Source organism: Lotus japonicus, chromosome 1, assembly GCF_012489685.1.
Source record: "Lotus japonicus ecotype B-129 chromosome 1, LjGifu_v1.2".
Lineage (NCBI taxonomy): Eukaryota > Viridiplantae > Streptophyta > Magnoliopsida > Fabales > Fabaceae > Lotus > Lotus japonicus.
Window position 1 is genome coordinate 84,828,888 of NC_080041.1, and position 69,392 is coordinate 84,898,279.

The 69,392-nt window shown below is 38.8% G+C and overlaps 10 protein-coding genes across 11 annotated transcripts; 5 read left to right on the forward strand and 5 right to left on the reverse strand.

The window, feature by feature from the left end:
• Nucleotides 1–3,872: 3,872 nt before the first annotated feature.
• LOC130725097 (omega-amidase, chloroplastic-like) lies at nt 3,873–4,705 on the reverse strand. The gene is made up of 3 exons (XM_057576354.1): nt 4,451–4,705; nt 4,218–4,300; nt 3,873–4,113 (listed from the first exon to the last, which is right to left on the reverse strand). Exons 1-3 carry the CDS (start codon nt 4,541–4,543, stop codon nt 4,035–4,037), a joined length of 255 nt encoding a protein of 84 aa, XP_057432337.1. The 5' UTR covers nt 4,544–4,705; the 3' UTR covers nt 3,873–4,034.
• A 436-nt stretch (nt 4,706–5,141) lies between these two features.
• LOC130725090 (pentatricopeptide repeat-containing protein At5g65560-like) lies at nt 5,142–6,812 on the reverse strand. Its single transcript, XM_057576347.1, has one exon. It carries the CDS (start codon nt 6,725–6,727, stop codon nt 5,165–5,167), a length of 1,563 nt encoding a protein of 520 aa, XP_057432330.1. The 5' UTR covers nt 6,728–6,812; the 3' UTR covers nt 5,142–5,164.
• Nucleotides 6,813–8,608: 1,796 nt separating this feature from the next.
• On the forward strand, nt 8,609–9,958 carry LOC130749430 (uncharacterized). Its single transcript, XM_057602786.1, has 3 exons — nt 8,609–8,982; nt 9,055–9,454; nt 9,575–9,958. The coding sequence occupies exons 1-3, from the start codon at nt 8,609–8,611 to the stop codon at nt 9,956–9,958; spliced, it is 1,158 nt and encodes a 385-aa protein (XP_057458769.1).
• A 3,006-nt stretch (nt 9,959–12,964) lies between these two features.
• LOC130732146 (uncharacterized) lies at nt 12,965–15,378 on the reverse strand. The gene is made up of 4 exons (XM_057584258.1): nt 14,937–15,378; nt 14,068–14,327; nt 13,631–13,813; nt 12,965–13,539 (listed from the first exon to the last, which is right to left on the reverse strand). Exons 1-4 carry the CDS (start codon nt 15,322–15,324, stop codon nt 13,204–13,206), a joined length of 1,167 nt encoding a protein of 388 aa, XP_057440241.1. The 5' UTR covers nt 15,325–15,378; the 3' UTR covers nt 12,965–13,203.
• Nucleotides 15,379–18,580: 3,202 nt separating this feature from the next.
• Nucleotides 18,581–21,254, reverse strand: LOC130725126 (uncharacterized). Its single transcript, XM_057576382.1, has 6 exons — nt 20,371–21,254; nt 20,043–20,157; nt 19,752–19,921; nt 19,565–19,644; nt 19,311–19,460; nt 18,581–19,062 (listed from the first exon to the last, which is right to left on the reverse strand). Exons 1-6 carry the CDS (start codon nt 21,110–21,112, stop codon nt 18,892–18,894), a joined length of 1,428 nt encoding a protein of 475 aa, XP_057432365.1. The 5' UTR covers nt 21,113–21,254; the 3' UTR covers nt 18,581–18,891.
• A 1,894-nt stretch (nt 21,255–23,148) lies between these two features.
• LOC130725135 (omega-amidase, chloroplastic) lies at nt 23,149–28,036 on the forward strand. Of its 2 annotated transcripts, XM_057576390.1 has the most exons (10): nt 23,149–23,401; nt 23,479–23,595; nt 23,662–23,886; nt 24,015–24,108; nt 24,849–24,923; nt 26,164–26,242; nt 26,412–26,427; nt 27,404–27,484; nt 27,634–27,716; nt 27,820–28,036. In XM_057576390.1, exons 1-10 carry the CDS (start codon nt 23,180–23,182, stop codon nt 27,896–27,898), a joined length of 1,071 nt encoding a protein of 356 aa, XP_057432373.1. In that variant the 5' UTR covers nt 23,149–23,179; the 3' UTR covers nt 27,899–28,036. The 2 variants fall into 2 exon arrangements, with proteins under 2 accessions (XP_057432373.1, XP_057432379.1); XM_057576396.1 differs by lacking the exon at nt 27,404–27,484.
• Nucleotides 28,037–28,163: 127 nt separating this feature from the next.
• Nucleotides 28,164–31,680, forward strand: LOC130725119 (serine/threonine-protein phosphatase 7 long form homolog). Its single transcript, XM_057576373.1, has 4 exons — nt 28,164–29,960; nt 30,063–30,141; nt 30,221–30,622; nt 30,730–31,680. The coding sequence occupies exons 1-4, from the start codon at nt 29,113–29,115 to the stop codon at nt 31,540–31,542; spliced, it is 2,142 nt and encodes a 713-aa protein (XP_057432356.1). The 5' UTR covers nt 28,164–29,112; the 3' UTR covers nt 31,543–31,680.
• A 123-nt stretch (nt 31,681–31,803) lies between these two features.
• LOC130749440 (uncharacterized) lies at nt 31,804–32,271 on the reverse strand. The gene has a single exon (XM_057602797.1). The coding sequence runs from the start codon at nt 32,269–32,271 to the stop codon at nt 31,804–31,806; it is 468 nt and encodes a 155-aa protein (XP_057458780.1).
• A 19,078-nt stretch (nt 32,272–51,349) lies between these two features.
• On the forward strand, nt 51,350–52,165 carry LOC130749449 (uncharacterized). The gene has a single exon (XM_057602809.1). The coding sequence runs from the start codon at nt 51,350–51,352 to the stop codon at nt 52,163–52,165; it is 816 nt and encodes a 271-aa protein (XP_057458792.1).
• A 6,154-nt stretch (nt 52,166–58,319) lies between these two features.
• Nucleotides 58,320–59,924, forward strand: LOC130725169 (protein BIG GRAIN 1-like B). The gene has a single exon (XM_057576423.1). It carries the CDS (start codon nt 58,594–58,596, stop codon nt 59,797–59,799), a length of 1,206 nt encoding a protein of 401 aa, XP_057432406.1. The 5' UTR covers nt 58,320–58,593; the 3' UTR covers nt 59,800–59,924.
• The last annotated feature ends 9,468 nt before the right edge of the window (nt 59,925–69,392 follow it).

The window sequence follows — 69,392 nt, forward strand, 5'->3', positions numbered from 1 at the left end:
CACATGGAGAGGATAATTCCATAGGTAACGCTTGGTCCAGGTCACCCGCTTCCGAGGGGGCAGTGCACTGTGGTAAAAGTTTTTGATACTTACATGATCAACCCACTTAGGAAGCACTACCGGAAAAGCCAAAGCATACTTACAAGTAGGCAGTGGTGGGAACCTAAAGCCAGTTTTTCGAATAATAAAAGAAAGACCGTCCTCATCAGAAGGAAGGTTCAATCGGGTTTTCTTGGCTTTAGCTTCCCACATTTGCCTGAGAACTTGAGCTGCTTTGGCAACCGTTTCCTAAAGTCGAGGACCCGGAAAGTACACTACACCGAAGAATTGTTGAAAAGCGTTGATCTCAGATGTATGCATACCTTTGGTTTTCTTTGGGGCCTGCCTCTGCAAAAGAAAAACGTTTGTTATGCGCTGGAAGCAATCCTCAATTGGCGTCGAAATATCATGCCAATAAGCAGACCACCACGCCTTAAACGCCTGGGTGACGTAAAAGGATGGAGTGAAACTGAAAGGACTAAGACCAAGTAGCTCCTCATTGTTATAGTAACCAATGGTAGTGTCGAAAACACTACGTTTGGTGATGGTACCAGGATAGAGGATGAGGGATTTGTCGAACAAGGTATTGGGCAAATCTTGACTCAGCCCAAACTGTCGAGACACAAGCTGAGGATTGTAACCGCAAAGAGTAAAATCATTACTGGCGAAGTTGATGGTTAACACCCTGGGAGACAATATAGTCTGCCAAAGCTCGACTTGGTGTTGAGAAAGGTTCTCCGAACCGGGAAGATTAGGATATGAATTCCTTAGCCACCGAGGGCCGTAAGAGGGTTTGTGATACGGTGCAAAGCTCGAGCGGAAACGTTTCAGCTCGAAAAACATGGTGAAATACTTCTTAAAGTCAAACTCGAACGTGGAGGCATCATAAGGAGGGGTGAGAGCTTCAAGCCTGAAAGCGTCGATCCTTGTGTTAGACACCACAGGAGGAGAGTTCTTGGCTGGAAGAGATGGTTCGAAAACCGCATTCATCCAAAGCTGAAGAAGCCAGAAAGGACCAGCTGCATTCAAAGACGCCACTTTAGGATCTCGAATATCGGCGATTGCTTCATTGATCATTTGGTAGAGATTACCGAGCACGAGCCTAGCCATGGCGATAATTCGACCCTCGTGCAACAGATTGGCTAAAGGAAGAAGTTTAGCCGGAATTCTCAAAGATTTGGTGCAGAACACATAGGCAGAAAGCCAATACAGTAGAAACGCGACATGCTCAGCATCGGAGACTTCACCATTCTCGACATAATGATCTTTAATAAACTTACTGAAAGCAATGTTGTCTGTCGGAATGGCGATAGGATCAGTGGGAGCAGCAGAAGAATGATAATCGTCACCCACCACCCAAAGGCCAGTGATGGCAGCAACATCGAGAAGAGTAGGAGAAAGCATCCCAAAGGGGACATGAAAGCTATTGGTGGACCGCTCCCAAAAGAAAAGAGAACTCGGAAGCATGGCAGGGTTGTAAGTAATCGGCGACCTCGACAACTGAATGAGGTCGAAAATGCCAGTCACTTTCCAATGCCCAAACTTACTGGCCTCCACCCTGTTGAGCCATCTCAGATAGGCTCCTTCACCAGCAGATGGGTTAGGAGGCGCAGACCTGAAAGCCCTTTTGGGATCTTTCAGAAAAGGGAAGCGGTAAGAAGGTTGGAATGCAAGAATGAGCTCATCCCCACGAATGCTGGGGTGAAAATGCTCGTAGTCCTCAGGGAGACTGTTAGGCCTGCCCTTCTTCGCCTTCTTCAAAGGGCCCAAAATGGCACGTAAATTGCCATTCACAGAAATAGGAATAAATACCTGGGATTTCCAGATAGCCCGTTTCTCCACGTCATACGGCGGATCTGGAATGGGAGTGCGCTTGGCTTCATTCATCTCACAAGCAGCAGCCAAAGGGATGACATTGTCGGAACCAGAACCAGAAGCCATGGAAATGTTCAGAGAATACACCGGGAAAACAGAAACCAAACGATGGAAGGCGGTCACAAGCAAAATCAGGCAAAAGTTTGAGTGTTCGAAAGCTTGAGGGTTTGAAAGCGTGAGTGATTGAAAGAACGGTAAAGCTTGAAGAAGGCCAACAATGGCGTATTTATAGGCAAGCGAATAGTCGGACGTGAAGCTGCATTACAGGGTGATGCATAAAATTTTTGAAATCCAACGGTTATTTTATTATATAACCGCAAACCCTAATGAAAAGGCTAGGAAAAGGCCATGATTACTCTAAAGTAGAGACGGCACACGGCAGACGAGGTCAGACGCTAAAGCCTCTGATTGGAGCAAAAGTCAAACGATTGGATCTCTGATGGGACTTGAAATCAGAAAAGGAAAAGTCGCGAACAGCCGTCAAGTTCCGTCGAAATGCACGAGCGAAAAATGCTTGATCTCTCCAAGGACTGGTAGTCGAGAATCAACATTTTTGGGGGGCATCTGTTGGCCCAATATTTTGGCCCAAGAAAGAAAAACGCATCCAGCCCAAAACTCTCGAGGAAGTCGAATTCTGACTAAAGAAAGGAAGAGGAAGTTGCACCAAGTTAATGGGGCGGCAAAACTCGACAACAACAATTACTGCTAAACACAGGCACATGTAACACGTGCCACACTGACCAAGTCAAATTCCCCCCACGATGGTCGAAAACATGGCCAGGAAACGGTTGGAGCAGTTGAAGCACACGATCTCCACCACCATGCGCAGAACTTCCGGAGCAAGCATCAGATCGTGGGAAAAACCAGACCCACTAACACGCAGAACACGAAACTCTATAAATAGGAGAATCCAATTCAGAAAGAGGGTTCCCAACTCAAACTCTGAAAAATTCACCAGAAAGCTCTAATGTCCTCATCAATGAGACTCAAGGAGCAAAACGTGATGATGAAGGAGTACGTTGCAGAACCAACACTTTAGTTTCCCCGCATTTCAGTTTGTTGATTTCCAGTTCTTCTGTGCAGTTTGTTTGTCGAAATCTGCAGTTCATGTAGTTTTCATGTTATTTTAGTTTGTTTGACTGTTTTGTAATCGACTCGTATTCAATAAATTCCAGTTTCATCTGAGCTGCTTGTTATTGTCGAAAACACATTCATGTACACACAACACTTTGGCAAAGCGTTTTCTCAAAAGGACCCTGAAATCTAAACTTCCTTTAGTCGAACTAAGAGGATATTTGTTTACCAAAAATCCGTGTAAACAGTAGTTGAAACCCTATTCGTGTGACGTATTTGGCATTTCAAGAAAGTTTTTCAAATTGATGATATTTGTTGAAAAATAAAAACATGCTCACATCTAATCCAATGAACAAACAAGCACACATTTAGTAGTGAAGGAAAGCGTAATAACGAGATATGGTGAATGAATGCACACATTCGGGGACGTGAGCTGTGATACGTAGACCACTAATAGTGAACACCCTTAGACACCTAGAACACGTGAAGAGATCAATGATGGAGAGAGGTCCAGGTCACATCATATCCTTCTTGATTGCATAAAATAAGAGGTGTTCTTGGGTGTTTGTTACTATTAAGGTGTTCATATATCATTTTTATTTGGCACAGGCCACTGGGGTTAGAGTTGAGCTTAATGGAAAGTTAAGGTGCCTCGGAAAGAGGGATTTATAAAACCCAAACGAGCTCTATAACTTATAAGCTAATTATAACCGCTAGAGTTTATTCTAAACAGCGGTTGTAGATCCTTTTTTCTTAATTGTCCCTCCGTTTTCACATTGTGAATTGTGGTGCCTGTCAATGGCACTCTAGTAGTGAATGGTTTTTCATTGATGATCCATCCCCAATCTGAGAAATATGATAGCCATTAACCACAGAACAAACTATTCAAGAGAACACACATTCATTTATTTTATTCTTCCCGTCAGGGTTTGGGTTTCATATCAGTTATAATACAACATCCAATAACCACAAGTCATATGGCAAGCTCATGCCATGCTGCACACAAGGTACTGAAGGTGTCTCAAATGTAATAAGTCCTGCTCCCTCTAGGAGGAATTCAGCCTCTGAAGATCCATCAATTGGTAAAGATCGCCTCTTCGTTGCTTTGTCACAGGGACACTTGTCCTGAATGATTGAAGCACCAAAATATTTCAGTGATTATGACTGGTAATCAATGGTTAAATTAAACATGTGCAAGACACAATTGTAGAGTGAAGAAGAAGAAAAACCTTCTCTGCTCCAATATTGAATAATCAATTTCAGCTATGATGGTTGCTTCCTCATGTTCTGTAGTAGCCATAACTTCTACAAACTGCCACATTGATATGTTCCATAGTAAGACGCAAAAAGTCAGCTTCATAAGCTTTGCTGACAATTAAAGATATCTCCCCTTCCAATCACGATTAAAACTCAGAATAATCAACAAATTTAAATGGCTCTACCCAAGGAAAGATCCACTTACTGGTCCAACAAGAGTGGAGTGACCCCAAGCTACATAACCAGATTCAGTATCCCGAGCGGGTGAACATGTTGCCACATATATCTGTCTCCTCATAGCTTAATAATTTGTAATTCACAATATAATATGTATATATCAAATCTTCATGCCATGGATCAACAACAAAATATGGCTATAATACACAGAGAAACCCCTTACTATAAACCTGCTTCAGTCACACAACCAACAGCATCAATCCCAATAATTCAACTGTAAACTTCAACAGACAAAACCTTTTTCTCAACCCCCATTTCATTCTATACTTTTGAGAGGGGTAGTGGAGTCTTCCCAACTTTTATTGCTTATCTGAGGTTAATCAATCCAAATAGCAAGATCAAAATACCAAATGTAAAAAGTAGCAAATGCTTCTCCTTCACCACTTCATTCATAATTGATTATGCTTCAACGTGAAAACCAAACAAGTTAACAAACATCTCCTATTTACATAACTACAGGTACAAGAACACAATTGGCTAAGTGTATATTTGGTTTGTTAGTGCAGATTATCTCAATCTATAAATGAAGAAGCTAGAATTTGTCACGTTCAGCTTAACGTGGATCAGAGAAGCATTATTTTAACATGTCGAGTTCAAAATGGATCCACGAAATCTAATTACGCTAAGTTTTCCCAGTCAACTGACATAGCACCGCTCTATAACCATTCATATCGGATACAACTTACAAGGTGTTATCTACACATCTCTTCAAATACTCCTCTTTCACTTTCCCCTTTGCACACAACTCCTTAACAAAAGTGCAGTAAATGTCTTTGTTGAACAGAAAGCTCTTGTCAATCATGTCATATACCGTCTTCAATGCCATCTCTTCATCCCCATCTTCACAATATCCCCCAAGCAAGCAGTTGTACATGGTGGCATCCAAGTTATGTCCACTCTGGAGCATGCTCGAAACAAGCTCTTCAACCAGTTGCATCCTACCTTTCACTTTACAGAGACCACATATCACAATACTGTATGATAAGAAGTTCGGTGAGCACCCCATTCGAGGCATGTTCTTTAAAAGAAGAACTGCTTCCTCAAGCTTCCTCTCAGCCACAAGAACTCTAAACACTGCATTGAAACTTGACACACTTGGCTTCATCCTTTTAGCCACCATTTCCCTTAGAATTGAAACTGCTTCACTTGGTTTTCCTATTTTGCAATACTCATTGACAATAACACTGTATGCTTTCACATCCAGATCCATCCCTCGAGAAACCATTTCCTTCATATGCTTGATAGCTTCCTCAGACCTCCCAACCATGCAAAAGCCCTTCAACATGCTAGTGTTTGTGGCAACATTGTCTTTGATACCCTTTAGCCGCATCCTACTCATCATCCTCTTGGCCTCATCCACATTCCCACTCAAACAAAGACCTTCAATCAACGCATTGTAGGTCACAACATTGGGCTGACAACCTTGTTCCTGCATCTCCTTCATGCAGTTCAGCGCCTCTTGCACCTCACCTCTCTTGGAATACCCATCAATCAAAGTGGTAAAAGTCACGACATCCGGTCTGCAACTCTTACTCTCCGCGAATCGATTGAAAACCCTCATGGCACCATCCATTTCACCTTTCTTGCAAAGCCCGTGGATCATTGTATTGTAAGTTATCACGTTAGGCTCACAGCGCATTTCATCGAACACCTTCCGCGCACTCTCGACCATGCCCATTTTACAGAATCCCCTAATCATGGTGGTGTAAGTGAAAACATCAGGCTCCACCAGAGCTTCCTTCACAACCTGGTCGTAAATTGCCTTGGCCAGGTTGACCCGGTTGGCTCTAACCAACACACCCAGTACGGCATTACAAGACAACGCGCAAGGCCCAGAGGCTTTGGCTTTGTGGAACCAGTGAATGGCGCCTCTGATATCGCCACGGTCGCCGAAAGCGTTGATGAATTTGGAGGCGAGGAAGTCGGAGAGTTTGTTGGAGCGGCGGAGGAGGGAGTCGGCGGTGGAGAAAAGGGAGTGGGAAAGCAAGACGTCGGTGATGGCAGCGTAACAGGAGCGAGGGTGGGAGTAGTTGTTGGGGTTGGGTTGAGGGTTGGAGGCCCAGTTGAAGAAGAAGAGAGCATGGTGGGGGTTGTGTGTGTTCTTGATCACTTGGGTAACCAAGCTTGGAGTGAGGTAGCATGAGAATTTTTTCAGAGGTTCAGAATCTGGTGTTTGAAGGAGGGAGGTGATGGTGGTTACAATGGAGGATGGTTTCACGGTGGCTTTCCGCACTGCCACGGCCATTGGCAGGGGTAGCAAACGAACCAACTCCAGTCTAGTTTCGCTCCAAATAAGGCTATGTGCTATGTGCTAATAAACATTAATAAATGTGCTTTGGTATCGATTAACTTCGGACCTTAAATAAGTGATTGAAAGATCGATTTATAACTCTTGTAAATATAAAAAATTCATTGGCTAACCTCCTACTCAATGTTGTCAGACTCGCGAGTATACCCGTAGACTCGCGAGTCTGCATAGGGAAAACGGGTGGACTCGCTGCTAGACTCGTTTTCTGCCTAGACTCGGTCAGACTCGCGAGTCATGACCGAGTTAGCGAGTTAAGGTTTTTTTTTTTTAAATTAAAAATCCCTAATTTATAAAAATTCCCAAAATCTAAACCTAATTTCACGTTCCAACCTCGCGTCTCCTTACTTTCTCGCGTTCCAGGGCCTCGCGTCTCCATTCCTCTCTCGCGTTTCCTTCTTTCTCGCCGCCTGCCGCCGTCCAAGGGTGCGCGCCGCTGCCACCGTCCAAGGCTGAGCACCGCCGCTTCCTTCATCCCTGTTCGTTTAATTTTGGGTAAGCAATCTTCTCCCTTTGTTTTTTTTTTTTTTCATCTCCTTCTTCCCTGTTCGTTTTCATCTCCTTCTACCCTATTAATTTGCTTCTGCTTTCTTACCTTCTATTTATGTTTTCTGAGACAGTGAGTGAGTTCTTTTGTTTTTTTTTCATTTCCCTGTTCTTTCATTTCTGAGACAGTGAGTGAGTAATTTGCTTTTGCTTTCTAACCTGCTATTTTTGTTTTCTAGGACAGTGAGTGAGTGCAATGTCAGGGGCTTGAAATTCACAAAACACTGGTAATGCTGCTACTGCTTCTTCTAATGTAAGAGGAAGACCGAACTATCCCGGAAGAAGAAATGATCCTGGGTGGAAACATGGGGTAGATGTTCTTGAAAATGGCAAAAAAGTTCGCTGCAACTATTGTCATACCAAATTTTCGGGAGGAATTAATAGATTCAAGTTACATCTTGCTTGTTATGGAGGAGATGTTTGGCGATGTGTTAGTGTCCCAGATGATGTGATGCAATTATTTAAGCAAATTGTGTCTAATGCTGAAGATGCAAAAAATAAAAAGAGGCATTTGATTGACATTAGTGCAGAAAATGAAGTGGAGGTTGATGTTGCTAGGCATCAAATTCAAAGCAAAGGGAAAGGTCTTCTTAGCTTGACATCAAAGGGAAAGAGTAGTGGAGGAGGGGTGCAACAACATTTGAATGAAATGCTGAAAAATGACTTGAAGGAGCAAGCTTATGATGAAATTGCTGAATTTTTCTACACAAGTGGTCTTTCTTTCAATGTGGTGAAAAATCCTGCTTTTGCAAAGATGTTGGAGACTGTTGGGAGATATGGATGTGGTTTCAAACCACTTTCTTATAATGATATTAGAGAAAAGCTTTTGAAACGAGTTGTGGCTCGAACTGATGAAATAAGAGATGAGTTTAAGGAGGAATGGAAAAAAACTGGTTGCACAATCATGTCTGATGGATGGACGGATAGGAAGAGGTGCTCAATTTGCAACTTCATGGTAAACAGTCCTAAAGGTACATTTTTTATGTATTCATTGGACACTTCTGTCATTTCGAAAACCACTGATAAGGTTTCAAAAATGTTGGAAGATGCTATCAATTATGTTGGAGCAGAAAATGGTGTTCAGGTGGTTACTGATAATGCTGCAAATTACAAAGCAGCGGGAGAAAAGTTGATGCAAACAATAGATCATTTGTATTGGACTCCGTGTGCGGCACATTGCATTGACTTGATATTAGAAGATTTTGAGAAGATTTTGAATGTGTATTCACTATAAAGAAGGGAAGAAATATCACCACCTACATATATTCCAGGGCTATGCTTATTACTTTGTTGAGGAAAGAGACTTCTGGGAGGGACTTGATTAGGCCTGGTGCGACTCGCTTTGCCACATCATATTTGACTCTATCTTGTCTTAGTGAACTCGAAACACCATTGAGGGCCATGTTTGATTCGGAAGATTGGAGGTCAACTAAGTTTGCTACTTCAACAGAGGGGGAAAATGTGCAAAGAATAGTAAAGGATTCTCAGTTTTGGAAGAACATAGTGATATGTCTCAAGGCTGCTGGTCCTATGATAGAAGTCCTTCGCTTGGTGGATTCAGATGAAAGACCCGCCATGGGTTTCATATATGTTGCAATTGATACCGCTAAAGAGAAGATAAGAACAAACTTCAAGGATGTCAAGAAAAGGTAGATAAGTTTTCCTTATTCATAGATTATTTTCACTCTTTCTTGAAACTAAATGTTCTCTTTATATTGTAGATATGAGTCTGTATGGAAAATCATTGATGAGAGGTGGGATAAACAACTTCATAGACTCTTACATGCAGCTGGATATTATCTTAATCCCCACTTCCATTGGGATTCTAATTTCAGAAAAAATGATGTTGAGGTCAAAGAAGGGCTATACAGTCGCATGATAAAGATGGTACCCAATGTCGTGGAGAGGAGAAAGATTCATGCCCAACTTATTGAGTTTCATAACAAAAAAGGCATGTTTGGACTAGAAGATGCACAAAGTATTAGGAAGACTATGACTCCAGCAGAATGGTGGGAGGCTTATGGATATCATTGTCCCGAACTAAGGAATTTTGTCATTCGGGTTCTAAGCTTGACTTGTAGTTTTTCCGGGTGTGAGCGCAATTGGAGTGCATTTGAAATGGTATGTTTGACTTCTATCTCACTTTGTTTATATATATTAATATCTATATATGGCTTAGAATTTAGGAAGTTATGATATTTTTAGATAATAATGAAATTGTAAATTATGTTTTATTTCTAGGTGCATACAAAGAAAAGGAATAAATTGCACCAAAAGAAGATGAATGATTTGGTTTATGTCATGTACAACTTGAAGTTGCAGAATAACCCAAAAAAGAGAAATGTTGTTGCCTCTTGTTCTTTTGAGGAAGTTGCTTCAGATGATGAGTGGATAACTGAGGAACGAGAAGATGTTAATGTCAATGAAGAAGTTGGACTTGAACATCTTAATGATAATGATGTTAATGTGAATTTGGATGAAGTTGGAGGAAGTATTAGTCATACTAATGCAAGTGGAATTAGACAAGATTTTTCATCTGATTCTGATGAAGGTGATGCCGATGGCAATGATGATGGAGGAGAATCTGAAGATGATGAAGGTGATGATCATGGAATGGAAGAATGACTTTTCATCTGACTTTTATGTACTTTGCTTTAATGCTTTTGTTGTGGTACTTTGAGTATGTACTTTATTTTGGTACTTACTACTTAATTTATGGTGTGGTACTTTGTTAAACTTTGCTTAATTGCTTTATTATGAAGTTGGATTTTGAGTTTATTTGATTAAATGCATCTTGGATGCTCTTATAATTAGATTATATGTTTGTATTTATTCTTCATGTGACAGGGTTATATTTAGTAAATTTTCATTTCCGGTACACTCGAATCTCGTCGAGTCTACGAGTCGAGTCTACCTACCCAAAACGAGTCTGCTTAGACTCACGAGTTTGACAACCTTGCTCCTACTTATTAATGTGTTGCTAGTAGGCGAGAGATTATTCTCACCACTAACTGTGAAGATACCTTGGTTAAAACTGAAAAAAACATATTAATGATTGGTGAACTACTGCACAATGGAGAACACATGACTACACAAGTGAAACCACTAAACAATTGAGAACATATGCGACATCAATATTTGTGTCGGTTTTAAAATCCTCACAAAAATGGGTGTCCAGAACCGTTTGTGGTTAATATTATTGAGAAAGTAAAACATGTAACATCTAATGGCATGTTATCTTACTTTTAGTTTTAATGCAAGTATCTTAATGCCATATAATTTTGTTTAAGTGATTAGGCTATCCTTAATGCAAGTGTAAATATCGGTATGTATAGAGCTACAAAGCATAAATAATTTATCACCTAATTATTTTCAGAATTGTTTCCTTTTTATTTCCTATAGAAATTTATTACTAATCAAAATTTATTCCTAATGAAGGAATAATTCATTACGAATAATTCATCACTAATTCTGAATAAAGTATTATTAGTTTTCTTGAGTCAAGGACAATCTATTTCTCATGTTGACATAAACCAACTTTTTTTTTTAAAGAGAATATATATTATTGATAACATCCATGCGAGAAAAACTCAAGGCCAAGTACATCCCATCCCGGCAGCAAGGGAAGGGCAAAAGCAACTAAAACAATAAAGCAAAAATGAAACAGAAACACAACAAGGCAAAAACAGAGGACGAAGACAACAATAGAAAACCACAGGACTTCGAAAATAGCACAACAAAAACAAACATCAGCGCCGATCCAACTGAGAGAGCTGTTTGGATATATGTAACACTATAATTCACAAGCCTCTCCCACTAACCTCGGGCAAACATTGCTGAAGTGAATTGCAGCAGCAAAAATCAAAAGGATCACACCTCCAACTCAGCAAAATGAAGATAATACCAGTATGATTAAACAGAAGAATTAATCAAAGGAAGCCCACAAAGGGATAACTCTGTCACAACCAATTTTAGCTAGGTGATCCGCAACGGAGTCAGCTTTTTTATAAATGTGATATATCCCCAAATAAGAAACCTCCCTACTTAAATGATCAATGAAATTCAATAGCACCCTTGGTTTGTTGGTCTTGCAATTCACCCACCCAACAGCTATAGAGGAATCACTCTCTATGTAAACATTTGTGATGGAAAATTGTTTGCAGAAGAATAGAGCATGAAAGATAGCTTTGACCTCAGCTTGATGAGCCCACTATTAGAATTAGGGAGACCTAACTCAATCTAAAAGTTATCTCAAGAGTTGAGGTTTGCACTACCATTTATAAGCACTTGATTGACCACATCTCTAGCCAATGTGAGACTCTAACACACACCTTCACGCCTAGGGTTGGACATCTGGAGTGCGGAATGTAACATCCTGATCTGACGACTGGCCTCACGATAACAATAGAGTCTTTTCAGCGCGCTTTGTCCTTACTCGCACGCTTCCCGGGAAAACTTCCCAGGAAGTCACCCATCATAATATTGCTCCAAGGCTAGCATACTTAACCATGGAGTTCTTATGAGTTGGGCTCCCGAAAAGAAGTTGCAACTTGTTGTCATGAGTAGTACCAATCAAATCTCTTATTCCCTCATCAACTGTATAGTTCATCCCTATACAGCCTTGGAATACCTCTTGTTCGGGTGTGAGATCGGTTCATTCATGTGCCCCTCCGCCTAGAAGCCTGCCAGGAGCCGCTCCTTGTCCCTGCCTCACTGCACCGGCGATCACTCCCCGCCCTCGTCGGCCCCGGGCGTCACAGGCCCACCAACTTCCGCTTGGTTCGTCCCCGAACCACACCGTACTGGGAGAGGTCGGCTCTGATACCATTTGTAACATCCTGATCTGACGACTGGTCTCACGGTAACAACACGAGTCTTTTCAGCGCGTTTTGTCCTCACTCGCACGCTTCCCGGGAAAACTTCCCAGGAGGTCACCCATCATAATATTGCTCCAAGGCTAGCACACTTAACCATGGAGTTCTTATGAGTTTGGCTCCCGAAAAGAAGTTGCAACTTGTTGTCATGAGTAGTACCAATCAAATCTCTTATGCCCTCCTCAACTGTATAGTCCACCCCTATACAGTCTCGGAATACCTCTTGTTTAGGTGTGAGATCGGTTCATTCATGTGCCCCTCCGCCTAGAAGCCTGCCAGGAGCCGCTCCTTGTCCGTGCCTCACTGCACCGGCGATCACTCCCCGCCCTCCTCGGCCCCGGGCGTCACAGAGGCTATCCCTCACCCGCTTAGTAATGACATGTTATGTCATGAAGTTTTTTTCTTTTTTTTTGAAATGGGTTATGTCATGAAGTTAATAAGTGTGTATTTTTGGATTCTAGTTAAGTACAATGTGGATTTTTATTTCAATGGACAGTGTTATTATTTGATGCTTTTTTTTACTCAGTGCAAATAAATGTTAGCACTCACTTCGACTTAAAATGTGAATGAAACTCTTCTTATAAATTGTCATACAACCTCAATTGATATCATTCAGTTTTAGTTTTCAATTGCATGCTAATGTAGTTTCACGGTTGCTAACCATTCAATTAGTTATATTTAGGTTGACTTATAAAACAATGGGTTTATGAGAAAAATTAAATAAATCAAAAGATGGACTAAATGTATCACCCTAGAGTCTATGGCAATATTAATTAATTTTAAGATACAGATTCATCATACTGACTTGAAGTTTTAGAGAAAATGTACTCTCGATTCTTCTTTCTGCAGTATTGAGTACATGCATGTTTGGAATACAATTATCAATTATGAGAAGTAGCTTCTGGGGTTTCAGAATTGATTCTGAAAAGAAAGCAATTGATCCAAACATGCTATAAGTTTGTGAATTTACTTGTCTGCAAGAGTTTCTATACATGTTTAGTCTTCAGTGGGGAATGATCCCTGTGGAGGTAGCAGGGCTGCAAAGCCAACAACTTTACTTGGAGAGGGATGTGTTTGGTTTGGCCAGGCCATGACATGCAGCTGAATCATCTCATATTGGTCTATTGCTGAAGTGAGGCTGTCCTTAATCTCAGCATGGTCACAACAATGTACAAGACCAGAAGAGCACACACTAGTTGGCATTGTGCTCTTCCCTTCCAACCGAGAAATCACAAGAAGGAATCCATTTGCAGATGCTTCTTCATGGAGTTCTCTTAACCCGGCACGATCCGCTGATGAATCTGTCATCACTGAAGAGATGCACATAAAGCCCTGCACTTTGAAACCAAACTTTGATAGTATTAACTCTAGACAGATTTAAACATGTTGTACAAAGAACTACTATAGTAGAACATATAAAGACCTCATCAGTTCTTTTGATTTCCATTCCAAATCGCACTTCGCTGGATTGAGGGATCAATTCTATTGGAATTTCTGCTACTCCAGGTAGAAACCACAACCTTATACCATGCATTATTTGGGGGGTATAATTATGGATTTGCTGCCTGCACCTTCGTGTTTCCTTTGTTGGGAAATCAGTCTTCTCCTGTGTAGTTGCATCATGTGGAGTTGAAATTGACTGGTTAGTTTATCATACAAGTTAAAGCAAGGTGGTTCCTTGAGATTTTTCCATCACTATGCATGTTTGAAAATCCTTCTAGAATTGACTTCAAACCCTAAATCAGTTTTGGAATGAAGCTTATGTGATTATGTGAGCAGCTTCGGGTACCAGAATTGATTTTAAGTAAAGAGAAATTGATCAAAACATGCACCAATGAATCTGAGGAGAAAGTGTATTACCATGGATGGAATTTGTTCTGTTTGGATATTGACAAAAACTAGAGGGACCCCAGAAGAAATTGCTGCACTAAACCAAGCCATGCACCTAGCAGTTGTAGTATTGATGCAGTGCTCACTAGCTAGTGGCATAAACAGGATGGAGGTCACCACTGAACAGCATTGGTCAGGTAGATATGTGCCTACTTTCATCTTCCAGTCATATTTTATCCCAGTTCTGCTGAATCCCCTTCCTTGCATGTTTACTGCTCTTCTGCTCATTTCTGCAAAACTTGAAACAAAACACGGCTTAGTGCATGATTGTAAATCCTTCGAAAATTGATTTTAAAGGCAGAATCAATTCTGTGAGTAGATTCTGAAGAAATATAAACTGATCTAAACATTGTAGAATATTTACAACATTTGCTGTTTCATGCTAATATCTTTCAGAATCAATTCTCCCTCATATAATTTATATCTATTAGCTTCTTTCGGAAGCACTTCTCTCAATGTGGAAACTTAAACATACACTTAATTGCTGATACTGCTCTAAGCCGCATGAAATTCTTTTGTCAATGAATTAAGTACACGAATGTTTGAAATTTGGTATAAAGTAATCTATGTGGCTTCACCGTTTATCAAACAACATGTTTGAAAACTCTTTGAAAGTCACAGTGAAAGCCAAAATCACGGTGGACAAATTTGCTTCTATGCACCATGATTTTAGCTGCACCTGTACCGTGGTTTTTGAATGAGTTTCCAAATATGCAGTTAGTTAATGACAATGCATGTCTTGAGACAGTTTGATATTTAGAAAGAGCATAATAGCAAATTTCATCACTTGACAACGATTAAAACTTTCTTCTACAATAACAAGATTGTGTAGTGTGTACCCTGCAGTTCAGTGCACTGCTTTAATGTGAGGTCCTCTAAATCTGCAACATGTCTGTGATCTGTTGCAGCTTGAATGGTATACTTCCTTTTGAGTAAAGAGCCTTTCTCTTGCACAATACGTGTCTGAAGTATCAGAGAAGTATCACCCCTTCTAACCTTTATCCATATAAACTCCACCTTAGGATTAATCTTGCCAAGCTGAGAACTAAACTCTGAACTGGTCTTAACTGGCGAAAAGGAATCACCAGCATCAGCATCATCGCGTTCGGAGAATCCTTCAATGATGTCTCCTGGTAACGGCATGCTCTCACCCCACTCATCAAACACCTCTTGCTTCACTTGTTTCACACAGACATTCTTCTGAAGATGATCAGAAGCAGCAGCCATTTCTCCTAGCAGAGATGAAAGTAGATTTAACTCAAGTTAACTCTGCAAAATGAACAGATGAACATTTCTAGGAGGCAATTGTTTTAATTTTTGTTTCTTTTGTTTGGTACTTATCTGAATATGCGTTCAGCATGTTCTCTTCCAATGCATAAGACACATCCCAAAATGCCAAGCCATGGCCGGCTACACATTATTCATGTTACTGGTGCTTGCTCCGGTGCCCCAACATTCAGACGAGTGTACCATACACTAGTGATGTGGGCCAATAATATTAATACATCTGTTAGGGCTGTCCACTACAGCCCGGCCCGAACCGGACCCGAAAAAACCGAGGCCTTTTTTGGCCAAACGGGCGGTTCGGGCCGGAAACCGGGTTGCTCGGGTGAAAAAAACCGGGTGTTATTGGGTTAATTCGGTCGAGTTCGGTTTGGAGCCCAGACCGACCGAACCGACCGAACCTGATATATATAAAAAAAAAAATCCAATAACAGGCCCAACTCGAGTGAATGAAAGGCCCAAACTAAACCTAATCTAATCTGGCCTCTCTCTAACACTCTCCAGTTCTCAAACCCTAGCTTCTTCAACTCACTGCTGCTTCTTCTTCTCCCTGCTTCTCCTCTGCGCCGCCACCACCCTTCTCCTCTGCGCCGCTACCACTTCGACATCTCCATCTCTTCTCTTCTCACTCAAGCCCTAAAGCCACCTTTTTTCATCCCTCTCCTCTCACTCAAAACCTAGAGCCGCCGCCAAAACCACAACACCATTGGCATTCAATATCGCTTCTCTTCTCATCATGCTCCGCCGCCACCGATTCGAAGAGCCCCTCCACCACCACGGTTGTTCTCTCCGTCACGAGCAACAACCACAGAAGAGGCTGATGAAGATGGATTCACGCCGGCTTGGGATTTGAGGCATGCAAGAAGATTGTATTTCTGTTGACACTTTTCTTCTTTGTTTTATGTATTGCTGTGAATGGATCTGTAATTTTGATATTGATCTACTTTTTCTGGGATCTTTTATTTGTATTTATGGATCTGTTTGTTCCAGTTCGTCTTTCTTTCTTTTTTTTTTTGATTGTTTTTTGGATTCAAAATCCGTGCGAATCCGACCGGCAAACCGCCACCCGACGAAACCCAACCCGAACAACCCGTAACTGGTGAACGGACGGTGGCGGGTCTGGTGGTGTTGCGTTTTTGAACCGACCAAAACCGGGGGTTTGGCCCGAAACCGACCGAACCCGCCCGTTGGACAGGCCTAACATCTGTGTTGACATGGATAAGTAAGTGGTGATTGAATATTAATTTTAAACAATCATGTATTGACCCTCGTATTTTTTAGTTTTGTATATACAACCCACATATTTTTTATTTAGTTTTTAATCAAGCACTTCACTCTCTTCTTATCTCCTTCTTCATCCTAGAATAAACAGAGCATGCCCAAATTAGGTTATCACCCCCGTTTCCAACCACCGCACCACCACCCTTCTTCTTCTTGATTGGGTCGCAAATCTTCCAACATCGTCCAGACTCCAGATCTGAACCGTGGTTCACCAAGCTTCGAATCAGCCTCCACAACCAGCACAAACCCAGAACCAAACTCAGAACTGAGAGATCGGTAGATCGAGAGAGACATCGAGGGAGGAGAAAGAGGGCTTCAGACGGTGATAAAGTTTTGAACAAAACAATGATAAAGTTTCGATCTTGTATGTTTCAATTTGGAACAAAACCTCTTAAGAACAAATCTTCAACTTTTCTGGGTTTCATTCAATTTGTGGGTTTTCCAATTTTGGGGCAATTTGTTGGTTTCTTGAGGTAGATTCTCACTTGCAATTCGTTGGGGCAAATTGTCTTGGAGCAATTTGTGGGTTTTACAATGACTCAACAAAGGTCTGTTGTCATTATAATTTTTGCTGTACACATAAAGGAATGGCTTGCGAGGCTGCTATATATATATATATATATATATATATATATGACAATGGTGGTGCAGCATTACAGATTTGGATAATTGTTGCAAAGGAGGGTGGGGCTAATATTGGATTTCCCTTTGTTCCTGGAAACTATGATACTTCAATTCTCCTCTTTCTTTCCCAGATTTTGATCATTTTGTAAATGTTGTTATCTTTTCGGGCTGATACATAAATTATACGTAAATAGAAAAGTATTTTGTCGTATATACATAATTGTTACGTATGTTGCATTTTTTTTTAAAAGTACAGGTGTTAAATAATTAGTGGTACAACTCATTCCTGTAACATGCCCATAAAAAAATTGCTTGTACCATAGTAAACGCCCATGTTACTGACTGCAAATTCTTTTTGATGATGTTTTTTTTAAACTAATATTGTGTCTCATCCGGAATTATCTCGGATAATTCTGTAAAACTTGTTTACACCGTTAGTATACTTATTAAACTCTTTTATAAATTAAAAATTAAGCACGGATGACACAATACGACAAAAATTATGGTTTTAGTAAAAAAAGTACCGAAACCCCTCTACTTAAACTGATTTGAGAGAAAAAACTATAATTCATTTCAGGTAAATTGTTGATTTTTTTTATAAAACTTCAAGTAAAGAAGTGAGTGTAATCTCAACACATTTATGTTAATCACATTGATCCATCTAAAGTAGGATTATTTAGTCTTTAGAGTGTTAGAAAATACCTTATTGCCTAATGTTAAAAAAAAGAAGAGGATTTTTTTTTTTGAAAATGATTCATTCAATTAAGAAGAAACGAAAGTCATAGAAGCCATTACATCAGATTGGACCAAGCCAATAAGTTGTTGAGGAACCTCCTCAATCCAAACAACCTCACCCAAATTAAAAGACAACTTAGCTACAGCATCAGCCACAATATTGCCTGAACGGCGAACAAACATGAAATAAAAAACATCAAAATAAAACACTAAAAAACAACCGTCACGAATAATAGAATCCAGAATAGAGCAACCCCCGCCACGCTTCCAAGCTTGACAAAGAACCAAGCATTGAACAATTTTGAGAACAATTTTGAGAACTCATTTGATTGTCTTTTGCTTTCAAAAAAAAATGGATGAGTAAAACCCCTAATTACAAACCCTGATCACATTACACCATAGTACTTGATACTTTTCAGGAATAAGTTTGAGGTACTAATTCATAATAATTAGAGGTAAATGAATAAATAAAGAGATCAGATATTTAAACTCATAATTAACTGTAACAAAAAAAACTCATAATTAACTGCTTTTTATCTCCATGATCAAAATTTCATAAAGGGCCAACTAAAGAAAATACAAGAACGAAAGTAAATTACCAGTCACTATGAAAAATTTCAATGTTACAAAAGAATTTGCCATATTCACATTATGTACACTTTTGAAGTCTTACTTACATGTAAACAATAAAGAATCTGAGAACTAAAAACTACTATATACAACCCTTCAAAAAAATGAAAAAATAGAAGAAAAAAAACTACTATATACACCAAGCCACCACCACAAGCTATACACAGTTATACACAAAATAAAAGTGAATAATTACAATGAACTAGGTTAGTCTCTCCCTTCTCCATGACAATTAACACACTACTGCTGCTCCATGATGTTCTGCAATACGCTTGGGACAAGTCCATTACAAGCATCAAGGATTTCTTTTTGGAGTTTCCTAATTTCCGCTCTAGTCCTTTCCCTTGTCGCCGGATTATTTGCTTTCGCTTGCACTCCCAGCACTGTGATCTGCTTCATAAGACTTTTCACCTGTGTGTGCATAACACCATGTCAATACATTCATTCATATGAAACCAACATTCACTATAAATCACACATGATGTTCATAAATAGTTTAAAGTCCATGTTTTGCTCAAGTGCATGTTTGGTTTCATGATTTGCGCATAATTCAATGGACCTTTACCCAAAAGCTCGAGACTCGTAGCTTCTGACCAAAAGTGAGTCTATAGCATTGAAACATGCCTATGAATCAAAAAGAGAAATTGCAGCACACAAACCTTTCTGTAAGGCCATCGTTCTAATCCATCTCTCCTGCAAATTTTCTTCAGCACAGTGGGGCATAAGTTCACATGTTTTGATGCCTGTTCAATTGGAAGATGAAAGTAATCGCTCAGATCATTCAATGTCATCCTTGCTGCTCTCTCCCTCTGCCCCCAATACAATAGAATCACAAGTTAGAAATTTTGTCACAAAAAAAGAAGAGTTAATTGAATTTTAAAGATAGAAGAAACTAGGTGTATATATAATCTACCTGTACTGCGAGGTCTCGTTTCGAAGTCGAAGTGGATGCATTGCCGCCCTCTTGCTCCATGTTATCATCTTCAGATTCATCTATAACCATAATAATTAGAAGATTAAATAAAAATATCATCCTAATAAGACTCCATGATCAATGATGTTGTTATGTAAGATAACATAACACAGAAATGAAGACTAACCTGAATCAATTAGATCATCTTTTAGTTCTTCAACCCAATCCATTCCACTGCAGATGGTCTCATAATAGGCAGATAGGGGATCTTGCAACATCAAGGAGCCTTCTGTATTACGCTCCTCGCAGTAATCCACCAGAAATTGCTTGATTTCTTGGATGGTTCTCCCGACAAACCTGATTATAATCCCCCACACCCCAAAAAAGTAAGATTTACAAATACAGAGAAAAGATAAAGAAGGTTTAATGTTAATACAAAAGCAATTACCAAAAAGAAATCAAAGCAGAAAGAACTTACTCAATCTTTTGATATTCAGAGGTGGAAGTAGCATCCCAATTAATATTCTGATGGTGAACTGCGTGAATAATCATCCCTAGCCTTCCATGAATCTCAAGCTTTTCAAAGAAAAGACCTATATTATACAAATAAACATCAAATGTTAAAAGATACTATTACCAAAAACAACTAAGTTGGGAAATGCTAAAAGTTACTATACAAAACCAAATAACTTGAAGTTAACCCCCACTAACAATATAGCATTGCTGAATGCTGATCATGGTTTTAAATCAATGTTAGCAACCGTGATTTCGGCCGCGACAGCCATGTTTTTTTTTTCAAAACTTACCATTGGTGTGAAGGATTACTCTGAGAACTTCACAGCAATTGCAAAAGAATGGTGCTTTTGTGGGAGGCCAGTAGTCTCGATAAACACCTAGTTTGAGACTCTGTGTCACTCCCTGATCATTCCCATTTGGAGACTGCTGACTCTGTTCCCCAATATGCAGTGTTGATGAAACTTCTTGTTGGAAGTTCCCTGCAACAACCCCTCCTTGTTGTTGTTGTTGTTCTTGTCCTCCAATGGAAAAATTGCTCTGCGAAAATTGATCTTGCATCAATGGATTCATTGGATAGGAAAAGGGATAACTAGTACTAGTGCTACCCTGTCCCTGTTGAAGTTGAAATCCACTGTTGGTGAAATCTTGTTGTTGAGGCAGAGAAGGCAGGGCAGAGTAACTAGCACTGACTCCTCCATTGTTTATATAATCTTGTTGTTGAGGCAGAGGAGAGTAACTAGCACTGAATCCTCCATTGGTGAAATCTTGTTGTTGGGGCAGAGGAGGCAGAGCAGAATAACTAGTACTGATTCCATTGTTGAAATTTTGTTGTTGGGGCAGAGGACAGTAACTGGAAATGCCACCATTGTTGTTGTTGATATTGTTATCGTTGATGTTGGATAAATCGTCCAGTGTGGGATTGGTGACATTGAAATAGCTTGGACTGAAAGGAACTTCGTATGGGTCATGAAACGGAACACCAAAGCCGATATTGATATCAGTATAGTTGTAATTATTGTTATGATCATCCATTGTGTGTTAACTGAGATGGGAGATAATGTGGTGGTGGTGGCGGCGGTGATGGTGATGGTGATGGTGGTGGTGATGGCAGTAGCGGCGCTGTAGACGCCGCTACTGAGTGGGGAACTTTCAGATTCGGACACAAGTTCGTTGGTTGTTGATGGGGATAGACACATGAAGTGTGAAATGGTTTGTGGGAAGAGGAAGTGTTATATAAGGGAGAAAGAGGCGCGAGAGGCAGTTAACGACCGTTGGAAATGAGATGAGTCGGTTCAGTTGTTTTTTGAACTTGTTCGTTGGGTTTCAACTCTTCACCGTACAGCTACAACTTTTCAAATTACTTTTCAGATTAATTTTCTTAATTTCTTGGAAAATAACTATAAATTTGAAATATTTGATAAAATGATAAATATAAAGGAGCAGAAGGAGTAATATCATAGATTCCTAATTTCAAAAAAAAAAAAATCAGAGATTCCTCTTCTTTTTTAATATACAAAAGCTTGGCCTCAAAGCTAGGACAACTATAGAGCATCAAGGGTTGACTTGAAATTCATATAAGTCTAAGTAAATAAGGAATGAAACCCACAAAATAAAGATTTTAGTACATTCATATAAATTATTACTAGTAAAAAAAATTGTTGAACAAAGTACATTGCTAGTGCATGTTTGCACCACAATTTCATCCAACTTTTTTTTAATAAGCCAAGGAATTGTATTCAAATTTAGCACAAGGGGTGCTAAACTCAAATACAAGAGAGTTTAAGAAAGTAGCAGCAAATATTGATGCCAAAAAGAGAAACATAACGTCATTGTATTTAAAAATTAGCGCCACAAGCAGAGACCCTGCCCTGAACGTCGCAAACAAGTACACTGAGAGTAGTTCCTGTTTCAACCTCCTTCCATTGAGAGTGGGATTCTCCTCCTCGCGGAAGGTTCTATACACATTTAAGATAAGTTTCCCTTGGCTAGCTGGGGTTGTTTATCCTCTAAATAGTAGTTTTTCTTATTACCTTTGTTTATACTCTAGACACCACCTTGCACTCTTTTTCTCTCTCCCGTCTTCTCTGAAATCCTCCCCTATTTTTTTTTCATTTGCTTTCCTTCTTTCAATTTTGAATACCTTTTTTTCATAATTCTTTATTTTAACTTTTCAGTTAAACTCATACCATAATCCACCTCTTTAAAGTCTGTAATTAATGTAGCTAAGCAGCTTGTTCTATGATTGAATTTCCTTACAACAACTCCCTTAGAGATGGTGAGTCCTTGAATATAAGGACATCAAAGTTAAGCAAAATATTTGACGATGCATAATTTTGGTATCAAGTCTATCGTTTTCCCTCTATCTACTTGATGTACTGTCTTGGGTGATAATAGTTGGTCGGTGGAGGTCACTGTTAATTGGATTCTTCAAGAGCACAAAGACTACGACAGGTGTCTTGCTAGGAGGCTTTCGTCGTGCCTTGGAGCCTTGTGTCCGGCAAGGTGGAAGGCGCCTCTAGTTGGCACGTTCAAGCTTAACACAGATGGTTTCTTTGACCCGGTTTAGTTGAGAATGAGGATGACATGCCTCATCAGAGATGCTTCCGGTGAGTGGATAACGAACTTTTATGCTGACTAAAGTGGGGGTGACCCTCTCAAAACAGAACTTTGTGCTTTGTAGTGTGGCCTTGGCATTTTGTGGAATGATAATATTCGACATGCTATCTGTGAGGTGGATTGTTTGGAAATTGTTGAAGCTTTAGCATATGACAGGTCTTCCTTCCATGAGTTAGCTTCTGAGTTCTTTGATCTTCAGTTTCTCTTGGACCGTGAGTCCGTGACTAGAGCATTGGTCTCGTGCACATCTCTAGAGATGCAAATGAAGCAGCGGATTGCCTTGCTATGATTGAAGCTAGATCTCAGTGTTCCCTTAGTTGTCTTGAGACCCCATCTTAGCTAAGGATGTGTTGGCCTCGTAGTTTTTCGTTATTTTAAAAAGTGGACTCACGTGGAAAATGCGGTTGACCCGTACCCGTTTCCTATGTGGATTCCGTCGTGAGATGTTAAACGCAAAAGGGGTTCAGATGACACTCATTGAAAATGAAAGCATCCGCACTATCGTCACTGCAGCAGCTCACCTTCAAATCCCTCAATCTCCACCGCACTCTCACTCGCACCTCTAATCTCCCCTTTCTCTCCACCACCAACCGCCGAATCCACTCTTCCTCCTCCCCTCCTCCGATCATGTCCGCCGCCGCCGCAACATCAGAACGCGCCCGTGCACCACCCGCCATTCCAATCCCCTCTCCTCCTCTCACCAAGGCAAGTCCTCCTTCTCCTCCCCCCTCCCTCATACCTCTCCCTCCTTAACTCACTGCTTCCTTCCCTTCCCCTTTCAGTTCAAGATCGCCCTCTGTCAACTCTCCGTCTCCGCCGATAAGGACCGCAACATCGCCCACGCTCGCTCCGCCATTCACCACGCCGCCGCAAACGGCGCCAAGCTCGTCGTTCTACCCGTCAGTTACCTACTTCCTTCTTCCCTTCTTCTGCTTCTTCTGCATCTTACCAGTATTGTGTTGCAGGAAATTTGGAACAGTCCTTATTCCAATGACAGTTTCCCAATCTACGCTGAGGATATTGATGCCGGTCACGATGCTTCTCCTTCAACTGCCATGCTCTCTGAACTCTCCCGTCTCTTGAAGGTCACCATCGTTGGTGGTTCTATCCCTGAACGCTCTGGAGATCGCTTGTACAACACTTGCTGTGTGTTTGGAACTGATGGAAACCTAAAAGCCAAGCACCGCAAGGTACATAATTCAATTTCTCATCATCGTTAGAATCTAGTTTTAATACTTGCTTCACGATTGAGCTGAATTTGCGTTGTGAGTGATGCTTTATTGTGTAATTTCTGACATTCTCTGGTGTGTGTATACAGATACATCTTTTTGACATTGATATCCCTGGGAAGATTACTTTTATTGAATCCAAAACTCTTAGTGCTGGGGAGACTCCAACTATTGTGGACACAGGTCTAATATGTTATCCTTCACCTTTCTGATTCCATTATGATTGAATCTTTTATTCTGCTGTTACGTTTTGCATCGCGTGAATCAGAAATGTATATTCAAACTACAGAGCTGATATACTAATATTAAATGGCTGCAGAGAAGGGATGAGGAAAGCAAATGAAAGTTGTTATTATGGTTATCGGGTTGGATTAACCTATTGGATTGGATGTTTACCTTCTTAACCTCTTCCATAGCTCATCTTGATGGCAGCTGATCTTATCTTATGCTTTATTGCTGATTCTATGTTCCTATGAGGGGTTTATTTTTGAAAACCTTGTTTCTCTGTAAACCTTGTATCTCTGTAGATTTCATAATCATGTTCAGACTTCAAGTTTTTATTTTATGTAGTTATGGCTTCTCATGTTTGTGGGTTTAGGTGTATGTATAATGTATAGGAAGAAAAGTATGTAAAGAAATCACAAGAATCAAGATTAATACAGCAAGGGAGGATAAGTCTAGAGCTAGTTGTGTTTCAGCATTCAGCCTAGTTTTATCTTCATTTTCTTGATAAATTGAGGGGAAAATAAAGCATCCTTGTAAAGGCTTCCGACTGGATTATTCTTTATTGATAGAATAAAATATCTTTTCTGATTACCATGTGTCAGTGGTCTAATTTTTCATTCTCCCAACAATTATTTAACTTGCGGTGGGTTTTTCCTTGTTAGAGTAAACAACTTGTAATAATGAAATGATTCATGCAGAGGTTGGGCGCATTGGCATAGGGATCTGTTATGACATTCGATTTCCAGAACTAGCAATGATATATGCAGCACGAGGTTTGTCTTTTCCATTAACTTGCTTGTAAGCAAATAATCTTGTTCTACTTGTAATTGGTTGCGATTGGAATGATTTGTTTCCAACTCTGTTGTTCCATCAGCATGAATTAGTAACAATTTTGATTGCTTGGGGGTGGATAGAATAGGAGAAATTGGTCCAGGTACTTTGGGGAACTATGCCTTAGTGTATTTCTTATTTCAGAAATGTGGTGTGAGAAACTTCAAATCATTATTCCTTTGAAATTGTAAGGTTTAGTCTTTTAAGGTATAGAAGAAGCATAAGGGAAAACAAAGAATTAAGTTGTATTGATATAATATCTTGGGTGTGGTCTTACAAAAGACAAAACATTTACCCTTATTTATAGAATACTCCTAATTCTAGTCAAATACTAAAACTAATTAAGACTCCTAATTCTAAATAAATAAGGAATCCTGATTAGAAGTGGACCAGCACTCTGACTGCATTTGAAACCCTAAAATCAGATAACATGAGAAGTGGACCAAAACTCGCAGCGGCGCCATATGGCAGGTTACCGCTGATATCGGGGTGGAAGCCCAAAAACATAGTACCTGGAAAATCGAGATAACAAGACTCATCCAGAATCCTGATTGCTTGCTAAGAAGAGAATGACATTACTATGAGTAGAGTTCCAAACTTTGGGGAACTTAGCAGCAGAATAGTGATGGACATGTCACGAAGGATGTCATCGCTCTAATACCATAGTAAATCTTTAAGGTATTCAAGAAAGAAAAAGGAATGCAAAAAAAAAAAAATTGTATCCAAATAATATATTGGGTGTGGTCTTATAAAATACAAAACACTTACCCTTATGTATACTGATGATAGACTCCTAATTCTAGTCAAATAGGGAAACTAGCAAAGGTTCTTGATCTTAATTAAATAAGGAAACAAATCAATATGAATAAAAAAATAAAGAAACCAATCTTAAAAAATAGCCTAATTTACCTTAAATTACTCTAAGATCGTATGACCAAGGGTAAGTGTTTTGTCAATATTCCTAATTACCTTACATTTTAATCCTTGGTATGATGTGTCATTTCTTTTAGGGTTATCTGTCAATATTCCCTCTTATTTGTATAGGCTGTGTAACATCTAAGCATAGCTTGACATTAGTTGTCCACTTGTGTTGATTTATAAAACATGCATGGCACTGCTCTAATTATTTTTCTAGTTCTTAAAGCCTTTGGGGAATTCACAGTATTTAGATCTTGACTTCAGGTGCTCACTTGCTTTTGTATCCTGGGGCATTTAACATGACAACTGGACCATTGCATTGGGAGTTATTGCAGAGGGCAAGGTAGAAATAAATACAATTTAGTGGGCATTTGAGAACCTTAAAAAAATGTCTTTTGACTTTGTGTTACTTCCATTTCTTTCTTCTGAGTCTTCCTATTGTTTCTGTAATTTTTCTTAAGTATTATATCTACACTCAACTTCTAATATGTCTTTTGCTTTTTCACATGCAGGGCTATGGATAACCAGGTAATGACCCCTTTGTCGTTTGGAACGTCCGTGGATTTTTGTTGCATATACATATTTTAATGTTGCACAAGTCTAGATAAGATTAGGAATGAAAGCATTAGAGATAACTTGGAGTAGTACTTATCGAAGAAAAGATGGTAGATTCTTGTTTAGGTATTCAGGCCATGTATGGAGAAAATCTAAAGAAACTCCACTCACACTCGGAGGGTTTGACAAACTGGAGGGTAGTCCAATAATCAGAACTCGAAGTAGAGAGAAAATAATGAGGCCAAACCATTAAGAAGGGTTAGGAAATAAAGGGTCTGTCGTTTAACGTGATTAATGATAGGACACTGACATTATTTGATTGTAGCTTGTAGGCAACCCCGCCAACTGAAAAAACACTTTAGTTATTGTGGCTGTATTCTATACAATTTTACTGTTAAAGCATATCAAATCTGAAATTTATCTAATAATTTTTATCTTTATACTTGGTGGAATTGTCGATGGATGAACCCAATAATGATCTTAAAACAGTAACTTTATATTGGGACATATTTGCAATCGGAATAAGAAAACAATCATTAAAAAAAATCTAAAAAGCCAAAACCCCCAGAGGAATTTAGCATATTGTAGGATAGGTTGTGAAAGCATGTGCTACTTTACATTGTTAATTTGATCTTGCCATTTGGATTGATTACCCTCAGATAAGCAATAAAAGTTGGGAAGACTCCACGACCCCTCTCAAAAGTATAGGCTGAAATGGGGGTTGAGATAAAGGTTTTGTCTTTATAAGTTTAGAGTTGAATTGTTGGGATGAAGCTGTTGATTGTGTGATTAAAGCAGGTTTATAGTAAGGGGCTTCTGTGTGTATCATAGCCATATTTTGTTGTTGATCCATGGCATGAAGATTTGATATATACATATGATATTGTGAATTACAAATTATTAAGCTATGAGGAGACTAGTTAATGCTTAAGAAATTCATTACTGATAGATATATGTGGCAACATGTTCACCCGCTCGGGATACTGAATCTGGTTATGTAGCTTGGGGTCACTCAACTCTTGTTGGACCAGTAAGTGGATCTTTCCTTGGGTAGAGCCATCTAAATTTGTTGATTATTCTGAGTTTTAATCACGAATGGAAGGGGAGATATCTTTAATTGTCAGCAAAGCTTACGAAGCTAACTTTTGCATCTTACTGTGGAACATATCAATGTGGCAGTTTGGAGAAGTTATGGCTACTACAGAACATGAGGAAGCAACCATCATAGCTGAAATTGATTATTCAATATTGGAGCAGAGAAGGTTTTTTTTTCTTCACTCGAAAATTGTGTCTTGCACATGTTTAATTTAACCTATGATTGCCAGTCGTAATCACTTTGAACTATTTGGTGCTGCAATTGCTCAGGACAAGTGTCCCAGTGACAAAGCAAAGAAGAGGTGATCTTTATCAATTGGTGGATCTTCAGAGGCTGAATTCCTCCTAGAGGGAGCAGGACTTATTATATTTGAGACACCTTCAGTACCTTGTGTGCAGCATGGATGTTGGATGTTGTATTATAACTGATATAGACCCAAACCCTGAAGGGAAGAAAGAAATAAATGAATGCGTATTCTCTTGGATAGTTTGTTCTGTTGTTAATTGCTATCATATGTACTCATTTCTCAGATGTGGATGAAATGGATCACCAAAGAAGGTTCATTCACTACTAGAGTGTCATTGACAAGCACCACAATTCACAATGTGAAAACGGAGGGACAAATAAGAAAAAAAAGGATCTACAACCTTAGCTGTTTAAAATAAACTGTAGCGGTTTTTATGAATCCACCTTAACATCGGTTAAGCCTCAGCCTCTACCAAATAAACTTTGGTTGGTTGTGTCCTCCCACTATAATACAAATAGGTTATAGGACCATAACCCTTACTTAGACCATGTACTGCAATGCATACAGTTCTTTTATGACTGCAGGGGTGATTCAGTCAGTTTCTACAATAACAACATGCATGCGGTGCACGTGACAATTAATAAGTGAGAAGCTGAAAGGAGAAAAAAAAATATGAATAATGTGAAAAAAAAAATTAATTACAAAAAAGGGGTGAAAAAAATCATATTTATAGGAATGGTGTGTTTCAGGCCAGCTTGGAGCCCGCGTGGCAACCATTGTAGGATACGCTACACATCACACGTATCCATGCATAGCATTCGCCCCACCTTAAACGAATCCCATGCACCCATCAATCGGTCAGAGATTCCCTTCATTCCCAAGGAGAATCTCTGAATCATGTCAGCTCAAGTCAAGGCACGCAATCGATGCGTTTGGGACTAGGCGAAGTCAAGTCAAGGCACGCATGGAACCAGGCGAAGTCAAGGCACGTCTGTCACGGCTGCCAGGCGACAGGGGGACAGGGAGACAGGAGCAGGCATACGCGTGGACCTAGACGTATGCATGATACGCTTGGCCTTAAACGCATGTTAAACCATTTCTGGCGGTTTAAACCCCTATAAAAGGACCGCCAGAAGTAAATTCGCCCCAACACCTTCATTCCACTCTCCTTCTTCTCCAAACCTACCTAATTTTACTTCAATTCTTCTCCAAACTTTCATAAATTCACTTCACTTATTCTCCATTCCCATTCCTTCTTAGTTTCTTCCATAGTTGCAAAGTTGTTAATCCCATTACAAGCCTCTGTAAAATTTCAATGGTAGAGGAATTGGCGATCAATCCTGGGCCCACAAACACTAGTTTGTTGTATCTTATTGGGGAAGGAGCACACATTTCAGATAAAGTCTGGAATGGACAAACAAATAAAATTCTCAAAGTTCGACGATCACGTGATTCACGAGTTGTGCATGAGAGACTCATACGTAGCGTTCCCGAGGCAATCAGAGGTCACCTTGAAGCTGTGGGTTTTTACCACTGTGCGCTAGTCTCAGATGTTTATCCAGACCCTCCCTTGATTTCAGCGTTCATTGAAAGGTGGCGTCCCGAGACGCACACTTTTCACCTCCCGTTTGGAGAATGCACCATAACTCTTGAAGATATTGCAGTTCAGTTGGGCTTGAAGATTGATGGTGACGTTGTCACAGGTCCCACCTCTTGTAATTGGCCTGTCATCGCTGAAGAATGTTTAGGAAAGAGACCACCAGCAGAAGCTATTAGAGGAGGTGCGTTGAAAATGAAGTGGATAAATGAGAATTTTAACAATGTGCAAGACTTCATTGACAATCCTCAGGATTTGGCATGTTTTGCACGGGCATACATCATGCGCATACTTGGAGGTTTTCTCTTACCTGACCATAGCGGGTCGCATGTTCCTCTGAGATATCTTCCTCTTTTGAGGAATTTTGAGGAAGCTGGAAAATATAGTTGGGGTTCTGCGGTACTTGCCCATCTATATAAGGAAATGTGTAATGCAAGCAAAATCTCACGTGTGGAGATCGGTGGTTGTGTACAACTCATCCAATTCTGGGTCTGGACGAGATTTCCTGATGTTGGCCCCCTCAAAGAACTCAACGTTATCAAAGAAGGTTGCCCTCTTGGAGCCAGGTATGCAACCAATTGTTACTTCAAATTTGAATAGTTGTTACTTGGAATTTGAATAGTGGATCATCCTAACTTATACCAACCGAACTTATTTTTATTATATAGGTGGAGAGAAGATGCTGACTGGATAAAGTATCAGTTGTCGTACTGGAGGCATTACCTTGACACACTTAAAACTGAACAAGTGAGTACCTGCCATTAAAGATATATGACTACGATATTATATTTGTCCAAGTCTAAACTCTTCCTTCTTGTTGATGTAGTTTGTGTGGATGCCTTATCCACATAGTCTCCTGCAGCAACTATCTCCAATATGTCGGGACAACATGCATTTGTGGAGATGTGTTGCACCCATGATATCATTTTTTATTGTTGAATGGCATCAGCCTGATCGGGTGATGCAACAATTTGGATTTCAGCAACATGTTCCTAACAAACCTCTCCAAGACGATAAGGTACATGACATGTCACTGTCGGGAAAACATGATTGGGATTGGGTTGATAAGTTGGCACCTTTTATTGTAGCTTGGGAAAACAAACATCACCAATTGGTTGAAGGCCCTAGTTTAATAAGGCTTGCACAAGGCAGTGATCAATACATGAGGTGGTATTCACAACACTCTCGTCGCTGGCTAACACGTAAAGGAGCAGCATTGGGTCAATTGGTAATGTTATGCTTACCTATTGAATTTATGTTAATCTATACATTTTTTTAATATAATTTATGCTTAATGCTTACCCTACCCTACATTTTATTTTGTTCTAATTGTAGGCTGCGAATATCCATCACATATGGTATGGGCTGCCGCTGATTGGACAAGGGAGGTACACAATTGACAACCTTCAGAAGCGGGCCATGCATTGCCTTGCGTTATGCGAGGAGATGGGGCGGATCACTATTCCCCCGCTTGAAGCGCCGCCAATGGAGCCTGTTCAGATCCCTGAGGTAGCACAAAATTTTCACCCAAAGCTCGGAAGGCAAGAAGGAAAGGATTTCTCCCGGCGGGAAAAACAAAAAGAAAAAGCTAAACCAGTTATAATTGATGTACCCCAACAGCTGCCTTCCGGGCAATTTTGGTTGGCTCCCACCCATACTGGTGATTCCTACACATCATACCACTATAGTGGTGATGGGTCTTCTTATCAGGGACATGGTAATACTTCAGGATTTCAGCAACAGGAGGCATTATTCGCATTTCAGCAACCTTACCAACAAGAGCAACATTACAGTGGTAGTGGGTCCCGTGAGTTTGAACAGTATTATCAACCTGCGCCAGTTTCAGAGTCACAGCCTTACCACGGTTCAGCGCCGCAGGTTCAACAAGATGGACCCCAGCTTGACACGTGGTTCACCCCAGATGGCCAGTCTATACCCTCCTCATGGGGGACCCCACCTAGCCCCCAGCGTGGATGGGGGGCCTTACATGATTTGCTAGGTGCTTCACCGGAGATGCAGCATGCCCATCCACCAGATTCTGAGATTCGTGCTACACAGGCAGCCTTTGACTTCGATTTGAACCAAGCATCCCTCACAGGCTACAATATGTCGGGTTATGATCCTTCCATGAACCAAGACCAAAGTTGATTGTGTTTTTTTTTTGTATTTCCAATTAAGCTTTCTGGTTTTTTTTTCTAATAAAATGTTTGTTGTTTTAAGGTTGTATGGCATCATCGTTTAGTTATGTGGTTTGCAATTAAAAAAAAAGTGTTCCCCCGTTTAGTTATGTGGTTATGGCATCATCGTTTTTTTTTTTCTAATAAAATGTTTCCTTCTTATACAACTTTATTATACATCATGGGTTGTACAGTCAAAGATAATACATCAACTACATCAAGGTAAAAAAGTTCATCTTTGAAGTGCATTATTTCGCCGGCTCGGTTGAGACTCTGTCAGGTCCATCTCATTTCTGATTCGAGTTAACCTTGGGCGGCCTCTAACACGTACCATGGTGGGGTCTGGAACAAGTCGAGGGCCATCACCTGCTGGAGGAATGTTCAAGTCATTTCCAAGGGCCCACCACTCAGCTTTATACGCATCCCTTACAGTCTCCAACTTATACACAGGGTCAACAAAATCATAATAGTTAATGGACTGTCGAGCGCATGCCGCAATCATGTGATCACATGGATACTTGAAGGCTTGGAAACGTCCACACTCGCATGTTCGCTCGTCTAGGCGAACACTCCACCTATAACCATTACGATGCGTACGCTGGTTAAATCCTTCCTCGACCTCAAACCTTGTTCGCTTCATGTTATACGTGCGCACCATATGAGCACTTGCCTTTTCATGATTTTTGGCTAATGCGACCATGACCTTGTGGCAGTATACCTGGCGGGCCTGCAGTTGATCTCTTGCAGCAATGCCTCTTTGAACAAATTAATCTACAAGACGGGCATATGTGCATTTGACAAGTGCAGTGATCGGCATGTTCCTAGCACCCTTGAACACTTTATTAACAGACTCTGCAAGGTTGGTTGTCATGTGGCCGAATCTACCACCATCGATGTCACAGGCGAGGCTCCATTTCTCCCTACTGATTCCATCAATCCATGCCTGGATAGCAGGGCTAGTCTGTCGAAACTTGGCCAACATCCGTTCAAAAAGGTACAAACATGGCTCGTAACCTGCACAAGTGACAAATGTTAGTCTTTTTGTTTATAAAAATAAAACTCATTGAGTTCAAACAAATACCCATCATAACTAGCTCTTGTTTAAGCTTTGCATTCTTAAACCTATGGTTGAAGTTGCTAGCAATGTGGCGGATGCAATACACATGATGCGCATTTGGAGGCTGCCACCCATTTCTCGCATCCCTTACCGCGGCCTTGATGCCTGCATGTCTGTCTGATATCAAACATATACCTTGTTTCTGAGTAACATGTTGCCTTATCAAACGCAAAAACCAACCCCATGAACTCATACTTTCACTCTCCACTATTGCAAAAGCTATCGGTAAAATGTTAGAGTTTCCGTCCTGAGTGGTGGCAATCAACAACGTTCCTTTATACTTTCCATACATAAAAGTGCCATCTATCTGGATCATCGACTTACAATAGTTGAAAGCTTCGCAACACTGTTTGAAAGTCCAGAACACTCGACGGAATTTGCGAACACTACCATCAACAAAACCATCCGCACCGATATAAGCATCTGTGTAAATATAGTAGTAGGATCCTGGGGAAAATGAACTCATATAACCAAGCCATCTTGGGAGCTTTGCGTAAGATTCTTCCCAGTTGCCAAACACCTTCGCAAGTGCCCTTTGCTTCGCTAACCAAGCTTTCATGTATGACACTTGGTAGTTAAGTTCCCCGCTGATTCTCTCCTGTATGGCTGCAATGGGGACAGATGGCCGACCACCTACCATGCCTGTAACATATTAACGATATTATAAGTTAATATTCCTTTTAAGAGCAAGGAAATTATATAGATGACAACAATCATACCCAATATGTAAGAGCATATGACATCGGAAGTCATCTTGGTGTGGTCCTGCGGTCTCATCGGATTGACGCACGTATGAGGGCCGACCCACCTAGATATAACCCACTTATCGATATTTTTGTCCATGCGTGCTCTCATCCTCCAAAGGCATCCATCCAAATGATTGGGACAATTGGCAGTAAAATAAGTTGGTTTGGATTCGAGTATCTTATAGGTTTGATGACGTTTGAAACAATAATACTTAAGGCCCATCTTGGCATCTTCCTTGCTCTCAAAACGCAAACCAACATACAAATCATCACCTAACTCCCATGATCCACCCACATCGCTACCAGGAAAAAAATATGTCTCCTCATCTGGGTGAGCCCAATTGATATATGAGTAGTGTGGAGCAGAATTCCAAAATGGTGTGGTGTTTGGGATAGCTGGACATAAAACAAAAATTAGTACATGCATAATTAAATTATTCGTAATTTATAGGATAAGTTGGTTGAATATACCGTGCACCTGAGAATTAACAGGGAGATCAGTTGTTGTATGTTGTCCACCCTCTTGGTCTGAGTCCGATGAGTCTCCGTCAGAATCTTGAAGCCTTCTTTCATCTTCGCTTCCCTCTGGTTCTGAATATATGATGTCAGGATTGTCAATGAGGTGATGGTGGAGATCATCATGATCATCATCCAAATTAACTGTAGGAACATTCTCTGGTTCAGCTTCATGGATCTCCACTTGTGTGACGCCCTCGTCTGTCAACGTCGGATGAGTGGTTGTAGGATTCGTTGAAACAGGTACTGATGAACTTCTTGCCTCATCAATTTGAACATAAAGCTCCAACATGGTTACCACTGACTGGTGGCCACACTGCTGAGTAAATATATCCATCATGATCCCCACATCATCAGTATCCACTATCACGAGACCTGTATACTGAACTGGGTCAGATGAGCACAAATACCTAAAGCCCACGGAGGAAATAACTTGGTTACTTCCAAGCTTCAACTTCTCATGAATTAACTTTTTCAAGTTGTTGAATGTGATGTTGCGTTTCAAAAGCATCATCTTCTTCAAACCTTCAAATGTCATACCTTCACTGCCCTCATAATATCTACCATTGTAATACACACAAGCAATTACGTGGTTCATCTTGTGGAATTCAAAATGAGCTCAACAAATTTTTTTCCGTTTGTAACTTTGTTTTTTTGAGGGTGAGCAGAATGACTTCGCAGTGTTAGCAATATAGTGTGTTTTTATTACTTTTTTAATCATTCGCCTCATATGAATTGCAAGATGTAATTTCTGTTCCCCCGTACAGGTCAGGTCACTTCTGTTCCCCCACTCAAAGCATGCGTTTCAGGTCAAGCGGAAGCAAGGCATACGTTTCATACCACGCGAATTCCTTGCATCTTCCAACGCCTCGTGTCACGCGTATCCAGTGACAAGGCTGCTTCTTGTCTCCGGTCAGCCATCATGTTTCACCTGACATGAATGCGCTTGAGATGAGGCGGATGCCATAAATGCCAAGAGATTCTGATTCTCTCCTTGGGAATGAAAGATGTTTGACCGATTGATGGGTGCATGGGATTCGTTTAAGGTGGGGTGAATGCTATGCATGGATACGTGTGATGTGTAGCGTATCCTACAATGTTGCCACGCGGGCTCCAAGCTGGCCTGAAACACACCATTCCTATAAATATGATTTTTTTCACCCCTTTTTTGTAATTAATTTTTTTTCCACATTATTCATATTTTTTTTTCCTGAAAGGAAGATAACTCATACAAGTGCGCGTTGCGTACACAATTTGGATTTTTGTCAAATTCTACATTGATCCACGTTGGTCAACATTAAATTCTACATGATAAATTATAATTTCTCAGTTAATGTATTGAGATACGTGAAATTTCATTAGCGTTATATTTGATTCTAACGTCAAATAAATATGCATAAACACCTATTAAGCTGATCTGAACGAGGTAGGAGCTGTCAGGAAAAAGAAAATGAATAGAGTTCAGTTAATAGAACTATTGAAAAGACATGTAATAGAAGTAGAAGTATTAAATTTTGGATTAGTTGGAAGATGAATAGGGCCTACTTGTCCCCCGAGATCTGGATGGAGTTGGAGATGAGTATTCAAAGACAGGTCATAAAGGATGTGACAATGATATATTTTTATAATTGCACAAATTAACATTGAATGAGGATGCTAAAAATACAACTTTTATCAGTTAAAAATTTAAACTTTTACTAATCAGAATTTTGATATGAATGGTATTGGGTAGTAATTACTAATGAAAGAGTAAAGCATTTTTCCAAATAGAATTTGAAACAAAGACAATACGAAAATTTGATCAAATAGATAAATTTGTAGGAAAACATCAATTAGCTCGATAGGCAATGTGGCTCCGAAAGCATTGGAACATCTGGGGAAGAGGTAATGACATTCTTACAATATAAAACTAATTTAAAAAGAGATTGCTTAACTTGCCTAGAAATCTTTCTTTAAAACAAAAATTGCCCAGAAATATATATTTTTGTGAACCTCAAAAAGGTTATTTAATCACATCCTAGTGGATCAATATAATTATTTCTCAAATAAAATAGTATAACTTGTAAGTTTTTTGATTTAGTTATCTGAAATCCTTTTTTTGAAACTTTCTTAAAGCTTATTAATACATCTAAAATGAGGTAACAATCTCATTGAAAAATATATAGTTTTACTGATGTTTGTTTATACTTTTAAAGATGGTTGTTTTTAAAGATGGTTGTAAAAGATGAATGCAATGCAAGGCTTGCACGAGGACTCAACAATGGAGAAGCATAAATGCTTCATGCGTGCGTGGATAATGAATAAGGTTTGCACCCACACGGCACTTGCAAGCAATGTCAGATTATTCAGGCATGTTGCCATGCCTTCACACGTGTGTTCACAAGCATCCTGTCCTGTGGTCTCCTTATTTGTCTTTGGCTGTGATAGTGACACCCGTTGTATATTGAAATAAGACAATTTATAATTGTTTGTTTAAATTACACACTCTTAACGTACATAACTTTTTCTCTTCCCAACACTTCACGTCATCTTCTCTTTCTAATTCAACACTCTCTCAACAATTACCCACTCCAATGGTTTTCATTCAACACCCTACCCCACCACTTTTTTATTTCATATTTTATTTAATTTTATATTTTTATTTTTATTATTTACATAAAATTACAATTATTGTTTTAAATTAAATTAAAACAATAAACACTTAACAATTTAATTTTTTTAAATATACACAATAATTTATTTTATTTCCTTAACTTAAAAATGGAAGACAACAAACTAGGCACACAATAACGTGGTAGATCACGGAAAGCGATCCATTCTTCCATCAAAATAAATTGAACATTCTTCCCACATGCAAATAATTCCTGCGCTTTTGCCAAAACATCATTATCCGACCAACTGCTTCCTTGCTGACGCTTAGCGGCATCATAAGCGCCAATCCATTTACCCAGTATTTTGTTCATATAATTCCAACGGTTTCGGCATGCAATTCCATCACGCAGAGGATCGAATGAGCAATGCTCATTACAATACTCAACAATATCTCTCCAAAATGTTTCTCCTTTCTGGTTTTTCCCCACAACATTGCTTGTTCCACAGTTAATCCACCCACTAATTAGCACCAAATTTTGTGCAGTGTTCCATGCTGGTGACGGGGTTCTCTTGCTCTTAGGAGTTAAATCCTCTTGATTTGGAGTGAATTGATTAGCACCAAGAGTCATTTGTATTGAAAATTCGGGAAATTCAGGTGCATCAACACTCGGAAAATTTTCATTCACCATTGACATATAACCACTAGACGGGGGTGTTTGAGATGGATATCTCATAGATCCATAAGATGGATGAAAGGATGACTTGTTGGAATTTGGTGCAAACCCTAAATTATGTATGTTTTGAGGACGTTGGGTGGAAAATTGATTTGGATCTTGATAATTGTTGGGATTTTGAGGACGTTGGTAGGAAAATTGATTTGGATCTTGATAATTGTTGGAATGTTGAGGACGTTTGTTGAAAAATTGATTTGGATCTTGATAATTGTTTGGATTTTGATGACGTTGGTTGGGAAATTGATCTGGATCTTGATAATTGTTGAGATTTTGGTAGTTATATGAGTAGTTAGAAGAATGCTGGGTGTTGAAATGGTGATTGTTGGGATCCATTTCAAAACAAATGCTAATAGAAAGATAATAAGATAGTGAGAGAGATAATAAGATGGTGAAAAACTTGGTTTTTTTTCTGTGTCCAAATCAAACGAACCAAGTCTCTATTTATAGAGGAAAAAAAGTTATGAATTTTGGTTAAAAAAAATTTTCAGATTTTTTTTTTCAACAAGATAATTCAGTTTAAAATTAAAAAAAAAAACTGGCGGACCAATACGGAAACGCCACGCGTCCCACCAAATCCCCAGCCGTTTCTCTCTCTCCTTTCCACTGCCACTCACGCACCCTGTCTGTCCGTGTGGTGCACGCGCCTAGGGAGGGCCACTCGCGCGTTGACACGTGGCACCGGTCTCAGCTCTCAACAATGTTTACCCCTCTCAACATCTCACTCCTCCACCTCATCCTCAACAAACTCTCAACAACCACTACAAACCCTCAACAACTCTCAACATCAACTCTCAACAACCTTTGCAAATGGTCTAAGGGATGCTATATATTAAGGTGTTCCGATTGGTTCATGTCCATTCAAATTGCATCTTGTTAAGTTTCTTCAGATTTATGGATAGATTGAAGTTTAAAAATTTTTTCGATTAATATTTAGGTTGGGTGAAATCATAACTTGTCCCCAAACACTCCTAACAGAAATATGCATCTCATTGTATAGTCAAATTGAAATATTATACCATGTAAAATTCAAAATAAATGATGTAATGGCTGTGTAGTTTTTATAAAATTCATAATATGATTAGAAATTTAGTGTTTTTACCTAATGAGAAATATTTATAATTCTTTTATGAGACTTAAAATTGACAACCAATTTGTCTTTCAAATAAACTCAAACTTATCCTTTTGGTGGCCAAGATTTTACTAAATACGTACCTCGTCGGTTTTATTCGAGTCAAGGGGCGAGTACATGTTTAAAAACTAACCCACACAATATTTAGAGCCGAGTCAAAGATAAGAAAAACTATCCCACATTCACCTTTACTACATGTTTGCATTTGTGTTAGACACACACTTTAAAACATGTTAGGGGAGTAGCTCCATATATTGTTTCTATTGTATTCCTTGGCGGAACTACTAGGGTTTAGGGTTAATTGTAGAATAGAATGGTTACCTTTGCCCCTACTGGCCAGGGGTCCTTTTATACGGGTGAGGTCTGAGAACTTCTGACGTGGGACGGTCTTTCGTCCGTTAGATTTCTTTGTTGCCTCTGTCAATCCAGAAGATCTGGCGATCCAGGGAACCTCGTAACTATAGGCTAGGTCTCGAGCCTCGGACCTAAAGTCCGGCGATGTGATTGATGGGCCAGAGACGTGACACTCCGAGGTGACTGGAAACTTACCCTATTGGGGGGGAAAGTCGTCGGTAATCAGTCCTGGCCCATTTATAATTCTTTTATGAGATTTAAAATTGACTACCAATTTGTCTTTCAAATAAACTCAAACTTATCCTTTTGGTGGCCCAGATTTTACTAAATGCGTACCTCGTCGGTTTTATTCGGGTCTAGGGATGAGTACATGTTTAAAAACTTACCCACACGATATTTAGAGTCGAGTCAAAGATAAGAAAAACTTGTCCCACATTCACCTTTACAACATGTTTGCATTTGTGTTAGGCACACACTTTAAAACATGTTTGGGGAGTAGCTCCATATATTGTTTCTATTGTGTTCCTTGGCGGAACTACTAGGGGTATCGTGGAGGACAATACATCTCACATCGTGTTGCTACACGGTTTTAGATGATCAAGATATTCAATGGCTCGAATATCATTATCAATATCAAATTGCATAGTGACATAACGTAATAATTAGTGATAGAGTGCAATTTTCCAAAAATGTGACAGTAAATTGTTTTTTAGAAAAAAAAATCTTGTTATAAAGATAATGATAATTTTATTTTTTTCATAAAGATTTTCAAAGTTATATATCTCGTTATAACGCATTCCTTCATTTCACTAATACTAAATGTGTGTTAGTTTGTTAATTGGATTAGATGTGAGCATGTTTTATTTTCAATTCAACAATTTTTATCAATTTGAAAAACTTTCTTGAAATGCCAAATATATCACACGAATATGATTTCAACTAAAAAATAAGAGAAAAAGATGCCCTTATGGTGTAATGTTTTTTACACCGTCAACTAATCAGATTTCAAGGATGTGTCACGTCAATTAATGAAATTAAGTAAAAGAATATATTTTTTCACATCCTTGAAATTTGATTAGTTGACGGTATAAAAAAAACTTTACACCGTCAGTACATAGAAATTAAACTACACACTTTAAACTATTTTGAGTAAAGTTAATTGTAATCTAAGATGAAATTAGAGTATTGTATATTTAATTTATATCTTAATAAAAATTTATTAATATATACCTTAATTCAATGCGAGAGAAAAAAGATAAATATGAAATATGATAAGTGATATAATTAAAAAAACATGGATGAAATTTGAATGAAAATCGGATAAAGAAAAAGTGGGTTCTCATTGGGCCACAGTCCCAGATACATGATGGGCAAGATGCAGAGTATTACCAAAATATTTGAACACAACTTAAAATCTTATTAAACTGTTCCCGGAATGATTGAAGCTGCGTGTCTAAATTCATTTTGCCCACACAATTTCTTTCCTTACTTAATCATCAAATGGCTTATTGAAAATTTATCCAACTGCTTTGACTCCCAATATTGCTGACTACACCAACATCTTGAGCACTGTCCCTACCAAGTATTAAATACCCTGAACTCGCATTGCCATCAAATAGCGAAAGTACATAAGATCTCTGTCTTCCTGTTTTTGGTTAAGCCAGCTTCATCACCTTGCATTGGTCTCCTTGGACCTGAATTAATTAAGAGTGTTATGTGCATGTATCGATGTTTAATTAGGGTGCACGAAGGGTGTGGGTCATGTATGCTGTGTGTATCTTGGGGCAACTAAACATGAAGGTAACCAAATATAGGAAGACATGTGATCCTGATAACTTTAATGGGGGCAAATCCTTGATGTCCATGTACGTAGCTAATGGCAGTGGTGGGGTTTGTTGTATCTTTGTGAGAGTCCGATATATCATTTTCAGTATAGTTCATCATGGTGTTTTGCTTTCCCATATCCAAAAAGATTAGCATATTAATTAATTAGTCTCTTGACTTATCAAATTGAAGGGGTAACACAAGTGATATATATGGACTAATGGGAGAGGGATGCACAGTTAAATATTATGAAAAAGAAAATTACAGTAAAATAATTTGTATTATAAAATATAATAAAATAAAAAATAATGTTGTTAAGACATTTCAATATATAATATTAGAGTTCTCTTTTTGTAAATAATTAATATTAGTTAAATTAATAATTGATATTTAATAATTTGAATTGAAGTAATTTAATAAATTTAATAATTTATTTATTTAATAATATGAAAAATCATTAAGTTAATTTTAAATATTTTAAATTAAGTAATTTTAATGTAAGGATTATTTCTATATGAATCCGAGTTGGAGATTCACATATGGGCCTGAAGTAAAAGCTATATGTAATGTCTTTCTCTTTTACCATCAGTTCATGCTGAGTCATATTGTAATTAAAAGTATTTCCTCTCTTCGGTGGGGTGAGTGAATTTCAAAGATAATCGGTCATGGAAGCTAATCAACACCCTCAATCACATTAGTCATCTAGTAATTGAGGTGATGAATTGCTTGAAAGTTAGGATTATTTTTAGAGAGTTCAACAACATTGCATATTTCTTAGGCAAAACTTGTTGTGAGAGGCATGTCCCTCTTTGGTACTTTAAACATGGAAAATCAAAATTTTAAACAATTAACAATTAATATAATCAATAAAGTGTGGAAGTAGTTTTTTTAATAGAGCACATAAAAAAAAATCAGAGAATGAAGCTGAAAAAGTGGATGTAGTTTCTTTTGGCAAATCTTCAAAGTTCACAAATTCAAAAATGTGGTGGGGAATTATGCTATTATCATTTGCTATTTCATTCACTATAGTTGTAGCATCAAATTATAACATCAAAGCATTTTTCTCAACTACATGAAATTTTCCTTTATTCTTCGTGACCATAAAATTAGTGGTCGCGTATATTTTTTTCTTCTTTCAAAATGTTCTTGAATTGCAACATTTCTCCCTATAGTATCATGTATGTAGTTATATACTCTGTGTGAGACCCAAGTTTTTAAGCTTAGAATAAATTAATTAAATTCATATTCACGATTAGGTTTCGATGTATCGTGACGGAAAACTGAACAAGTGTTTACCAAATGGACTAAATTTATGATGGATAAAGTTCAGGAAAAGACTAAGAATAGTATTAAAGTCGATATAAGTTATAGCGCGAGTCTTATTCGCTTACGCCTAGGGCAAGACATTAGTAAACGATTAATTTACTCTTAAAGCACTACAGGAACTAATTCCAAAAATCTTCAGATGAATGTTATAATTTCTCTTAATCCTTTCCATGACAAGCGTTTCGATACGAAACCCTGAGATATACGAACGTCCGATTCCAATTCTCGGAGGTTTGTCGAAACTAAATCCCTGATAGCTCAAGAACCTTAAAATAAACTGTTGATGGAGACTTTTTCTATTTGGAACTTCAAACGAAGATTCCACACGCGTACACCCATTTCTTTCGATGTTTCTAATATTTCTTCAGAAGAAAGTTTTCTCATCCGACATCAACTGCAAAAAGTAACTTTTCGGGTTAAATCGATTCACACCGACTTTGGATCGTTTGCTTTAATTCCAAGAAACCTGTTTCGAGTTATGGAATTTTGTCGCTAGAATATATCTTAGAATTAGCAGAGGAACGCGCAGGAAAAATCGGAATCGCGAAATTTTCATTTTTCCGCATTTTCCATAAACTATAAATAGCTTGAAAAGGAAAAAAATCAAAAAAAAAAATCCCACACCATCATAGCCAAACCCGCGAGCTTGAGGAAGGAAGGGGAGGAAGAGATTTTCGCCGTTTTTTGCCTGATCGTTTCACCGTTCGTTGCTACGCGTAGACCTCGAGGTATAGATGTTATTCCTTACTTCTGATCGTCAATTCTGTCGCTTTTCTTTATGTCTTTCTGTGCTCAAAGTTTTGAGCTTTTTGTAAAACTGTCCAAATAACTTGATTTCAGTGTCTAAACTTATTGCCTACATGCCCAAGAGCATGAATATCCGGTTTTTTTCTGCTGAATCTCGCCGAAAATCCACCGAGTTTCAATTCTGCTTGAAAAACCCATTTTTGGCCAAAGCTTCGTTCTTTGGATTAAAAACTCTCGACTGAGCTTAGTGTCAGAAGGATTAGTTGTTATAAATGTCGTTAGGAACACGCTCATCAAATTTATTTCTCAAAATTCTGATTTTGAGTTTTCGGGCTAAAAGCACTGACCAAAATACCCCTGTGTTAGTTTTCGACCCGATAATTTTTCTAAGAGTTTCCCTGGCCTAGATATCGCCTAAGAATACCTAGGAATTAAATTAGATCGAAGAAAAAGTTCGGGAAACCCTATTTTGATAGTGGCCGAAACTTATTTGCTATGGTACCGTGTCCAAAAATAATTTTTGGGTCTGTATGACCTGAATTATAGCGTAGCTCTCTCCGTTGTCGAAATTTTGGCTTTGGTTTCGTGTCATTCCGAGTTCTGTAGCTCGAGTTATGCACGTTTTAGCGAATAAAGAGTTTTTGTACAAAACTTGAATCGAGTCAAAACTCATCCATTCGGGGGAAGCCCTTCCATTCATGCCTAAATGTTGTACTCTGAAGCTTCTTGAGCTTTGTCTAACGTTAGTTAGTATTGTTTCGATTATACCGACTTATTTTGATTGATTTTTGCTTTGTTTGCTCTAAGGTTCGTTTGTGGAAACCTTGGACTTGACTGAGCAAGCTTGTGAGCGTGACTTACACCGTGATTCTGAAGGAACTAGAGGTGAGGGCAACTTACCTTGCTAGCTAATGTTTTAGGCGTCGATGAATTCGACTTGATTTATTGTTTATGCACTTGATTGTGATTGACTGGGAAAATGTTTTCTGAGGCTACGGCTGACAATGATAATCATTTATCGCTGGAATTGTTTTTGATATTGATTCACATGCTATGTGCTAAATGGTTAATCTAGGATGTGTTCATATATGTGCCATGACTGTTGGATTGTGTTCCTTTGATTATGCAAATACACATATATCTGTTGTACGTCAGAGTGAGGATAACGGGCAGTTATGTCAAACTCATCATGAGATTTTGGGAAAGTTTGACGGGACGAACAGAGGTCCGAGCCCTTGTTATTGTTTTAATGGATCGAGACCTTCTCTGAGAATTACTTGGGATTATGGGATCTTTTAAACTTATAAGATTAGAGATAAACCTAAATGGAAACTATTTTACAAGGAAAATTCATAATACACTAAACAACCTCTGAACCCTTTAATTAATGATAACAATGTCAGATGAAAGCTTAGGGCTTGGCTATTAGTTTTGGAAAATGAGAAGTGTCGCCGAATCCAAGTTTTGGGGAAAACTAATAAGTTTTTGAGTACGTTGATACTCCTTTGCTCGATGAGCAGTTTGTTGTTTGGCTATCTAAAGGATAAGTCGGGAAACTATAAGTTTCCAAGTACATTGGTACTCCTTCGCTCTTTGAGCAGTTTATTTAGCCATCCAAAGGATGAGCCGAGAAGCTTCACTGAGGCGTGAGACTTCGTGAAAGCATGGAACTTCACTGAAGCGTGAGACTTCGTGAAAGTGTGCAAAATCACTGAAGCGTGAGACTTCGTGAAAGCAGAAACTTCACTAAGGCGCGAGACCTTGTGGAGACGGGAACCTTCGCTGAAGCGGGAGACTTTGCAGAGGCGTGAAACTTCACTGAAGCGTGAGACTTCGTCAAGGTGTGAAACTTCATTGAAGCGGGAGACTTCATGAAGGCGCGAAACTTCATTGAAGCGTGAGACTTCGCGAATGCGTGAAAATTCACTGAAGCGTGAGACTTCGTGAATGTGTGAGATTTCACTGAAGCGTGAGACTTCGTGAAAGCGTAAGACTCCATTGAAGCGTGAGACTTCATGGAAGCGTGAGATTTCATCATCGTTTCCCTAGGGCAAACGATAGGGAACATTTGTTTAGTTAGGCACTTGTGCGTTGGGAGGACGATACATTGTTTGACTAACCTTATTACCTAACTTCATATGTTGAGATTTTGATGATTTGATATTGGTGAACATCGTTATGTTATTTGTTGAATTGTTGAGATATTGAATATTGTGTTGTTACTAGAGATTCGATAACATGCCATGTATATACCTTAGGGTAGGCAATGCAGAATTTATATGTATATATATACAACATATATATATACCCCCTTATTCTTCACATGTTGCTTGTATTATCTATCATATTCTGTGAGTTGACCCTCGCGCCTTGGCTTTGTGTTCATGTTTGTGTTTGGGCGGTTGGCCTGCTGCCAGACATTCAACAGTTGATTCGTGATAGTTCGTCGTTCAGGGAGGACCCGGAGCGAAATGACTACTACTGAGCCTTCGATGTGGACCCGGACTTCTTGTAGGATCAGATGAGGGTCAATGTTAGGGGTGTAGTATATGGGGTTTCGTTGTCATAGCTCTGATTTTCATTTCTTATTTTGGGGAAGGATAGGTCCCCGACTATCAGCTTTTTGTGTGGTTCTCTTCCATGAGGATCACAGGGAGTTTGTCGGACGTAGGAGGTCATTTGGAGGCCGTTTTGGGCTGACTTACTTTCTTGGAGGACTGTATTTATAAAACTTATGACTCTGGCTATGGGTCGCACTTGTTTGTCGTTGGGCAATACTTTTAGTTACTTGATGTAACTTTCTGTCACTTGAGGACACTCGTGACGATGATTTTGGTTGCAGCGAGGGTTGTGCTTTTATTGTATATTAGTCGCTGTTAATCACGAATGGGTTGAGTCTTTATTTCGACAAGTCTTTTTATTATTTAAAAACAAAATGTAAAAAAATTATACCTGCTTTTCCGCTTTATTTTATTTTTGAGTTACTAAAGTGACACCCGAAAATCGGGGTGTTACACTCTGAAAGTATTGTAGCAGTTAGAAATCAAGAGTAAGAATTAGAAATCAAGAGAGGAGTAAGTTCGGTGATAGTAAAAAGTTATTAGACAATAAAAAATTAGAACCTTCTTGTCAAATAAAACCACATTAGTGCTAATTAATTCCCTTTTTCTATATGTATTGAGAGTGTCCCATATCCATGAATCTCACACTTTTATTTTCCAATCATCTGCAATAGAGGGTAGATCACGAAGGAATGTGTGTTCTTTAGTGTTGTTGATGATCTTTCTCCTGAAACAAAGAAATAAGAAATGGGTAATATAAAAAAACAGTTTTTTAATTTGCTGATGTGATGAAAAATGACATGCTTGTTGAAATAGCTTGTGATAGTTGTCATTCTGTTTGTTGGCTCTTGAAATATAAGATATGTGATTTGAGTGTGAGTGGTTTGTTTATATAGAGACATGCAATAGTGCATGATTTAGTGTAATACATTGCATTTATTTTATTAAAGTAGGTAGATTAATAGGCTCTTGATATTGCCAATTTTTATTAGTTTATGAAGGGAAACTTATGGATTTGTGATTGGAATATGAACAAATATAATTTTGACTTTATTGCTATGGAAAGACAGCTTATGAAATTGCGATTGGAATATGTACAAATGAAACAACTGATAACTTTAATACTCAGAGTTGCCAGACACTTGACAAAAGAAAATGGCTTTTTGGATACATGGATTGTGGTGTCAATTTTTATTTAATTACAACTGCAAATTCAAATGAAGATAAATATTTAAACATTTTGCATTTGAACATTCTTGTTTCTTGTAATGTTTCTAAATGATCGTATCTATGGAAATTTCTTACATTTTTTTTATGCTCAGAGTTGGTTGGTTATAGATTATAGAATTGATTATCTGGCAAATATATGGCCAAAGGCTTAGCAAAAGCACTTGATTATCTTGGATAATAGAATGATTATAGGCCAAATATGGAAAAGGTTGAGCAAATACTTTTTTTTTATATCATCAGTGTTCCCTCTTTAATGTGATGATTATACCAGTTACATTAAGATAAAAGGTAAAGGATGAGCAAAAACTTTTTTTTTTATCATCAGTGTCCCCTCTTTAATGTGATAGTACCGGTTACGTTAAGGTAAATTGAACAATTTTAGAATCATTAATCCAGTTTTGAAACCTATAATCTAAGATATAAATAATATCATTAGTGTTGTGTTTGATACAATAGTTTTCACACTTTTAATAGTATTTACTAATGTGTTTAATGCAAAAGCTCAAGTGAGCTTTAATCTAAGATAGAAATAATATCATTAGTGTTGTGTTTGATACAATAGTTTTCACACTTTTAATAGTATTTACTAATGTGTTTAATGCAAAAGCTCAAGTGAGCTTTACATATATACTAGATATAAAACCCGTGCGTTGCACGGGTGTTTTTACAATTTTATCATTATTATATAAAATTTATTATAGTTTAAATAAAAATATTAAATATATATTAAATATTTTTTACTTATAAATTATTATAAAATAAAAATAATTGTGTTAAAACATTTCATTATGAGTATTAGAGTTTTCTTTGTGTAAATAATTAATACTATTCAAATTTAATAATTACCATTGAAATAATTTTAACAATTTAAAAATGTATTTATTTAAACATACAATAAATTATAAAGTGCATTTCAAATATTTTAAATCAATTAATAGGTTTTAATATCACCAAATAAATTATATCAACATTTTCTTATAATTTTTATCAACAATTAATTAGCTTTAACTTTGATAATTACAATAAATTTTAATTTTAATATTCTAAAATATTATTTAGTAAATTAATTATTTTTTTAATTTTAGCCTTAATTATTTTTCCCTGTTGTACTTCTTTAAGTTGATCTTTTTTACTAATACATAATAGATCAAAATTTATAATTGAATAAATTTATGAAAAAAATACACACACGTCATACTTTTTTACATCCACGTCATACTTAATAATGTTAATTTTAAAAATATTTTTATAAATTATTTATTAATAAATTATTGCTGCGCTTTTTAATTTTAAAACTATTTGCTAATTTTTAATTAATAAAATTAATTAATTTTAATTATAAATAATGTTTCCATATAAAAATATTATTTAATAAAATTTTATTCTAAATATCATCTTGTGTATACTCTATACACTTTTTAATGTATATAAAAAGATTATTCTAAAAGACTTAAATAATTATAATATATTAATTTTTTATGTATGTAAAATTATTTTATAAAATAACACAAAAAAAATTATAATCTATATTAAACAACACATGTAACTATTAAAAAAAATTATAAATATATCTTTACGAAAAAGCATTTATTCATTGACTATTTCTGATATTTCATATATTTATTTTATATAAAATATATTACTGTATATAAATTAATTTTTTTCTCAACTTGAGGTGAATAATTAATATTTTAAGTACATATGTTTAAATTTTTTTATCACATTATATTTAGCTTTTACTTAAATGTATAGGAAATTTTATAATTAATATATAAATAATTATAAAAATGAAGATAAATAAGTTTATAAATATATTATTTAATGTTGGTAGTTGAATAGTTTTTGACATTACAATATATTCAGTTTTAATTTTATTATCTAATATATTTATTGCAAATGAAATTCTTTATTTTTAATGTATTTTAATGTAGAGGTAGGAATTACTTGATGTATTTAATGCAAAATACTCAAGTCTCCTTTACATATGTATATAGATATATAGAAGATTAATAAATAATTGTTTAGTGTAATAAATATTATGTCTGTGAGATATTTTTAGGTTTGAAATAAGCATGTTAATGATTAATAAGGAGAGATGGGACGGAACCAAGGGTACTCATAAGGGGCGCCCGCCCCTAGCATTGGTCAAAAAAATTTATGTACCCTACATATAGATATATCTCTCTGCCCCCTAGCTAGAAAAAAATATATTATAACCATATGTAGGGAAAAGGTTTCAGCACCACTTTGTACCTTACTTTTAAGAAGTTTCCAAAAGAATGAAAAGTTTGTAGTCTTTATCCAATTTCCACAAGTCACACTTTTGTCCATAAGTTAAAAAAACTTTCAAAAGATAACATTATTAATTTTTTTTTAACCGTGGGAAGTGGCTCTAGTTCACCTTCTTCAGAGTTCTTACTTTTCTTCTTTCAAGCTCCATGCCTAAGGCTAAGCTTTTTACTTCCAAACTCATCATCTTCCCCTTGTTGCTTGGATCTGTGAGATTGTGATTCAACAAGAAAGCAAGTCATTCTCCTTCATGGTGTAAGCAATTATTTTCTCTTTTATTTCAAATCTATCTATTTCTATTTACAAGTTTTGATGACAAGTTTTTTAGAGAGAAAATAAAATAGTCATAGAGATTGTGTCTCACTAGTTACTACCTCCTTGTTGTTTGCTATAGCCAATGGATTTTGTTGGGAGAGGAAAGTTACTTACTTTCATTAAATGGGTTATTTTGTATAAGGAATTAGAGAGTTCTATTTAACTAATAAAACACAATAAAAACAGAGGGATTTGAACAGTATTAGACATTAGTGTGTGAGTAAATTGTTGATTTTCTTCACAAGTTAGAGGAAAGGTTCATGACTTCATCAGTTACCAATACTAATTTATAGACCATAGAGCAAGAAATAGGAACTTCATGTGCTCAAATTATGAGTGGTGTACAAATCCAAGTTGTTGTTTGAGTTGCCTTTGAGTATGCCTGGACTTTTTGTGTTTCTGATGCTTTCCTATGGGTTATCGTGCTGCTGTATAGTTCCTTTCCCTCTGCAAGTTGGTTTTGGGGCTTCTAGGACTTGGATTTAGAAGGCTATAGCCACTGTTTTTTCACAGATCAGGTTATGGTTGTAGCTTTTGCCGCGTAGCACAAAATTGGTCTTTCTGTTGTTTTCTGGGGCCTGCAACATTTTTGTTTTTGATCTTTTCTATATTTCATTTTGCACACTCTTTTTGTAGTTAAAAAATTACAATCTTACCTATTTCTTCTTGGCATTGTGTAATACTATGACAAGTCAAAAAAGCATTGGTTCATTCTTTAAGAAGAAAAAAGGCAATAGTAGCAATCAACCTCAAACTATTGCTACACCATCTATCCCACCACAAGATGAACGACCTTCAAAATGTAGAAGAATTCAACCAGAAGAAATGAATGTTGTTGATATAGAGCGTGATCCTGGATTGCGTCCAATGATGTGAGAGTTCCCTTTTAATCAAAGAGATGAAATACGTCGTGCTTATCTCAAGGTTCGTCCATATCAACCAAGGAATATAGAATTTCCTTTTTCAAGAGAAGGTAATAATCGTCGATGATTTCAAGCTTCTTGGTTCGATGCACATTCATATTGGTTGGAGTACTCACCTAAGAATGATTCTATATATTGTCTACCATGTTATCTATTTGGCAAGAATGAACCGGGACATGCAAATGCATTTATAGTTGATGGCTTTTGTAGATGGAAGAAAGTCAATGAAGGAGTACATGGTCCTCTACTAGTACATGTGGGAAAAAAATCATAACTCCTCACATAGAGTTGCTGTAAAATCTTGTGAGGATCTCAAGAACCAATCTCAACATATCCAAAGATTATTTGGAAAACAAGCATCAAAAGAAGTTGAAAATAACCGACTACGGCTTAAGGCTACAATTGATAGTATTCGTTGGTTAACATCCCAAGCATGTGCTTTTAGAAGAAATGATGAAAGCTTTGACTCAAAAAATAGGGGGAATTTTATTGAGTTGTTAAAGTTTTTAGCAACTTATAATGACAAAGTTGCTAGTGTTGTGCTAGAGAATGCTCCACAAAATGCCACATACACATCTCCTAAAATTCAAAAGGAGATTTTGCAAATCATTGCTAGTAAAGTAAGAAATGCTATTAGGAAAGAAATTGGTGATGTCAAATTTTGCATTCTTATTGATGAAGCTCGAGATGAATCAAAGAGGGAGCAAATGACTATCATTTTGAGATTTGTTGATAAAGATGGTTTTGTTTGAGAACGCTTTTTCCATGTTGTGCATGTCAAAGATACCATGTCATCAACTCTTAAAAATGAGGTATGTGCAGTTCTTTCCCGTTATGATCTTCATGTTGAAAATATTAGGGGGCAAGGTTATGATGGTGCTAGTAATATGCGTGGTGAGTGGAATGGGTTACAATCTCTATTTCTCAAAGAATGTCCTGATGCATATTATGTTCATTGCATGGTTCATAGATTGCAATTGGCATTGGTTACGGCATCTAGAGAAGTTAAGCATGTTCATCAATTCTTTGAGAGTTTGACATCTATCATAAATGTTGTTGGTAGTTCTTCTAAGAGGCATGATGAGCTTCAAGATGCACAAGCATTGCACATTCAAAATCATATTTCTAATAATGAAATTGAGACTAAAAAAGGAGGAAATCAAATTGGTACATTGCAAAGAGCTGGAGATACTCGATGGGGTTCTCATTATCAGTCAATATATAGTCTGTTAAGAATATATGCACCAATATGCTCTATTCTCAATAATATTTCTGAAAGAGGAGCAAATTACGCTCAAAGGGGTGATGAGAAGGAGCTTTCTTAACATTGACTTCATTTGATTTTGTTTTCATATTGCACTTGATGAAGCAAACTATGGAAATAACAAATCTTTTATGCAAAGCTTTACAACAACAATCTCAAGATATTGTAAATGCTATGCATCTTGTTTCAACTACAAAATCACTACTTCAAAAGTTAAGAGAGGATGGGTGGGAGCCAATATTTGAGAGTGTCACATCATTTTGTACTAGCAATGCTATTGATATTCCTGATTTGAATAGTCAATATATTAGAGGTTGGTGTAAACCTCGTCATAAGAATGATGACACTTCTATGACTATGGAGCACTATTTTAAATATGATATATTTACAGCTGCCATAGACTTTCAATTGCAAGAGTTAAATGCAAGATTTTGTGATAAAACTGTGGAATTACTCATGCTTAGCTCAACTTTAAGTCCTAAAGAGGCATTCAAGTCTTTCAAGGTTGATGATATATGCAAGTTGGTTGAGAAATATTATCCAAAAGATTTTACTGATCAAGAGAAGATTCACTTGAGGATTCAACTACAACATTATGAGCTTGATGTTTTAAAGCATTTTGATTTTCAAGAAATTTCAACACTTTGTGAGCTATGCTGGGTTTTATCATCTTCTGGGAAATCAACAATTTATCACTTGGTTGATAGAGTAATTCGTCTTGTCTTGACTCTCTCAATTTCAACTGCAACAACAGAGCGTGCTTTTTCAGCAATGAAGCTTGTGAAAACTAGGCTTCACAATAAAATGGAAGATGATTTTCTTACAGATACTATGGCTGTTTATATTGAAAAGGATATTGCAAAGACATTCACCACTGAAGAAATTATGGAAGAGTTCTACCAAATCAAGAATCGTAGAAGAACATGACTTTGATGATTGAAATGAAATGCATATTTAGTTATCAAGAATCACATATTTTTTGTGGGCGGTGTTTACCTATTAGTTATCATGTTTAGTTTTATCAAACTTGTAATATTTTATATGAACTAAATATTATATAATTGCTAATAGCATAATTGAAAAAAATTATTTAGTCAGTCATAAATTTTTTTGCCCCCTAGACCTTATTTTCCTGGTTCCGTCTGGAGAGAGTGACACAACACTCTGAATTAGAATTAGAGAGAAAATAAGAGAGCTACCCTTACTATTAATTAAAGCCATCAATCAGATAACATACACTTCATGTATCATCCAAAAAACAATGTCAAGGTAGCACAACCCTCCGATCCGAAGCAAGGAGATGCTTGGTGTGCCTCTTTTAGTGTATTCGTGATTTGAGATGAGTTTAGAAGCTTGTAAGGATCCAAAGTAAACATAACTGATTTAAGTGGGTCGTGAATTTTCGTCTTGTGAATAAATGCACTACAAGAAAATGAGCCAATTGCGGCGGTCATCTTGCGGCGGTTTTGTAGAAACCGCCACTAAAAAGAAACTAGCGGCGGTTCTGCGGCGGTTTTCATGACTGACGCAGATTGGCTACGTTTCGCGGCGGTTGGACTACACTTAGCGGCGGTTAATGATATTTTTGCTATTATTCTTTTTCCTTTTCCTTCTGCGGCGGTTGTTAACCGCCCCCAAGTGCTTGCCCACTAAAATTTCATTCGTTTCCCAACCCTAGCTCTCAACCTTTCTCTTAACTCTCTCGCTCTCAACCCCTCATAACCCTCGCTCAACCCGTTGCACACTTTCCCAGCTCAAGCATCGTCCCTGCTCGTCGCCTCGTTCTGATTCGCCGGATTCTGTCCGCCACCCTGTTGGAGTTCGAAGTCGACGTCGCTGCCGTGTTCAAGTTCAAGGTTGTTGCGTTCTTTCGCAACACTCATTTGCTGAAGGTTCCTCGAGCAAACCTCTGTCGTGCCATCTCCTCCATTCAAGATTTGTTGTCTCTCCGGCCAAGATCGATTGGTGGTTGGAGGAACCAAAAAGACGAGGATTAGGTTTTGTTAATAGCGAATAGAGAAGGAGCATAGGAGGAATCGAAAGAGAAATTACAGTTCATGCTGTCAACGAGCCACTATTTCAGCTCTCAAATTGAAGCCCTTTGCCTGTTTCTTATCAGGTTTCCTTCCCTTTTTCTTAATTTCTTTTCTGAGTTTCAGTTCTCGTTTGCATTTTCGTTCATTGTCGTCCATACCATTATTAACCTCACATTCGTTTGCTTTTTAATCTATTGGTAGAAACAATAGCCGAGAACAACAAATTGGATTGTCAAAATCCTTTTATCTTTTTATGAATTACTTGATTATAAATCTAATTATTCTGGACTTTGAATTCTGCAGCCGGTTCTCATGTGATTCCTTTTTCTTCTCTCTTGGCAAAGAAACAAAAAAGTGATTCCACCCAAAGCTGTTTACTTTATCTTTTGTTTCTGCAAATTGAAACTGATTTTTCTGCATAAATGTCTTGGCATAGGGTGTGCTTCACATGAGCAATATGAGGCTGGTTTTCACTTATTATGTTTTATGGACTCAGGCCAGTGTTCTTCACTTCTTTATTTGGTAATGAGTTCTTAACTTCATTTTGAGGGCTTGTCAAAAGTTGTTGCTTGTGGGAATTACTTCTGACTTATAGTTAAAATAAATGCAATTTGTGTGGTAGTGAGATGTTGGTCCTGTTAGTTTCTTGTAGGAATTACTTCAGAGTGAGTACATGTCAATTTGATTGGGAGGGTGGTTACTTGCTTCGAATTGACTGCAATCTTATATCTTTGCTTTTCATGACTTTAGGTGGAATGAAGGTTAAGGCTGACAAAGGCGAGTCATCTCCATATGCAGCTATGCTTGCCTACAGTTATGCCTTTTACTTCATACTTCTTTGCATATAATTTTTTCATGTGCATTATGGTTCATCTGGTTTATTACAGATTGTTTAGCATAGATGGAGACTATGAACTAGTGGTTGAGCTTGCTGACCTCCATATGTTTTAACAAATGTCTTTTTCTTCATAAAGACTATTATATGTTGTTATTTACATGGTTCTGATCCTTGTACTAAGGTAATATCTAAGAAGATCTTAAGTTAACTTCATGATTAAGTTTCCATGCAACAATGGCACTACACAAGTTATACATGAATAGTTCACAAATGACTTTTGTTGTTCTATGAATTATAATAGTAAAAGTTGGAAGCTAAATACAGTTAAGAGGTCGTTCATTCATATTTGTAAATACAAGAGCCATATAGATAAGAGTTAGCAACTTTTTATTTGATGCAAAGGAAGAACTGTTCAGTACATCCATGGTTATATTGTTTGGCTTCTAACTTTCAGTTCCAGTTTGTTCAGAGATAAAAAAAAATGTACAGTATCATTTCTTTTTCTTTTAGCTCCCTATAACTTGTAGGAATCACTCATTTGTTTGCAATTTTCAATTGTTATTGGAGGAGCAAAACTTGAGACATGGCGTAGAAAGGCTATATGGAACCATGTGAAAGACTTCCATTTCCTTTGAAACACGGATCATGTAGGGTTTGAAACATTGTGCATACTTTTAGTCTTCATGAGCATGTTTTTATTATAACCTGGCTTGTTCTGTCAGTGTTGACTTTTACTATTTGGCAAAAGTACTTATTCAAGCACTTACTATTCTTCATACTCTTTCTTAGTGCATGGAGAAAAAATTGTTTGTTTTCTTTATTTTGTAGTTGAGGGCATCATCTTCAATAAACTGAAAGGATTGGAGAGTTATATCAAATGAAGCTGTCACTCACCTTGTTAAGTGAAAGTTGAGGTAAGTTTTTCTTGTTTATCTCTTTGTTCTTTTATTTTCTGGAATTTTTCATACATAGTATGATGAAGGGACATGATTTTATCAACTGAATTTAGTCATGGTCTTCGATCTTCATCTTTTCTGATTTCTTTGCATTCCCCTTCACCTTTTTAGATTGATTGCTCTTAATGTAAGTGCCACTATTAATTCATTCTTGACTTCTTGAATAGTTTATTGATTAGATTCTTGTAATCCTTGCATTTAGGAAAGATAATGTTAGTATAAATTGTAAGGTTTGTATTATAAATATTACTTAGCAAATTGAGTTGTTCTGCATTTTGCTTTTTTTCTTTCATTTTCCTAACTTTCCAGTGGAGTTAATTGTTCTTGTTGTTCTTAGACTGTCACTCCTTTTCGCTTTGTTGAATAATTTTTCTGTTTTTGGACGAAAGGAAGATTAAATTCACTACTTGAGAGGTTATGAAAAGAACTTACTGGAGACGAAAGAATTTAAAATATTTTTTTTAATCAAAATTCACCACTTGCGGCGGTTGTAAACCGCCACCAATTTGGATAACACTGCGGCGGTTGAAACCGCCGCGGATCGTATTAGAAACTCCACAAACAAAAGTATACTGCGGCGGTTTAAACCGCCGCAATTTGCTAGATGTCTTTAGCGGCGGCTATTCCAGCGGTTGGTTCAAACCGCCGCAAAACGCTTGGCGACGCTAGTAACTGCGACGGTTGGCAAACCGCCGCGAGAAGCGTACTGTGGCGGTTTAAACCGCCGCAAAATGCCCTGACAACTGCCGCAGAATGCCCTTTTTTTTTTGTAGTGATGATCGTCTAAGATCTTTTGAATGAGAAAAGTCATGTCTTGTTCAAAAATTGATAGACAACAGGACCCTAGCTCGGAGAGATGTGGAGGCAGTCGAGGCAGCGGAGCCTGCAGAGGCTAAGAAAACCCAATAATCTGAGACTAAAACTGCAAAACTACAAAATTGATTGGGATTGAAAAAATTAAATCTAAACCGAATAAATATAATTCCAAACGAATGAACATTTCTTTGAAATCAACAATAAAATTTTTATTCCACTAAATAACGTGAACTATATGAATCACACTAGCTACCACACAAAACATGTACACTAATTATAGCATGACTTTTAAAATAATTTATCTCCCGGGTGGAATTCTTCACCAATTACAATCTGCGTTATATATACCAAATCTCCTTTAAAAAAAATACCAAATCTTATGTGTATTCATCCTTTCTGGTCTATAGTCCATGTAAATGCATGCAACAAATGACATAATTTAATGATCACATTGAATCTTACCTAGAGGTAGGTAGAACAATTGTTTGATTGATAATAGTGGCGTTTTATTTAAAAATGTCATCTACTCATCTATATCTTTTATTAGTAACGGCTACGTGACCAAGTCTCATTTTTGTGGGATTAACTGGAAATTTTCGTAGCCAGACTCCAAAAATAGAATATCCGAAGAAAAAATTAAAGGAGGAAAACTGAAATAAAAAGTCATACAAATTAAAGCTTTATGGACCTAATTAAATAAAAAATACAAATAAGTTTTATGTTACAAATTAGTGTCTATAGTTATAATTCCACCACTAAAGCTTTATTCAGAGTTGAGTGCATGCAGCGTTATACATTATTCTGATCATATTCAAGAACATTTTAAGATGGGTATCAATAATATGGCTACCTACCTTGAGCATCTTGGATGATCTTCCTCTGATCTCTATTTCTATTTTATTATTGGATGATATATATTTTTATTTCTTTTATTTCATCTCTTTTGTAACAAAAAAGACAAAAGGATCAGAAGACAATTTTGCATTTGAACAAGCTATGTTATTAGATTGAGTAATGATATATACACACCTCTCTTTTTAAACACTTTATTTCCACCTATTTTTATTTTTATCTCTCTCATCTTATTATCTATCACATCTCATACTTTCTCTCTCTTACTTTTTCTTTTCTTCCTATCTCTCTCTTCCTTCCACCTCTACCTCTCTTAGAGGTGTGTAGGTAACATTATTCTATTAGATTGTTACACATAACAAAAGTCAATATTGGCCTTGCCAGCTCAATTGTAATTTGAAATCCATCAATCACACCCGTTACCCCTTTAAAATCTCCTACCAATTGAAGCATCTAATTCACATTTATTAGCATGTATTTACAATCATTAGATACCAAACAATGAAATTAGAATTAAAGTCACCCAGACAGATTGAGAGAAATCATATTCTAGCACGCTCACCGCATGGAGTTTAATGTAACCATTTTAGCTCACATTCAAAATTTCAGCCACTATCCAAAAACTGAAAAAAGAGATGAAAAAATTTAGGAAAAATCACTCAATCTCTCTCTAATTTAGAGGGTTATGCAACTATCTCTGTCTTAATTACTTAAATATTAATATTAAAATTTACTCTTATTTATATTTTTTTTTACTAGACAAATGTCGTCATTCGTTAAGGAAACGATTGCATATCCATTCCAATAAATATCTTTCTCAGAATTCAACTTATACTCTCATCCTTACAATACATAAGTATTACCTAGACCAACAACTGAACAATTCAAATTTATTTATTGTGTGGATATAGGGATTCATGGCTGCACGAAACTCAATTCCTCCATTCATTGGTTAAATTTGTGATTTATGTTCCCATCACCAAATACATTTTATATTCATGTATTTAAAAGATCTTAGCGTCTAATCAAGATCAATCAGCTTAGATTTTTCATCAAAATCAAAGATATACATGATACATGTATGAGAGCATAGTGATCAAAATCGAACAACTCAAATTTATTAACTATGTTATATATGGAACCCGGTGAAGGGGATATTCATTTCCATAAATTTGGCTTGTGTTCATTAAAATTTGTAATGCCACGCTCCCAAAGTTACTCCTACAAATTACCCAATTTTAATAAACACACAATTTTTTCAACCTTGACACGTGGGCCCTCTGTGTTACAGCTTTGACGAGAGCGTACGGGTACATCAGAACACCTGAACACATCCTCGAATTCCCCCAGAACAAGTAAAACTCGAAATCAACGGCTACAATTTCAAACACACATCAAATCAAAGCAAATAATAAAAGCAGAGAGAGAGAGAGAGACAGTATCTGAAACAAAACAAAGGAATGCCACGTCATCACTGCCAACCTGGCGCAACCCCACGGGAAGAGGCTGCACACGCACGCGCGTGATGACAAGCACCTTTATATTGAGCCTCTGTTCTTCATTCTCTCTTCAAAGCGTGCCACTCTGCTCTCATTACTCTCTCTTTTCTCTTTCTCTTCATACAAGGAATCAATTACTCTCTTCACGTTTTCTTCTTCTTCTTCTTCTTCTTCTTCTTCTTCTCTCTGCCATTTCCTATTCTTCAATCATCACCATGATCATCGATTTAGCCACCTTCCATTGCAGCTTTTGAATGTTCCCCGTAAACACAACCAAACTACCCCACCTAACAACTATTCACCTTCATCATTTCCATTTCACCCGTGCTCTCTTCCTTCCAATTTATTACATTGAAAGATGATAAGGAGAGAACGCAGATTCTTAAACGAGTCTGAAAACCCCTCATTCTCCTCCACCCTGCTTGACCAGATTTACCGTTCCATTGATCAAGGAGATTCTGACATGAAGTTCTACACAGGGAAAACAGGGGAAAAACAGAGCAGGGTGTGTGTAACAGAGGAGCATTTGTCGGCAAAATCGAGTGTTTCTCGTGATTGGAAAGCAAACAATGTAGTTGGAACTCAAGGGAGGCAGAGGATGATGCAGAAGGAAAGAAATTTCCATCTGGGTCGTCAAGTTCATGTTCATGACCAAGATGCTCTGTTTTTCAGCTCTACTTCGAGTTCTTCAGATTCAAGTTCGGGGTTGCTGTCGTCCTCGTCCCCAGATATTGAAACCTTGTACGGAGTGAGATCAAGAGGTTCGTGTTTCGCTCCGGCGAGGCCTAAGCCGGTTAGAACCACCGTGCCGGAGAAGAAGCACGTAGAGAGACAGAGACACATTGTGAGTGACGATGATGATGGTTTGATCAAGTCGAAATCGAGGGCGTTGAAGATTTACAACAACCTGAAGAAGGTGAAGCAACCGATCTCACCAGGGGGGAAACTCACGAGTTTTCTGAACTCTCTGTTTACTACAGGGAACAGCAACAACACGAAGAAAACCAAGCCCTGTTTTGAAGATGCGAACGCTTTGAGAAAAACAGAGTCAGGACAAGCTTCTACTTGCTCCTCTGCTTCCTCTTTTGCTCGCTCTTGTTTGAGTAAGAATTCACCTTCCACCAGAGAAAAATTGCGGAACAATGGGGTTAAGAGGACGGTGCGTTTCTACCCTGTGAGCGTGATTGTGGATGAAGATTCTCGACCCTGTGGGCACAAGTCCTTGTATGAAACAGAGGATGCGAGGCTAATGGCTATGTCGGTGCCAACCGCGTGGAAAATTGGAACGAAGAAGAATGTTGAAGAGGTCAAGGACAAGAAAAACAGGGCAATGGAAGAGGCTGCTAGAGAGATTTTGGAAGAGTACCATCATATCCAGAGGAAGAGCGATTTGGTTTTGAGAAGAAACTTGGAGGATGAAATTGAAGATGATGATGAGGATGATGCAGCGAGTTGTTCAAGTTCGGATCTGTTCGAGCTTGATCACCTGCATGAGGAGCTGCCTGTGTATGAGACTACTCGTGTTGGTACTAATCGTGCCATTGCTAATCGTTTCATAATGTAATTCTGTTAGAACCATAGATTATATAATCAAAGTGTTTTTCCTAGTGTTTTTGTTCCTAATTATGTATGAATTCTAACTAATTGTTTGGTTAAGATACTAAATATATACACCCTGATTTGCTTGAATGATTTTGGGCAATGCAAAGTAGAACTAGATATGTACAAAAGTGGATAATGTGCCTACCGACCTGCCGCTCACGTTAGATTGACCTAACTGTCGAAACACTTCTCAAGCTCAGTACGTGTAAGGTTTAGGGGTTTGGACGGCTGTGTGCCTACCGAGCCACCGTCCACTATAGATTGGTCTAATAGACGAGACACTTCTCAAGCCCAATAAGCGCAAGGCTTGATGGCTTGGAGTTGTGTGCCTGCCAAGCTACCGCCCAGGGTAGTTTGACCTAAATGACGATCTTCAAAGATGACCCGGAAGGTAAGAGGATATGCGAATTAGAAGCACGCATAACCTGTGGATTAAATAGGTGCCCGATAACCTTATAACTCCATCGACCCTAATAGCCCAAACGGCAATCTTAATCCTATAAGAAGCCTAAGATAACAAGGATTAAGACATCGTCACTCAAACACTAATACCAGGAGTTATGCGGTGTGCATGTCATTGAATCTAACCCCGGAGTTTAATTTGAAGAGAACATGTAGAACTAAAACTAAATTTTCTGGAAACATTAATTCTTATTTTTTTCGTGAGGTGTTAGTATTAGTGGTTATCTAACCAGTTAAGCCATTGCTAGTGATGATGGTATATGTGGCAATGTGAACCGAACGTCAGAAGCTTGTTAAACCCAAGCACATCATGTGTTAGACAAAAGAACTTTAATTCTTGTGTATAATAAGGAAGTGTATCTAGGAATGTGTGTGTGCGTGTGAATGTAACTGTCACAGAATGTTTTGAGTGACCAAGAATATCATATAAAAAGCACATCAGCTAGCTAGGTGATTTATAAAAGCGAGTAGGATGCTTCATTTTTCTAAAAAGAAAGAGGTGTGGGGATGTGTTAATTCTCGATCATGATCAAAAAACATTCATGTAGATCCTGACAGAGTAGTTGGATGAAGGAAGAGGAAAATAAAAGAAGCATCGATCAAAGAGGGAAAAAGGGAAAAAAACGAAAGATTCGAGATCGTAATCACAAGCAAAATGAGAGTGTGTATGTGTGATGATAAAGGGAAAGGAAGATCTACGCCCATGGGAATAGAGAAAGTGAATAATTAAAGCTTCTGCTTTCTCTCTTTCCTTCTTTCTTCCTCTCTGGAATTCGTATTTTGTTTAGGCCCGTTACTTGCAGGTTGCGCTACCATTCTCTACTGGCATATTCAACATTCAAAAATAAATTGAAGCCTTTGATAATTTCTTTTTAATTTCAAATGTTCTGCTTTAATTTATGTGGGTATTGGGTCGATTTTAATCAGGAAAATGTTTGACAGAGTACCAAATAGTATAGATACCTAAATAAGAAAAGAAAAGAAAAGAGAAAAATAATGAATATGATATTTAATATAATTTGATTAGAAGTGAAAGATGAAGAAACAAATTAGGACGTGCTTATAATTGTAACGTTACACCTGTTTTGATTATGTTGAAAACCAACAAAGATTTGTGTATCATTTTTGTTTTGTTATAGACACATAAACATAGGAAGAGAAGCGAGAAAAGTAATAAATGTAATATGTGATGTGATGTGATATATAAAGAGAAATTATGTGTATATGATTCTTGTCATTTGTTATTGTTTTATGGTACATTGAGACCATCAAGTTATTAGTGTCACCTTGTTTTAAGCATATTTTGGAGCCTCCTGCATTGCAAATTCAATATGAAGTTTTATTCACAATTTAGTTTACAGTACACACTCATACCTTGAAAGGTTGAAATTTAGGGGGAGAAAAAGGAGAATAGGAGATATGATGAATGATGTAATAGAAATAGAATTGAGATATATTAATAGAAATAGAGTGAAAATTATATAAAGAAAATATTAGATGTAAATAAATCAATAACCCTTGCTAACTCTGTTTAAAGTGATGGTGTTGAAAGCAAATACAAGTTGCTGGCTTGTGTGCCGAAAAGTAAGCTGCTTAATCACAGCTACACACAGGACATGACAGAGGTCACTAGACATCCGTTATCATTGTACTAACAAGTAACAGCGTTCGGGATAGTACTATCAATTAAGTTATTCTAACTAATACAGCTATTTTTCATAATCAAAATGAAAGTTACATACACCCTCCTGTATAATAAGAAAAGACGAGTTTTTAAATTCATTCAATAATTCAATAAATGATGTATCTAGTACTTCCTCCGTTCCTTATTAACTGTCCATTTTAAAGAAAAAAATTTGTTCCTATATATATCTGTCCACTTAGAGTTTCAAGAGAGCATTAATTGATGTTTTTCCAAGAAATGCTCTTAAAGAAACAATAAATGAAGAAAGATAAAATGCATTCTAAAGGGTGATATAGGAAAACAAATACTCCCTCCGTCCCTAATTATAAGCTAACATTGAGACTTTTTTTGTGTCACTAAATATAAGCTAACCTTGCAAAAGTTAATATTTCTTTCCATATTCACCCTTGCATTTATTGGTAGTGGAGCACCACCATTAGTAGTACAATGATGAAAAAGTGTTATCATAAATAGGGGTAAATATAGAAAGTTGTACATTTTTTTTGAAAACCAATGCATCAATTAAGGCTTTCTTAATAAGTGTGATTTTTACAACTTTAGCTTATAATTAGGGACGGAGGGAGTAATACTTTTATGAAAATCAACACAATTAATTGCTTTCCTTAATTTGTGTGAATCTTCTCTTCCTGGACAGATAAATAGGAACGGAGGGAGTATATAAGAATGACTAGATACATCATTTATTAAATGAATCTATAATGTTGTTTTTTGCTTATAATAATGACCGTAGGGTGTATTTCAACAATTTTAATATCTTGTATCAAATTAAAATATACGAATTAGTGTGAAACCTCTAAGCAACATTCATATACTTTAAGTTAAGATCAAATGTTAACATGAACTGATCTAATGGAACAATTTCTTGCTTTCACATTTTTCCGTTTCTTTGCATTGGAATTGGAGAAAACTTGGGTTATATGAGTCACCCAAACGTGGACTAAACTATTGGAGGGCAACGTAAAATTAAAAGTGTTTTTTACTTATTGCTTGAATTTCAAATTGATAACAAGTAAACAAAAATTGTTGGATTGAAATTGTGTTTTTCTCATTTTTATGTGAAAGTGAAACGGTTTTTCAAACATAGGTTTGGGTGAATTAAAACCCCGTCAATATTACTTTTTTTTTTTTGGTTATATGGAGGGGCTGAGCCCCAAAGCCTACACTAAGACCTGCCTAGGGAAGGAAGCTCTCGAAGAGTCACCAATCAGGAGTAGATTGCAACCCGGAGGGGGGTTTCGGAGGAGATGAGTTCCTGGATCAAAAGAATGGCCAAGGTTTGCTAGGAAATCCGCTGTCATATTTCCTTCCCTTCTAGTGTGAGTAACTATCAGGTTCCATGATTTTGCTTGCCAGTCCCGGATGTTGCGGACAAAAGTTGCCATGGGGTGGTCCCCATCACAACCATCAATAACGAGCTTCACAGCTGTGAGGCTATCACTCTCCACCATAACCTTGGGGAGCTTTAAATTCCAGGCAATCTCTATCGCTGTAAGGATGCCCCAAAATTCTGTAACTAATACGCTCGAAGATCCCAGGTTACGGCAGAAGCCTTGAAGCCAGCGACCTGTGAAATCTCTACAAACCCCGCCACAGCTAGCTCTGTTAATCTGGCCACAGACTGAGCCATCGACATTAAACTTAGCCCATCCGTGGGGTGGAGGGTCCCAACCAACGAGGACTGAAGTGTAGGCGGGGGGGTGGGGAGGTTGAGGTGAGTGAAGCCGGTGCTGGAGGGCATGGGAGCCGAGAGATAGTTGGCCATGGCCATTACACTAGGGAGGCTGAAAGGCTGGTTCTGGAACACCCACCCATTGCGGTTCTTCCAGATGCTCCAGAGGCAATTCCCAAAGAAGATGGCCCAAGAAATCCCAGAGTGTGCGGAAGAGGATGGGGTGGCATTTTCCCAAATCCAATCTTCAAGATCACCTTGAAAGAACCTGGAGTTGTGAGCCCTGAATTGGAGCCATATAGGCTTAATAACTCTGCAGTCCCGGAAGAGGTGGATGCGGGTTTCTGGGAGCTCATTGCAGAGGGGGCAGGCTGGGGAACCTGCGACATGGTGGAGCCATCTTCGATGGTTGGTGGAGATGCCATTCCTCAGAATCTTCCATATGAAGCATCGGACTCGATAAGGACCCTTCCCTCTCCATAATTGGTTCCAGTTTCGAGGACGGGGAGGGTCAGCAGGGTTCTCAGCGAGGAAAGAATAGGCTGAGCTAGCAGAGAAAGTTCCATCCTGGGAGGGACCCCAGTACACGACATCTGAATCTTTTGGGTCAGAGGGCAGGGGAATCAGGAATATCTCAGTAGTAACGTAGCCAGGCAGGAAGGGCGCAAAGAGAGGGGCCCGCCACCCTCCGGAACTGCTGAAGAAGAAAGAAACCTTCTTGTCAAGCAAATTGGGGGGTATCACCGAGGATGCCACCTCCTGGAGGATAGTCCCCGAGGGAAGCCAAGGATCAGACCAGAAATTGATGGAGGTCCCATTCCCCACTCTCCAGCGCAACCCCCCTAGAAGGTCATGCCAGATAGCTCGGATTCCCCTCCAAGTCGAGGACTCCGCACTGCGCTTGGATATGACGGGGAGGGTTCCTGTTCCGCAGCCATACTTGTGTCTTAGAATCTGGACCCAAAGGGCATGGGGTTTGGTGATTAACTCCCACCCGAGCTTCATGATCATTGCTCTGTTAGACTCATGGACCCGTCTAATGCCCAAACCCCTATCATGTTTAGGGGTGCAAATCTTCTCCCATGCCACCGTATGGAGATTGTGGCCTTGATTTGGAGCCCCCCAGATGAAATCCCTCTGAAGCTTTTCCAGTTTCAGGCAGACTCCTTTGGGAATGAGGACCGTTTGCATGCAGTAAGAAGGGAGTGCCGCAAGTACTGCCTTGGTAAGAGTAACCCTCCCCGCAAAATTTAGAGAGTTGGCGCGCCAAGAGGAGAATCGTTGCTGAGTGTTTTCAAGGAGGAAGCCATAAGTGTTCTTATCCACTCTTTGATGAATTAGAGGGACTCCCAAATATCTACCCAGGTTCGTTGTATGGTTGATCCCTAGAGTAGTGCTAAGTTCCCTAACTCTGGTTGGGGGGACGTTCTTGGAGCACATGAGTCAGGACTTGTCTAAATTCACTCTTTGTCCAGACGCAGAGCAGAAACGATCAAGGCAGGACTTCATGACTTCGATCTGACCCAGTGACGCTTCGCCAAAGAGCAGCAGGTCGTCAGCGAAGAAAAGGTGGGAGACCTTAGGCCCTGATCTCGAGAGCTTCACCGCCTTCCAGGATCCCTCGCTCACCTCATGAAGGATCAAGTGGGCTAAACGCTCCATACAGAGAACAAAGAGGTAGGGGGACAGGGGGTCCCCTTGCCTGATCCCTCTTGATGGGGAGAAGGATTCCATTTTCTCTCCATTGAAGAGAATCCGAAAGGAAGCAGTGGAGACGCAAGCCATGATTAGGTTACAAAGGTGATCATCCAGCCTAAGGAAGTTCAAAGTATCTGCCAAGAAGTTCCAGCTTAACCTGTCATAGGCTTTTTCTAAGTCTATTTTGATAGCAATCCAGCCATGTTTCCGCTTGAGCACGCGCATAGAGTGGAAAATCTCTTGAGCCACTATAATATTATCCGAGCTGTGACGACCCTGGACGAAGCTACACTGGTTTGGTGCAATCAGTCCATCCATAATTCCTTTGAGTCTGTTTGCAATTACCTTGGTTATAGCCTTGTATACCACGTTACAAAGGCTAATGGGGTGAAACTGCTTCAGGTTGTCAGGGGCATCCACTTTAGGTAAGAGGACAAGTAGGGTTTCGTTTAGCTCCCTCACTTGGTGGGGGTCCTGAGAGCAATCCTTGATAATTTCCACCACTGACTTGCTGATATGATTCCACTGGGAGTGGAAGAAAATGGCATGGAGGCCGTCCGGTCCCGGCGCTTTGAGGGGCCTCATGTCGAAGAATGCTTGCTTGATTTCTTCCTCATCGAAGGGCCTGTTAATCTTCTCAAGCATATCCTGAGGGATAGAAGGGAAGAGGCAAGGGAAAGTGGTCACCCGATGAAGTTCCGGTTCAGAGTAGAGCTCCTTGTAGAAATTAATGCTCATCTGTTGTAGAGTAAGGACATCTGTAGTGAGATTTCCAGAGGCATCAGTGAGAGCTTCGATTCTATTCCTCCTTCTTCTGGTGTTGGTTGCCAGATGGAAAAACTTGGTATTTTGGTCTCCAAGTTTAAGCCATTGGCAGCGGGACTTCTGAAGCCAGAGCAGCTCTTCCTGGATGAGAATCTTGTTATATTCTTGCCAGAGGGTAGACTGCAGTTTCTCCAGCCCAGGACTATTGGTCATAGAGAGCCTTTTTTTAATGCCTTCTAAGCGGGCAAGGATCCTTCTCTTCTTCCTAAAAATGTTACCAAACTTTTCCCGGTTCCAAATGGTGACTTCCTCTCTGAAAGCTTCAGAGGCAGAAGCCCAGTCCCCCTCTCGGTCCCAGCACCTTTTGACAATCTGGGGAAGATCTTCACTTGTAAGCCAGGATGCTAGGAAACGGAAGGGTCGCTTCCTGCGATCGATGGAAACATCCCTGTGGAGGGAAAGATAGAGTGGCTTGTGGTCCGACTTGAGTTGGGGCAAGTGGGTGACACTGGACTCCGGGAAGGAGACGAGCCATTGGGAGTTTTCCACCCCCCTATCAAGTCGCTCTTTAACCCCTCTCCACTCCCATGTGAAAGGAGGGCCGGCGAAACCCAAGTCTGAGAGATCGCAGGAAAAGAGGCACTCATTGAATTGCGCCATGGAAAGGGAATTTGGTGGGGCTCCCCCTTTCTTCTCAGAGCCATCCAAGTAGGCGTTGAAATCCCCGATTGCGATCCAAGGGCAGGAAGCTGGGATTGACAGGTTCTTGAGCTCCATCCAAAGGTGTCTGCGCAGGATTGGGTTTGGGCTCCCATAGATAAAAGTTGCCAAGAACTGAATCCCCAAGCCCGCAGGCCTGATTCTGGTGTGGATGTATTGCCTGTGGTGGGAGATAATTTCAATATCAAAAGCAGAGGGATCCCAGAGGAGCCAGATGCCTCCAGAGAACCCTTCGGCGTCAACGGTAAAGAAATTCGTGAAACCGCATTTCTTAAGGATATTAGTTGCCCTTTGGCCACTTGTACGAGTTTCAAAAAGAGCGAGGCATGAAACCCCATACCTATGCGAGAGATCTTTAATCAGGGCGGGGACCCCCTTCGAGGCTGCTCCCCTAATGTTCCAGGTGATGATATTATACATATTAACCATGGAAAAGAAGCGGGGAAGGCCCATCAGGCCTTAGAGAGAAGCAAGGAAAGCACTGTCCACCACGTGGACTCCTTCCGCAGTCGCCACCAGGGGCAGAGGGCACTGAGAGTGGTTTCCATTCGAGCCAACCTGGGTAGGAGGGTCAGGGGGTTTGGGTGGTTGGGCAGCATCCAGGTTCCCAAAGGGAGGGAGAGAGCAGGGGACCTGAGATTGGGAGTCAGGGGAAGGGGAGAGAACATCTGCAAAGCAGAAATTAAGGGGATGGTGAGTGGTGGCAAGGTTCAGAGGTGGGGATAAGGCGGTGGATTCAAGATGTTGACGGTGGAAAGTCATCTGGGGTGAGGCTGTCGGTGTAGTAGCTTGGGGTAGCGGCCTAGAGGATGGGGAAACTTGGGGTGGGAAGACTTGGGGGATGTTACTTTGGGCTCCCTTGGAAGGTTGGCCCAACTTCCTAGCCTTTTTTTTGAAGGCCGCTAGACTAGATGGGCCAAGTTTTTTGTGCTCTCCCAGTGGCCCTTTCCCTAGGATGCCATTAGGGTTTTCTTGTCGCCTCTTTCTGCCACCAGGATCCCTTTGACTAAGGGTGGGGTCCTCCTGGACATTCTTGTCCTGATCTTCGTTAGTAACAACGTTAGCCAAAGGAATGACTGGTGGGATCTGCCCACTTATGTTCTGAGCTTCCCGCTGGGATGGCCCTACCAGATTATGGGTGTCAGTTTGAATAGTCTCACTCAGTGCTTGGAACCGAGATCCTGTCGTAATTTTTGAGGTACTCCCCGCTGACTTTTTCTTGTCTTTTCCGCCTGCTCTTACCAAACCTTTGTCAGGTGCAGGAAGTGACGTAGGGGGGTTCTGAGCAACCTTTCTAGGGTACTTTTTGGCCAACATCCAGGGACCAAAATACCCCTCATCTTCCCCGGGTTGTTTCTCCGGTTGCTTCTCCGACTGTCCTGGTGCGTCAACCCCATGGCCCTGGAGGAGGGGGCAAGTGTCCTTTCTGTGACCAAACTTCCCACAGTGGAAGCAAATGAGGCTGAGGCCCTCGTATTCAACGTTATAGGAGAAGCCTTCCAGGTGGAACATGGCAACGAGAGTTTTCCTCAGGTCAACCTCAACGCAGACTCTGGCGAAGCGACCCCGGCCGGGACCTAGGGTTCTCCCTTCCGCTAAGTCCCTCCAGAAGAGGGTATTCTCGTCTGTCTTAACAAAGCGTCCCAGGATGTCTCCGATCTTGGGGAGGGCTGTGTCGGTATAGTGTTCAATCGGGAGCTCAGGGATCCTCACCCACACTGCAACATTCTTGAACTCGTCTTTGGAAGGGAAGAAATTGGGGCGCCATTGTTGGACCATGAGGTAGTGACCTAGGATCATCCAAGGTCCCCTGTCAAAAGCGTTCTTGAGATCACTCCACTCGGAAAAGCGATGAAATAGTCATTTTCTAAGTCAATGACCTCCATGCTACCATAGGGATTCCAGAGCTTCAAGAGTCTCAACTTGAGGTAGCGCATGCCAATCTTCTTGCCGATCAGCTTGACTATCATTGCCTTCCGCAAGGCTTGCGTGCTGCTGCTCGTTCCTTCTTGGAGAGCTTGACCGTTGGGCAGAGGATGTTCTCAAGACCCTCTTCAAGTCTGGCCCCCTCCACGTTGCCCATAACTTCATCCTCTTCTTCTTCTGAGGCCTCCTCGTCAGTTTCAAGTTCTAGTTCAGATCTCATCTTGATAGTGGCTCCTCCACTGTTAGCCCCTCCATTGACACCGAGGCAAATGTCTTTGTAGGAGAGAACACTCCTTCCAGAGACCGGGTTCCCATTCTCAGGAGGGTTCTGGATAGCTTTGTTCTTAGGTCGTGATGTACTCCTGGCGAGTTGGTCAGCCTCCTCAGTTGAGAGGTCCTTCGAGGTTTGCTCTGCTAGGGCATTCATTTTTCAAACTCTTCGCTTCACCGTCAATATTACTTTGAAATGTCAATGCTTGTGTTTCGAGAGAGAGAGAAAACATGGAAGGACGAGAAGGGTCATTTTCATTTACATTCAATTGAACGTAAGTGCAATCCAAACAATGCCTAACAATGTTTTTTTAGTCACTTTCAATTTTTCTATCATGAC

Bases quoted from the DNA above. Each gene is read 5' to 3' on its own strand.
- LOC130725097 (XM_057576354.1), bottom strand. From the start codon at position 4,543: ATGAGGAGACAGATATATGTGGCAACATGTTCACCCGCTCGGGATACT. The intron at 4,301-4,450 runs GTAAGTGGATCT...TCAATGTGGCAG, and splicing joins ACTCCACTCTTGTTGGACCA to TTTGTAGAAGTTATGGCTAC. The intron at 4,114-4,217 runs GTTTTTCTTCTT...TCAATCATTCAG, and splicing joins TCAATATTGGAGCAGAGAAG to GACAAGTGTCCCTGTGACAA.
- LOC130725090 (XM_057576347.1), bottom strand. From the start codon at position 6,727: ATGGCCGTGGCAGTGCGGAAAGCCACCGTGAAACCATCCTCCATTGTA.
- LOC130749430 (XM_057602786.1), top strand. From the start codon at position 8,609: ATGCTTATTACTTTGTTGAGGAAAGAGACTTCTGGGAGGGACTTGATT. The intron at 8,983-9,054 runs GTAGATAAGTTT...TTTATATTGTAG, and splicing joins TTCAAGGATGTCAAGAAAAG to ATATGAGTCTGTATGGAAAA. The intron at 9,455-9,574 runs GTATGTTTGACT...TTTTATTTCTAG, and splicing joins ATTGGAGTGCATTTGAAATG to GTGCATACAAAGAAAAGGAA.
- LOC130732146 (XM_057584258.1), bottom strand. From the start codon at position 15,324: ATGGCTGCTGCTTCTGATCATCTTCAGAAGAATGTCTGTGTGAAACAA. The intron at 13,814-14,067 runs GTAATACACTTT...GCAACTACACAG, and splicing joins CAGAACAAATTCCATCCATG to GAGAAGACTGATTTCCCAAC. The intron at 13,540-13,630 runs GTCTTTATATGT...TTCAAAGTGCAG, and splicing joins AAATCAAAAGAACTGATGAG to GGCTTTATGTGCATCTCTTC.
- LOC130725126 (XM_057576382.1), bottom strand. From the start codon at position 21,112: ATGGATGATCATAACAATAATTACAACTATACTGATATCAATATCGGC. The intron at 20,158-20,370 runs GTAAGTTTTGAA...TGTATAATATAG, and splicing joins AGTAATCCTTCACACCAATG to GTCTTTTCTTTGAAAAGCTT. The intron at 19,063-19,310 runs GTTTGTGTGCTG...ATGCACACACAG, and splicing joins AACGATGGCCTTACAGAAAG to GTGAAAAGTCTTATGAAGCA.
- LOC130725135 (XM_057576390.1), top strand. From the start codon at position 23,180: ATGAAAGCATCCGCACTATCGTCACTGCAGCAGCTCACCTTCAAATCC. The intron at 23,887-24,014 runs GTACATAATTCA...GTGTGTATACAG, and splicing joins TAAAAGCCAAGCACCGCAAG to ATACATCTTTTTGACATTGA. The intron at 27,717-27,819 runs GTTTTTTTTTCT...GCAATTGCTCAG, and splicing joins TCAATATTGGAGCAGAGAAG to GACAAGTGTCCCAGTGACAA.
- LOC130725119 (XM_057576373.1), top strand. From the start codon at position 29,113: ATGGTAGAGGAATTGGCGATCAATCCTGGGCCCACAAACACTAGTTTG. The intron at 30,142-30,220 runs GTGAGTACCTGC...TTGTTGATGTAG, and splicing joins ACACACTTAAAACTGAACAA to TTTGTGTGGATGCCTTATCC. The intron at 30,623-30,729 runs GTAATGTTATGC...TTCTAATTGTAG, and splicing joins GAGCAGCATTGGGTCAATTG to GCTGCGAATATCCATCACAT.
- LOC130749440 (XM_057602797.1), bottom strand. From the start codon at position 32,271: ATGGTCGCATTAGCCAAAAATCATGAAAAGGCAAGTGCTCATATGGTG.
- LOC130749449 (XM_057602809.1), top strand. From the start codon at position 51,350: ATGGAAATAACAAATCTTTTATGCAAAGCTTTACAACAACAATCTCAA.
- LOC130725169 (XM_057576423.1), top strand. From the start codon at position 58,594: ATGATAAGGAGAGAACGCAGATTCTTAAACGAGTCTGAAAACCCCTCA.